Source organism: Dendrobates tinctorius, unplaced genomic scaffold (genome assembly GCF_039654945.1).
Source record: "Dendrobates tinctorius isolate UK_male_01 unplaced genomic scaffold, ASM3965494v1 ptg000145l, whole genome shotgun sequence".
Classification (NCBI taxonomy): domain Eukaryota; kingdom Metazoa; phylum Chordata; class Amphibia; order Anura; family Dendrobatidae; genus Dendrobates; species Dendrobates tinctorius.
This window is the reverse complement of record NW_027361812.1, coordinates 2,530,932-2,603,020: the sequence shown is the minus strand read 5'-3', so window position 1 is coordinate 2,603,020 and position 72,089 is coordinate 2,530,932. Positions and strand designations below refer to the sequence as shown.

Below are 72,089 nucleotides of genomic sequence, written 5' to 3'. Positions count from 1 at the left end.
GCACGGGTAGGGTGATGGTCATTTATATATCTATCCATCTCTAAGTATGGGATTGACAAGGTTACGGTTAGGTGGATTCATAACTGACTCAGTGATCGTACTCAGAATGGTAATAAATGGTTGCACATCCAATTGGAAGAGTGTTTCAAGTGGGGTACCACAAGGCTCTGTCCTGGCCCCAGTGTTGGTCAACATTTTTATGAATGATCTAGATAAGGAAACTGAAGGTAAACTGATCAAATTTGCAAAGCTAGGAGGGATAGCTAACACTAGAGAAGCCAGAGAAACGATCCACAAGGATGTAGGTAAGCTTGAACAATGGGCAGTAGCTAACATAATGGTATTTAACAGAGAGAAATGCGAGATTCAAAATCTGGGCACGAAAAACGAGAATTACATCAGCAGAATGGGAAGAATAGAACTAAGCAACAGCACGTGTGAAAAAGACGGGTATATTAATAGATCACAGACTGCACATGAGTCCACAGTGTGATGCAGCAGCAAAAAAGGCAAACAGTTCCAGGATATATTAAAAGAATCATACAGTCTAGATAACGTGAAGAAATTATCCCCCTCTACTCCTTCTTGGTCAGGCTGCATCTGGAATACTGTGTGCAGTTCTGGAAACCACATTTTAAAAATACATTGAAAAACTGGAGAAAATTCAGAGACGAGCTACCAGATGTAGAGTGGACTGCAAACTAGAGTTGAAACCAGAAGTTTACATATACTATATAAAAAGACACATGTGCATGTTTTTCTCAATATCTGACATGAAATCAGAATAAAGGTCAATGCGGGACGAGTTGTAATTTTGAAAGACACCTTTGGTTTTACCATGTCATGTAATAGAAAACGGGAAAAAAATTCCAAGTGCCGTGAAATTGCAAAAAAGTGCAATCCCAGAGTTGTTTTTTCAGGTTTTTTTCACCATGCTCACTAAATGCTAAAACTAACTTGACATTATGATTTTCCAGGTCATAACGAGTTCATATGTGTATGTTTGATTTTTTTATTGTTTTATTTTGAATGAGGGTGAAAGGAGGGTAATTTGAACTTTTATATTTTTACATTTTTTTTAATTTTTTTTTTTTACTTTTTGCGTGTTTCATTCAATAGTCTCCACGGGAGACTAGAAACTGTACTTGTCTGATCGGCTCTGCTACATACAGGCGGTGCTCGTAGCAATCCAGCATTGACAACCATAGAAGACTGCAGGTGACCTCTGGTTGTCATGCCAACCCATCGGTTATCCACGATCACGTGACGGGGGTCACCGATGGGCGGATTTCTGGTGCGATTGCTGGAAGTGCATGTTAAATGCCGCTGTCAATTTGACAGAGGCATTTAACGGGTTAATAGCCTGGCCCCTTTCTGGGGTACTGTGTTCCATCCTGGCCCCTTTCTAATATAATCGAGTATTGGGGGATGACCAAGCTCCATGCTCGAGTTCCCGCCGCTCATGTTTTGCGCCTGTTAGCCAATAAACATGTGGGGATTGCCTGACATACACATAAATGCTGTAACCATGTTGGCAAATCACATTACTGTGATTGGCTGGTCGCATTGCACCATCGGGCCTTATATAAGACCTGGTGGCGTGATGCTCGGCACACTGTCCTCAGGAAGCAGTTCAGGGTTGTTATAGGAGGGAGAGCTTATTTTAGAGCAGGTAGATAGGCAGTGTTTAATATTGCTATTGCAGTACTTGTATACTGCTGCTGAACCATTAAAAGTCCTTGTCAAGGCTTCATATTTTAATTGTCCTCATTAATACCAGAAAGTTTGCAGGCAGCTGGGCCTGGCATGGTGCCACTTCGGTATGGGACAAATTGGGACTTGGGGGCAGGTGAGCTTAGATGGGTCTGGTTCTGGGTCTTGGTGGGTCAGCAGCTGGTGGCTCATCACCGAACCCCCATCAACAAGCCTGTAATGGGCAGGGGGACATGGTTGCCTTCAACCCATCTTGGATATCAGTTTTCCCCACCCAAGCCTCTCAAATCACCACTCTCTCCTCACGGGCCTCCCAGGTCTCCAGTCTTCCCTCTTGAGCCTCTCTAGTCTTTGGTCATGGGTCACCTACCGACTCACCACAGCACAGTTCAGCCACCTTCTCCACCTCCATCCAAGTCTTTTCCGGCCCACTCCAGTCACCCCAGCAGTAGATGCCTTACTCACTGACTGAGTACCCGCCCACATGCTCTCTCCGTGGCCTTAAGGGCCCGTCACAGTAAGCGATATCGCTAGCAATATCGCTATAACGTCACTGTTTTTGTGATGCAGCAGCGATATCGCCATGTATGATACTTACCTCCGACCAGCTCCCCCCCTGGTTATCGCTGATCGCGCGAGAACGGCCCGGGCCATTTCTCGTCATCAGCTTCCTGCTGTGGTGACGAGCGATGCATGGACGCGGGCGGGAGGACATCTTCATCGCCTCGTCTGACAGGTAAGTAGCGACCCCCGACCCCTGCTATGTCGCTGGTGAGATCTGCCTGTTTGGCAGCTCACTAGCTTCCACTTAGCGATGCACCAGCGATCCTGACCGGGTCACATCATTGTCGGGATCGCTGGTGGATCACTAAGTGTGACAGTACCATAATCCTACTGCCTTCTGAGCTTTTGTCACCACCGCAACACCAGGGGTCCTACAGCTCCAGTACAGCGCTGGATAGCACTCGCTCACCAGTCTTGCCATGACAACGCCAGCTCTCTCACTCTCGTGCTCACGCTGATGTTGCTGCTCATTGCTCTTCTCCTCACAGCAGAATGGCAGCTGCTTCTGAGCGGTCTTTTTCCATTCGCCACGCCCTTCCAGGGCCATACTTCTGACGCCACTCGTCAGGCAGACGCGTCACTTGTTACTCCTGTCGACTTTGCCTTTGGACATCTTCCACCCAATGGGATGCCCCTCACAATGCACCTCACACTCAAAGCCAGATCCTGGCTGCAGGGTCTATTCTCTTACGGGCCGACACCCCTGTGGGTGCTCCCTCGTGATTCACCAGAGCGGCTGCCATCTTAGAATCCATATTCCTGGCCGTCATCTGGGGCCTCATGAATAAATAAAAAAAAATAATGGAAGGGAAAAATAGGAAAACCTAACGTTTTCTGTGACAGATATTGGCACCCTTTACATTAACTTAGTATGGAAACACATTTTGACTCACCTTTGGTAAATCACAAATGAGATCACCTGTGATTGGCCAATTCATATCACATGGGCACTGACAATGAATGATGACTTCAGTGTTTTAAAAAGCCACATGGTAGGCCCTGTTCCTTTGTGACAATGGTGAAGACAAAGGAGCTATTTGAGGACATTAGAACCGCTATTATTAGCAAATAAAAGACTTCCAAAGGGTATAAGGCAATGTCCAAAGACCTTGCTACCTCAGTTACAACGTGCACAATGTTATTAACAAAAGAAGTTTGCCTATCATGGAATAGTCAAGAACCTCCCTGGACGAGGGAAAGAGAGAAAGAGTGACGAGATGTCTTCGCAAGTTGGTGCAAACGGTGGGAAAAAAAAAAAAACAAACACGTCAAACATCTAAAGACCTGAAGGCCAACCTGGAACAGTCTGGGTTCATGATTTCAACAAGTACCATACACCGCACATTAAACCAAGCAGAGCTTTTATGGGCAAAGGCCAAGGAAGAAACCATTAGTGAAGAAAAGATGTAAAAAGGAATAACTGACCTATGCCAAAGTGTACCTTGACACACCACAACCCTTCTGGGAAAATATTCTGTGGACAGATGAAACAAAAATAGAGCTTTTAGGCAATGCAAAGCAAAAGTTTGTTTAAAGACCGCTATAAAGCTTAAGTTAAAGAACACCCTACCAACAGTTAAGCATAGTGGAGGATCCATAATGCGGTGGGGTTGCTTTGCTGCACTTGGTACTGGAGGCCTTAACCGTATCACAGGAATCATGAACTCAATGAATTATCAAGAGATTCTAGAGTGAAAATGTCATACCCAGTGCCAGAAAACTTGGTTTGAGTTGAAGATCATGGGTCTTCCAACAAGACAAGGACCCAAAGCACACATCCAAAAGCACACAGGAATGTTTGAAAAAGAAAAAATGAACTATTTTAAAATGGCCAGCAATGAGTCCGGACCTCAATCCCATTGAAAATGTTTGGGGTGAGCTGAAACCTGCCACTGGGAAAAAGAACCCTGTAAACATTCAAGAGCTTGAACAAACAGCAAAGGAAGAGTGGGAGAAAATACGAGCTGAGAAGCGCAAGAAGTTTGTAGATGGCTACAAGAAACGTTTGGAGGCCATCATCAATGCCAAAGGGTGTGCAACCAAGTATTAATTAGGTGTCTTTACCGCTTCACATGCTGTTTATTGTCTTTGTTTTTTTAAATTGCAACATGTAAGTGGAAAAACAATGTTTTATTATTGTATTACTTTGGACCACTAATTAAAAAAAACAAAAAACACTGATTATATAACTTTGTACATCTTAATAAATAAGTGTAAATGTACCAGTATATGAACAAAATGAAGGGGTGCCAATAATGGTGACCTCGTCTGTATGTATATGTGAATATATATATATATATACACACATACATACACACACACACACACACACACACACACACACACACACACACTGAAAAAAGGGGAGTGGAGTGCACCTGCAAAAATCATACAATGATCTAATGCCGCTAGGCAAAAATATACAGTATATAACTGAACATGGTTTTTTTTTTTAACATTCTGATCAGACTGTATGAAGCCCACAGCCACAACACGGAAAAATGTATTATTTTGGAGGTGCGGTTCATGGTCTTTTTTTTGGTTATATCACACAAGAATGACAAGTGAAAAAAAAAACAAAAAAAACAAAAACAAACAGTCCCACTTTTCTGGATGAAACGCTTCCATTTTTTATATGTTCATGTGAACCTAACATTAACAAGTATCCAGCTTGTTGAAGTTCCCCATGCTCAACTCTTTCTTCCTCAGACCTTTGCAGTCAGGGGGAAGAGAGTCAGTACTGTACCATAAACTGATGAAAATTCATCTGCCAATTATCTGTACATGGCCGCCTTTACCCTGATACACCTCTGCTGTCTTGTTCATCACGGACACATACGGGAATTGATTGGATTGTGGTGTAGAGATCGGGAATCAAGCACACGGGATCAGGTCTACATTGTGCCCTGGAATCTTTTCTATCCGTGTGTTGCGCCCTCAAGCTATTGTTCCAAACCCCATTGTTTCCTGCCCGTGAGAAGTAATCATTACCTGGAGATGACTCAGCCTTAATGGAGCCAAACATTGGGTAATAAATTATTCAGGCAGGGAAGACAAAGAACAAAACACAATTGTTATGCTATATTAAACCCTTTCTTCTCTCCATCAGGTTTGGTCTTTATTAAATACCTCTTTTCACAACTTTACTTTTCTCTATAAAAAAGTCTTCAAACCTGTTCTGGTTTATTTCATTATAATGGGCACAGATTGTTGACCATTTTGTCCAGAAGGGGGCAGTATTGCATTGAAAATACAAATGTCTATTACTCCAGAATACAAATCTGCAATTTACACTTCAGCCTGCTTTCTACAACTTCTAAATATTATATAAACAATCTACATATACAAAGCCTGCCGCCTACCTCTCTCCCGGATGACCTGGGATAAGCAGCTTATGGCTTGTCACACCACAGCAGTGTATTTGGCAGAGGGCCACATTCACTTTACTCAAGTGTTTCATCACTGACCAAGCAGCAATACTGGTAATGCCAAACCTTGCTACACTGTCATCTTAAACGTGTTCACCTTTTTGAGGCATCAGGCCTAGGTTAAAAACACTGAATCTGATCAGGGTATTAACAGGGCTCAGACCCTGGACTATACAGTATGTAAAAGGGGAAGACAAGTTCAGACAAACAGAGTAAAGTCACCCTTCTTCCACCAGATCCAATAAATAAATCTTTATTTTTATATAGCGCTAACATATTCCGCAGCGCTTTACAGTTTGCACACATTTTCATCACTGTCCCGGGTGGGGCTCACAATCTATATTCCCTATCAGTATGTCTTTGGAGTGTGGGAGGAAACCGGAGTGCCCGGAGGAAACCCACGCAAACACGGGGAGAACATACAAACTCCTTGCAGATGTTGTCCTTGGTGGGATTCGAACCCAGGACTCCAGATAGCACTCCTACTTAGGACAGTCTATGGTGCTGTTCACATGTCTGATGTTTTCATGGACCTAGTGGTCTGTGCAAAATCAGACACATGTTTGATCCAACAATCAGATTAAAATCAAAGTCTATGGGTTCATAAAAGAAAAAAAAAAAAAAAAAAAAAAAAAAAAAAAAGACAGATGCCATACAAAACTGATGAACCGCTAACCAAACTCTGTTGGTAAAAACAGACACGAATACAAGAAAAAAAAATCACTGATGTGTGGAGAGCCCTTATTAGGACCCTGGAGCCTAAGGGGGACTGAAAGGTTCCTTTGGCCCATAAGAAGAATCCAATACTATTAAAACCGTCTGAGATTTTGGGGTCTTGTTAAAACTCACGAGCCTCAAAACAAAAACTCCAAAATACCCCACTGATTACAAAAATGAAAAATTGAGGCAATGGCTAGTTTAATCGCTCACAGACACATTTTAGCCTTCTGGACCCAGTAACATTCAGACCATAATTTTATTTCAGTGGTGATGTCAGATGAGGTTTTGTTATGGTGAGATCAAAACTCAGCACTTCAATGTACTAGCCATTGATTTCCCTGGATTCTGTGTAATGCTTATGGCATATTAACCCTGTGGGACAATCATGGAATACTTTCTGCTGCAGAAGCACCTCCTGCCTGCTGGGGGCAGCATTCTCCAGCACTGCCTCACCAATGGCCCAAACTGCGCACGGTCCTATGCCGCAAGCTTAGTCAACTCTGCCTTTACAGCATCGGAGAAGCACAGCGACGCCAAAGATGGCCGGGATCAGAAGCCATCTCCAGCCTAACTTCAGAGCAGCACCTACAAGCTCCATTGGAGACTGCTTGTAAGTGCTGCACATTTGGTCACTCCTGTTAGTTTTCAGTAGTGGTCAATACCCTCGACAGCCAGAAAACAAAAAATCCTTCCATTCTCGACAACGTAAAAGGATTTTTAATAAAAGATTTTTGGAAGCATTTTGTAATTTTTACATATTAAAGAACATGAGACGGCTCCTTTAAATGCTTAATCTAGATTTCAGATGATTGGTAGACTCTCAATCCGCTGCCAGAGACCCCTCAAAACAAAATAGCAGTGCAGGGTGCACAACCCCTTTAATTCTTAATATGTAGCCCTTCGGCTTGCCTAGAGTTCTGCTCTGCCAGTCGCACCTGTCAAGTATTGCTCAGCGCCCTCAAGACATCAGTCTGGGCACAATGCGCACAGGTCTTTGAGCGGTAAAGTGTGCAGTTATGTCATTGGGTAGTCAGAGGCCAAGAACATTTGCCAGGGGCACCATTTTGTTTTCCATTTAGTTCCCTCCAACAGTAACCGCATGGCCATCTTCTGAAATTCCCCACTATGATCAAAGTGTGCCACCATAACAAGAAACTTTGGGTGTTTTGCTACCCCCAAAGTATAACAGCGTGTAGAATTGTATGAAACATGGGTGACCTCTGTAAGGACTTGGACACAAGTGGTGGTCACCCTGACCTACAATTAGACGCAACGCAGCATGGAGGGACGGGGGTCTCCAACGCAGAAATTATTATTCGGCTGAATAAGGGAGTAAAGAGTTACAACAATATCAAACTGCAATAAAATAAGTAAACGGGACAAGATATCCTCTAGTAAGACAATGAGGCAAAAATTACCAAACATCGACTCCTCTGTTCCAAGGCAAAAACAAACATATCAGCTGCTTATGTGGATCTGACTAACGAAGGCAGAGCAATTACCCTGCAATGAAAGGAAGCGAGGCCCTTGTCCTCGGGAACAAGGCCAGCACTTGTCCACTTACAAGAAATGCTTCTTTTTAGTTTCCCTTTGATGCAGCCCCCCCTCAAAAAAACATGTGATGATCATGAATGGACTAATAGCACTGGAGGCTCCGATTCCCCAACTCATTCTAGATCTACCCTTCCTGTTCATTGTGAAGGGGCCACAGATGCCCCCCAAACATAAGTCCTTGTCTAATAACCATGTGGGGAAGGGGACCCCTGAAATTAAATTCAGGTACTACAGATTTCTAGATATGCCCGATATACAGGTGCAAAAGATTTATTAGCTGCGTTCACACCTGGCAGGTTTAAAAAAAAAAAAAAAAAAAAAAAAAAAAAAAAAAAAAAAAAAAAAAAAATCGGCAACTTTGAGGAGATATAGAAGAAAAAAAAAACCCCACAGTAAGGCCTCCTTCACATGTCCTGGTGATTCCTGGACAGGAAAAAAAAAAAAAAAAAAGAAAACACAGTACTGGTGAGATCCATAATGCATGCAAGTGACATCCATGTCCAGTCTGTGTGACCACAAGTACCAGCGCCTGGGGACAGCTGTACAGTTCGTGCTGTTCCCAGGCGCTGAAGGCAGCTCTCATCATAGTCTCCTGCTCGTCCTGAGATCAGAGCAAGCAGGAGACATTGATGGGAGTTGTATTCAGCAGCTACCGTGTAAAATAAATAACAGCACAGGCTTCAGCACAATTTTCATAATTAGCAACGGGAAAGCCCATGGTTGGAGGCTGATGTTAATCTGGGACAAGAGACCATACCCCATAAGGTTCCCAGGCAATTAACTGCCCACAGTTATATGCTAAGCCTTATCTGGTGAATTTACAGAAAGAAGAAGAAGAAAAAAAAAAAAAAAAAAAAAAAAAAAAAACACAACAACACATTGGGTCCAAATAAAATTCAAACCAGCAAAATCTGAACAGACAGCTGTGGGTTGATATTTATAGGCTGGGAAGGGGCCAGAGATATTGCCCCCTCCCCCCCAGGGTACCAACATCATCCCTCAGTCACCCCAAGTCTGTCACTTGGCATCACTCTTACCTCTTGCCCTGTGGTGGCAGCGAGCGGGGTAATAGGCTTGAGGTCACCTTTTGTATTGTCAGGTGACATCAAGCCTAGGGGGGTCTGTAATGGAGACATAAGCCACCCCCCCTGCTAACCCCACAGTAGGCTTGCAAATAAACGCTTCTCTTGTGGAATTTAGGGATAATGTAATGTCCGTATTTGTGGTCCTCAAAAAACGACCTGCATAGGTCGTTTAGAAGTCAGTGCATTTCTTGCAGTTACAAGAGGGAAAACAAAAACCATGACATCAATATTTTACATTACATGAACTGGTGTTTGGTGAGACTACTGCACCAAGGCCCATGGACTTCATGTTATATGCCTGTGGCCCACTTATCTTAATATACTTGGCACCAAAAGATGTGGATAGAGACCTACTGAAATCTTCGTCGCTCAGGAGCCCCAAGTAGGATCTTAACTTCATTTCCCACATCTTCAGAAAATTCTCGAACTGATAACTCACGTGGCCCAAACCTTATAACACTACACATTCCTTTTTATGGAGCACCCTGTCCTACAGTTGGCTTTTCTTAGACCAGATAAACCATCTTGTTGAAGGGCATCTGTCAGTAGGATCAATCCTCTTTAGTGGTGTACATGGGCATGCAGGTCAGAGCAAGTTGAATATGATACTTAGAAATCCGCGATTTTATTTATTCCACAGAAAAATGTTTTCCCTCATTTTTTTAAGCAAGCTGTTGAGCTCTATGGGCAGGATATAGATCCCAGAGAATCTGCCTCCAGAGCTTACTTTACATGGAAGTAGGAAGAGTTACCAGTGTGAGACATGTAATGACTGACTGTAATTATACTCAGCAGAACTGATCTTTGTATCTTGGTCTCATTACAAACACACTTATAGCTTCAGTTGCACTTGGTGCTGACAGCTTTGCAGTGCCAAGTTAAGCTCCAAGGCAACCAGTGTGGGGGGGGCAGTATAGCAGAACTGTCATTACAAACACATCAGCAGTTGCAGTTCTCATCTCAGTGCTGCTAGCTTTGCAGTTATATCTCTCGCCAACACTAGCTGCGTGAGCCGATAACTCAAGTAGTGTTGGTTGCAGCCAGGCACAGCTCTGCAGCTGAGCTGACCGTAGCAGAGCAGTAGATGTATTTATCTTTACAAAGTTCTGCTGTACTCTTATCACACAGATATCAGTAGGGAGACCCTTTTTTACTGCAGATAATACCCCCTTATTTAAAATAAGCTCTGGAGGCAGATTCTTGGGGAGATGTGTGTCCGGCCCATAGCACTTACCCACATTTTCTTAATATGTGAATGAGCCGTTTTATCTGGAAACAAGAAATGAATGCAGATATCAAGGTATCAGTTTATTCAGCTTTCCATGACCTGCATGTCCATATAGATGGTTTTTAAAGGGAGTATCAGTAGGATCCACCCTACTAAGCCACGTCAAAGGAGTACAACATAAATAACTTGAAATAGGAAATGGGTAGGTACCAACATACAATTGACCCCTATAAGCAGCTTACTCATCTCCTTTCCAAATCACACCTCACCACCTGTGCACTTGACCCCATCCCTTCACACCTGCTCCCCAACCTCACTAACATTATCATTCCAGCCCTAACCCATCTCTTCAACCTATCCCCAACTTCTGGTACCTTCCCCTCTGCCTTCAAACATGCCACCATAACACCCATCCTAAAAAAAAAAAAAAAAAAAAAAAAAAAACACAAACCTTGACCAAGCTGCTATGCCCAGCTATCGCCCCATATCACTGCTCCCGTATGCTTCCAAACTCCTTGAACAGCATGTCCATGCTCAACTTTCCTTCCACCTCTCATCTGACTCCCTCCTTGACATCCTGCAATCTGGCTTCAGCCCCCACCACTCCACTGAAACTGCCCTGACCAAAATTACTAATGACTTACTCACAGCCAAAGCTAACAGACAGTTCTCCATCCTTCTTGACCTGTCCTCTGCCTTTGACACAGTTGACCACTGCTACAGATTCTTTCTTCCCTTGGCATCAAAGACCTTGTCCTGTATTTCCTCATACCTTTCTGACCGCACATTCAGCGTTTCCCACTCCCACACTACCTCCTCATGCCGCCCCCTCTGTTGGAGTCCCCCCCAAGACTCTGTCCTGGGACCCCTACTTTTTTCCCCCATCTATACTCTTGGCCTAGGACAACTCAAAGTCCCATGGCTTCCAGTACCACCTGTATGCAGATGACACTCAGATCTACCTCTCTGGCCCAGATGTCACCTCTCTGCTGTCCAGAATCCCGGAGCGTCTATCAGCCATATCCTCCTTTTTCACCTCTTGCTTCCTAAAACTCAACATAGACAAAACTGAACTCATTATCTTTCCTACCCAATCTATTATGGTAAACGGCATCACGCTCTCTCCCGCACCTGAAATCCACTGCCTTGGAGTAACTCTCGACTCTGCCCTGTCCTTCAAGCCACACATCCAATCTCTTGCCACCTCCTGTCGCCTCCCACTCAAAAATATTTCCAGAATCTGTCCCTTCCTCAGTCCTCAATCTACTAAACCTCTTGTACATGCCATCATCTCCAGTCTTGACTACTGCAACACTCTGTGGCCTCCCTGCTAACTCTTGCACCACTCCAGTCAGTCCTCAATTCTGCTGCCTGACTAATCCACCTCTCTCCTCGCTACTCCCCTGTCTCCCCCCTCTGCAAATCCCTCCATTGGCTCCCAATTCCCCAACGAATCCAATTCAAACTACTAACACTGACCTACAAAGCCATCCACAACCTACCCCTCCCTATATCTTGGAATTAATCTCCCAATATCTTCCCTCATGTAATCTTCGATCCTCCCAAGACCTCCTACTTTCCTCCACACTTATTTGTTCCTAACACAACTGCCTCCAAGATTTCTCCCGAATATCCCCTATCCTCTGGAATGCCATGCCTCAACACGTCCGATTATCCACCACCCTTGGATCCTACAAATGGAACCTGAAAACTCCCCTCTTCAGGAAAGCTTACAGCCTGCAATGACCATGCTGCCACCTCATCACCACCAGAGAGCTGCACTCCTGACCTTCTGTCTCTTCCCCGCTATCCCGTAGAATGTAAGTCTGCAAGGACAGGGTCCCCTCCCCTCGGTACCAGTCTGTCATTGTAAATTTGTTTACTGTTAACGATATCTATAACCCCCCTTCTCATGTACAGCACCATGGAATTAATGGTGCTACATAAATAAACTAGCCGTTTCCAGCCAGCTAACTCGGCACGCTCATTGCTATCTAATTAACGCTGCTGGTGATTAAACTAAAGTAAATAATGACAACATTCAATAGCGCTTACGCAGGTGGTAAATTAAATTAAAAAGAAGTTAATAATCATTAAAAATCTGAATACTAATGATACATTTTATTCACAGTGAAAAATCAAAAACAAACTGGATTCAGTAAGATGTGCGTTTTTATTCAATCCAGCATCTAAACAAATTTCATAACGAAACATAAATTAAGTTAAAATTTCTCTAAACACAATTAAATGTATAGTCATTTTCAAAGATCTTTCCTTGACTTCTACCAGGTACAGTTTGAACTGAAAGACCTTTACAACTTGCTACTCTAGAGAATGCAGTGTATAATTGACCATGTGAGAATACAGGATCAGGTAGGAGAACGCCAATCTTACGTGGTGGGGGCGGCGGGATTATGTGTGGTGACGTGGTGGGGGCGGCAGGATTATGTGTGGTGACGTGGTGGGGCGGCAGGATTATGTGTGGTGACGTGGTGGGGGCGGCAGGATTATGTGTGGTGACGTGGTGGGGGCGGCAGGATTATGTGTGGTGACGTGGTGGGGGCGGCAGGATTATGTGTGGTGACGTGGTGGGGGCGGCAGGATTATGTGTGGTGACGTGGTGGGGGCAGCAGGATTATGTGTGGTAATGTGGTGGGGGGCAGGGCTACTGTGCAGGGGGCGGGATTAGCAAGTAATCATCATCATGATATTATATATATATTTATTTAGCAATTCCTGGTTAATAGACTATGCAAATTTAGGTCATGCCTTAAGGCATTATCCAGGATTTTTTTTTAACAACTTGCCTGTTCTGCCCTGCATTTGATCTTTTCCGGCTCAGACGTCACGGACTGCTCCTGTGGCCTCGGTGACCTTATCAACAGAGCAGATTCTTTCGCTCTGTTAACATTGTCAGTGACGTCTCGTCATGCTGATTGACAGCCAACTCCACGCTGCTTGACTGTGGGAAGATGGTCGCCAATCACTATTATACCAGCAGAAGAGGAAGAGCTGCTCTGTGGACATGAGGTCAAATGAAGCAGCAGAATCGCTAGCAGAGATGGAAACTACCTGCCTGTAAGTTCTTAGCCTCAGAAGAATATATATAAAGAAAAAAAAAAAAAAAAAAAAAAAAAAAAAAAAAAAACACACCTTGAAAATCCCGGATAACCCCTTTAATCTTAACATAGCATGACAAGTTGACCGAAAATGAATAAAAAAAAAAAAAAACAAAAAAAAAAAACACCACATGATCAACAAGCTTGAATAAAAATCTCTTTATTGTCAGATTGGTTGGGAAGCAAATATATTACAACTTTTTAAAAAATAAAAAGTACCAACTTATCAACACATTCATAAAATCTGAGAAAGCCGCACCTTGTATTAGAAAAGAAAAAAAAAAAAAAAAAAAAACTCATTTTATTTTTAGGAAAAGTGTAAAAATCAGCCACAAAGAAATCCACATAAACCTCCATCTAAAACCAAATCTCATCCACACTGAACCCTACTATGCTGTAGTGTTTATGAACAGGAGATCATGCCACATCCTCCAATTACACCTTCTAGTGCTTGTGAAAAATATATAGAAATTAACAGATGGATTTTACACTTGTGCTGCTAAAGCCACAAAACGACAAATAAAAATGCTAAAATGTTCTTGTTCAGGTCTGAAGCGATCCTGATACATTCATTAGCAGCAGACCTGGAATGTACAAGTATTACATATATTGCATAGTTTGGATATCTGCTTCCTGTGCAAAATGCAATACAAAACGTGGTCCCATCGGAAAGTGCCCTGGTCGATGGACAACGAAGGCCGCATTCTTGTGCAGTGAAACAGCACTAAGGAATCTGGCCATAAAAACCAGCAAAGGTGCCCTTCCCATATGAATGAGCAGGTGGCATCCTTACAATTACCGTTCCAGCCCAAGACCTACTGTGCAAGATTTAAGCAGATTAACCTTGTTGCCATTTCTTTATAGGAGCAGCACATTGCACTTCTGACCCAGAGGGGGCTGACGGTCGGACATACCCAACCATAACTGGAGGCTCTACATGCATTATGACTTTGGTCAATTTCTTCCAGTTCACTACCCGATTTCAAAAAAAAATAAATAAATAAAAAAAAATGCACACCTACAACTGAGAGGCAGGTGACTACGAAGGAGGTTGCCTTTATAAAAGCATATATATTGCAGAACTCTCTGTAAAAAATTTCCTGGACTTGAAAGTTCCCGACACATAAAAATATATCACCGTTAACGCAGTTCCAGCTGTGCAAAACAAAAGTGGGTTTTCCTTAGGATGCAACCTCACCCCCACATAGGCTTCCACCTGCTGTGCTAGATAGCACCAAGCTAATGTAAAATGCTACAGTACAACAGCGCACACAGATGGCCTGTACTACCATAGTACTGACTTGGCCACCGTCTGACTTTTTTTTGCAAACGTCATGCTGATGGCTACACATTTGGGAACCATCATGATTACACAGTATAAGTAAATACTTATAGTCCCATTAAACAAGTCTGAACGGCTCTTATAAATGTTGTGCTGTTTGCTTGTCCTACTAGAAATGTAGGACTAAATTGACATTTGGGGGTTACTATTCTCCCATTGAAGACTCGCCCCCGCAGAGCGACACGATCAGCACTCATTGGAGGGTGTTACACTGTAGCGACACACCCCTTTGACCAGGAGAGAAGTAACACCCACTTATCAATTTCTTCATACTTTTTTTTTTGAGGAATGACAGCAGAACAGCAAAATTTTTTCAGAACAGAATCAATGGAAAATACAAATATTTGCTAATAGAACCAAGACAAACTTGTTTGCTTTTCTTTTGCCAATAGCAAAAAACAGAAAAGTGAGACTTTACATTAGCTAGTATCCCTCAAATTGCAGCAGGATGTTCTACCACCAGGAGCCCGGGGTGCCCATGGAAAAATTGGTAACAGCGGTCATTCAGCAATCAGGGATTTGCCATTGGCAGCATGAAGGCAGATTTCTTGATCGGGATAATTAACTGTACGACAAAGTGCTATACATCCCTAGGTCATGTTGATCTTCTAAGAATAAGACATTGATTTCCATGAGAAAACTGGACATAGTGACCTAAAGCAATCACAGCATCTTATACATTTTAGCTATCAAAAAAAAAAAAAAAACATTAAATATTGCTGCCTTAAACATGAAGGTGGAGGAGCAACAGTTAAAATGGGACTTTACACTAGATACAACATGAAATCAGTTTAACTAGAGAATTAAGGCTGAGCCATGTACAGCAAAAAGCTTTCCCCAAGATGAGCGATTAATAGTCGTCGTCATCGTCGTCATAATAACGATTTCTCTTGATCTGCTCTTCTACGCTCAGTTCTTCCACATCTTCTCCCTCAAAGTAACCATTGTCTTGAGATCGTCGATTCAGAGCTGAAGAAGGCTCCTTGGGCATTACTAGATCTTCCGTGCTAGAATGTGCAGAATGAGTAGATTCCTCAGGGGAGAGTTGCTGTTTGGAAACCTCCATTTCAGAATGGTCCCCATTTTTAAAGAAGCCCTGGTCTTGAGTTTTTGAAGGGGATTCCTCCTTGACTTTAGTGGTTACGGGCAATGTGTCATCATGGTCAGGTTTGGCCTTTTCATACTCTGGTTTCTTATCGTGTACTCCTTCCGTATCATCCCAAAGTTTTAGGAAATCTTGCTTTCGTAATACTGGTGACAACGCAGATGAATTTCCTGGTTCTTTCTGGCTTGTGGAGACTACTGGTTTTGCTACAGTGAGCATGAATGGACGGCTGCGCTCTCTAAGTGATGAACTTCTCCTTAGCTTCTTAAGGTCAGAATCTTCCTCATTTTCAGTTTTTATTAGCTCTTCACTTGGTGGCCATTTTGGCTTGAACACTTTAATGTTCTCCTCCAAAGAATTACCAGAGTTTAGCAATCCCATTGGTGGTGGCCAAGCAATTTTCAGCTTCTTGGTTTCTACTTGTTTTTCTCGCTGATGTGCATTACTAGCAGATATAGCCTCCATAGAAGCAGCCAAGACACCAACTTTGGCGATTGGTGCCTCTTCTACAACAGGGCTGCCAGGGTCTTCAGTGGTGTTACTCTGCTGGACAAGATTCTCGTTTTCAGCGTCATCTTTCTTAGTTTCCCACAGTTCTTTATGTGGTTTGTGCCCGAAACCCTCGTCGTAGTTCCCTTTGGATTTAAAGAGTTGGTTGAAGTGTGGCTTGCAATAAGCATTTCCATGCAATGAGGCGTAGTTTCCAAGACTGATGGATAAAAAAAATAAATAAATAAATAAAAATAAAGAAACAAATACTTTCCTGCATCAAAACATGCAAGTGCTCCACTCAAGCAACTGGTCATGCCAAATGGTTAAGTTTGACTTCCCATTAATAGGATCATAAAGTTACAATCTAAAACAAGAACAGGAATTAATTCATACGTGGAATATTTTGTGACAATCAGGAAAAAGGATATGGTAACTGAACTGTAGACCTGCAGTAGGCACAAAGCATACGCTAAGGAGTTTATTAGATAATTTGTACTGGCCCCATATTACCAACCATTGTATTATAGCACAAGGGTATGACAACGAGAGGGGTAAGGTTTTGAGAAAAAAAAAAAAAAAAAAAACCACCACACACACACCTTTATATACAAGTACCGAAGATGGACACTGATGGGTTCATATTAAAGTTGGACTCTAGTGCCGATGAAGCCACTGAACGTAATGTCCGAACCCCGGCTTAACGGTATTCAGTTGTATGCGCTGACAATGTCCATCGACTAGGATGAAGACAGCCATAGTGCGCCATTTTGTGCACCATTATTACCCGTGTGATGTATAACACACCGACTTCGCCTGCATCAGAATAGTAAGTGACCTCATCATATGCCTGAACGCTGTTTTTTCGGGGGTTTGGACTTAAACCCTGATGGAGCCATGGATTGTAGGGTCAAATGCTATGTGTACATTGCCCAACAAGTATTTGCAAAAGTTCTGCTTTTATCTTAAATAATTGCCTTTTAAAACCTTTTACAGAGTGACCATTTAAAAAAAAAAAAAAAAAGTGATGTCGTCAAAACCATAAATTGGTTTGCTGCCAAAGCAGATTAATTCAGTGCAATTTTTAAAGTGAAAGACATGCAATGCTTCGTCACGTGATGTTTTTCTTTTACCAGCTTTCTTTTGACCAATGCCCAAGTTATGGAGCTAGTCTCGACGTTTGCAATGAAGGAAGAAACCACTCCATTACAGATTAGGTAAACCACTGCAAAGGAGAAAGTCAGGGTAAAGCCAGAAAAAATAAAAAAAAAGTTATATACACAAATGAGACAAAAATAAATCTCGCACACCCTTAACATTTATTTTTCCATTATGGAATGACTATACTAATCTGAACATGTCAGACAGATAAATAAAGAAACATTTGTGCTGCCGTTACATGCAAGATGCATTCATGTTCAGTCATCTCAGGAGCCGAATGTTCGGCCTGCTGGGTTCACACAAGGACAAAACTTGTATCGTGTATAGAGTAACCTAAAACCAGTCCCAATAGCCTGCCCTGGAAGAGTCATACCTGAGCTTTGTAGAGCAGTAGTGACAGCGGAAGCAGCTGTTGTGATAGACTTGCTGGTTGGCAAAGAGACGTTCCATAGGGTAAACCGTCTTCTGACACCCAAAACAGATATCTCTTGGAGGCGGCTGAAACTTCTGTTCAAAGTACAAAAAAAAAAAAAAGCAAACTATTAAGTAAATAGACTGTAAATACACAAACCTCTAGATTTTTGCCACTCACTACTGCAAAGAGATGGGAAAATACAAGAAGCAGCATGAAAAAAAAAAAAAAACAAGTAGCAGGAGTGGGACACATGACAAATGAGCAAAACTGTGCAGATACATGCCAAACGGAAACCCCTTTATAATGAATCCAGGGTAGAACTGCACACTGATCTCAGAGCCCCCCCCCTCTATAGCCTTCTATGCTTTGCCAGCAGCATGCAGTGAACAAAGCATGCTCATGTGACTCCTGAATTAATTATGACCCAGGCCTCACAGAACCCTATGGGGGAGAATACAAGAACACAGCATGTAAAAGTCACGTACAGAGAAGGGTGTACGCGCTGCCTATGCCACGGCAGCTTGGAAGAAGACAAGGCCTAAAAAAGGTGGAGGCTGCAGAGGTCAGACTACAAGGGAAGAGGAGGACAGAAGCGATAGGAGTCAGGAGAGAGAAGCTGGAAGACAGAAATAAGAACAGTCAAATAGTTTCTGGTTTACAGAAAGCAAACGCTGATCAGCAACCATCAGAACCGAGAATAATGTAGCCACAGCATTTATTTCTTGTCCATTCTGCAACAAGTTACATATTTCCCAATATCTGATCCCGATAATGACTGCTGCTCAATGGCTTACCATTTGTAGCCCTCAGTCTGGATCGCTGCCAGCTTAAAAAACGCTGTTTCACAGATTTAGCAAAATAGCATAAAGTCAAATTCAGGAGAATCTGCAGAAAACCCCCCGAGTAACAAAACTGGCGTTCCCCATCGTAATAATTTACTAAGGTCATTCAGACTCCATAATGAATAATTCAGTGAGCATCAGATTTCTCAGAGCCCAAATGATCTGGGATGGCTGACTACCAACAGATAGCAATGTCGGGTGACATCGCTACACTCTTATGTGCAAGAAAAGCCGAGTCCCTTCAGTGTTGCAGAAGTTCTGCTAATGCAGATGACTGACAGCCCAGTACAGCACTTACCACTGGTGGCGCAGCAAGACAACTGGAAAGTGAGCAAAAACTACTTGACGGTGTTGTTCAGTGAAAAGTCATCATCTATCTGCAGTCAGCGGTTTGTCCCACCGCCACCAATCAGCGGTATCCAGTTAAAAAATGGAGCGGCAGGTTGGGCACGCAATCACTGCATTCATTCTTTATGAAACAGAGCATAGCGCTCAACAGCTCCATAAGGAATGAACAGAGGGCTGGTCCAACACGTGCACTGCAGCTCTGTACCAAGGCTGGGTTCACACAAGTTTAGGCCAAATCGTCCATCATATATACACACACACACTAACCAATTTGCATGCAGACCACTGTCCGTGTGCAAAACATTTATGTGAATCATAAAACTGACTTGCATGGTCAGTGTGCTGTCCATATGCTATCAGTTTTGCATACAGACGTTTAATACATTTGTCTGAATGAGCCCCGTGATCTATGCCGGTTGCAGCAATTGGACCAGCACCCATTGACAAGTCTCACTATACCCAGTGGATAGGCGAGGCGTTGTATTCACAGGACAAGCCCTTTAATGTATGCAGTAGCATACAGTACAGGATGTCTGCTTTTCTTATCTACACAATATTGATTAAATATTACATACATCCTGAAAGACTGGCCACCTATCCATTCACACGTCATATCTGGCACTCAAGATTGCTGAAGAAACTTCACCGAAAACCCAGCAATTCTTCAACTTACATTTTTAACACTGCAGGTGGATATTAGAAATAATGTGATAGTGGGAGTGTGCCCCAGTCACCCGCATTACAGCTCGCCATTTACCTTGGTAACTTTGGGTGGAGTGGTCTCCAGCTGGTTCAACGCTCTTGTTTGTGGGCTATACCCAGGAGAACTGCTTGGCCTCTGGAGCTCTTCCTCGGGTTTTCCTGAAACTTCCAACATTCACTTTACCAAATGCATCGTGCCATCCAAATAACAGATTCCAGTTGTAGAGAAACTCCAGCAGCCATTGTTATTGGGCCAAATAGGCTTCGGGCGATTAAGTGTTTCAATAATGCTGCAGCGCCGCAGACCATGCAAATCACCCTAATGACTTTCGTTAAAGGTGTTGGTACAAACAGGCTGCTAAAAAGGGAGCAGCGCCAAAACTGCATGAGACCTGTCCGTATGGTTAGCATGTCTCATAGGGTCTGAGTAGTACATTTAGCCAAAAATCTGATTTTCAATTTTGCACATTTTTGCTTAGCAGCATTAGAACAATATAAGTTCAGTATTTGAGCCCCATTTCTTTACAGTTATGTAGAAAATAAAAAAAAAAAAATTTAGATTATATATATATATATATATATATATATATATATATATATATATATATATATATATATATATATATATATATATATATATCTCTATAATATAGTCAAGCCCTTTTATTTATTTTAATAAAATCTGTAGAAAGTCTTAATATGGCTGCTCTGGGAAATCTTGGCTCTAGAGAGTCATCGCCTATGAATACAGCTACGACATAGATTCAAGCTTTTTCTGTTATAGGCCAGACAGTAGGATTTGTCCTAAGGGCTTATTCACAAGTCAGTGTTTCAATGTCCAAACCACTTTGAGAAAGCCTATGCTTGAAAGTCTGACACCTGTTTTTGTTTAGGAGGCACTGGATTGGGTATAGAAATACCGTTTACCAGCCCAAAAAAACCCATGTGCTTTCTCCACAACTTACCATTGCTGTCTGGCAGACTCTGGGGCGTAGAAGGACTGCTCTCACTTACTGATCTCTACAAGTAATCAAAACACAATGCATTAAGTACGTACACAAAATAATAGCCGCTGCCAAGACGAACACCAACATGCGAGCGCTTCCTCCTTACTTTGTCACTTTCCGCAGAGGAGCTGGAGCGTGCTGCTGGACTGGGAGGGACATTTTCCTTTTGCTCTGACTTGATGTCATTCCAAATTGCTTTCGCATCATTCTGCAGAAATAGAGAATTAACCTTTTTAAAACACAAAAGCAACCAGGAAAATTAAAATTGTCGTTAACCAATATGCTTAAGATAATGCAGAAGCGGAGGGTTCACTCCTTGGAATGTCTGTAGACACGCTCCTATATCCAGAACTGTCTCGTGCAACATGAAAGAAAAACACACATCAATATGTGATAACTAATTGACATCCCCCAATTTTATCCTCAGGGGAGCAGACAAGACACCTTACTGCCCAACCTTCATTAAAATAAAAAATCCAAGTTCTGCCAATTCAAGCATGTACCTAGGGGGCAGGAGAGAAGGGCAATTCGGAAGATGACCAACATGTGGAAAGTGGACACCTAACTTTCAAATATTTAGCAATTTTTGACATTTTGCCTAAAATTTACAGCGATTGGAGCTTTAACCTCTTACTGCCAACTGATGGAATAGTACATCAGCTGGCAGTATACCCCGCTTTGATGAGGGCTCCGGTAGTGAGCCCACAAAGCTGGGACATGTCAGCTGTTTTGAACAGCTGACATGTGCCCACAATAGGCACGAGTGGAATCGTGATCCATTCGTGCCTATTACCTAGTTAAATGCCGCTGTAAAGCAGACAGCGGCATTTAGACGGCGCTTCCGGCCACCGGGCCAGAAGTACACGCACGACTGACTCCCGTCACGCAATCGGGGGTCATCGGTCAATATAACAACCAGAGGTCTCCTTGAGACCTCTATGGTTGTTGATGCTGGATTGCTGTGAGCGCCACCCTGTGGTTGGCGCTCATAGCAATGCTGTCATTCTGCTACATAGAGGCGATCTGATCATTGCCTCTATGTAGCAGAGCCGATAAAGCTAATCGCAGCTTCTAGCCTACCATGGAGGCTATTAAAGGGGAGAAAAAAAAAAAAAAAAAAAAATCATGAAACTTTTTTTGGGTCGCTGCAACATTGCATTAAAATGCAACAGGCAATCAAAAGATAGTATCTGCACAAAAATGTTATTAAAAACGTCAGCTCAGCGCCCAAAATAAAAATAAGCCCTCACCCATCCCGAGATCATGAAAAATGGCAGCTCAGTTTTAGCATTTAGTGAAACTATCAAAAAAGCAAAAGTGTGGGATTGCACTTTTTTTTTGCAATTTCACCACACTTGGGGGAGGTTTTTTCCCTGTTTTCTGTTACATGACATGCTAAAACCAATGGTGTCGTTCAAAAGTACAACTCGTCCCGCAAAAAATAAGCCCTCACATGGCTATATTGATGGAAAAAAGGTTGGCTCTGGAAAGGGGAGAGAGATGAAAAACGCTCCGGTCATTAAGGGGTTAAATATTCCCCCTCCTTGAGCTGGACCAGTGCACGTCCCTTATGTCAGAAATAAAGCTACAAAACCTGAAACCAGCGCAATATATTGATGGTTGGGCCTACTTCTAGTCTATATGATTCCAGCATCACTGCAGATATAGGCCAGCCAACTAATATGTATGGAGGCCTCCCCGACATGGGCGGGGGAATCCTTCAGGCTGTTGTAATTTAACGTCTGATGCGTCTGTTTCTGTGGTATTCAACTCACCCCATGAGGCGATTAAAGGGGGTGGAGGGGAGGAAAGAGAAAGCCACCACAAAAGAAAAAAAGTCCATGACTGAGTGAAGGAGAGCTGGATAGCTGTGGGCTGAACAAGCATTCAACTGACAGCCAACCCTACACGAAAATCAGGCTTGACTTCACATTATCCGTTGTATGAATCCATATCTGCACCCCAATACACTGTCAGAACTTTATAGTGAACCAGGTCCTCTACCTGTTCACTACAGGAGGAGGCAGATCACTCAATAAAGGAGGAGTGTCCCATCATGGAAGGACCAGAAGCAGGCGAAGACCCAGTGACAGCCCAGCCCGTGCATCAAAATCCAATTAGTAGAAAACTTTGAGTGGTAATTAAGAGGGGAGAAAAAAAAAAAAAAAAAAAAAAAAAAAAAACACACCACAACAGATTTCTAGTTAATCTGTCAGACAATGCTGTAATATCCATGTCTGGTCTTCCCAAAGTCATGCGGATCTCTAAGATCCAAAAAGAACGCCCATTACCACATTCCCAATAAGCAGTAATGTGAGGTAGAGCCGTGTGATACAGGGCAACGCAGACACGGAGTTTGGCATATCAAAGTCAGAACAATGTGTGGAATATAGGAAGGAACACAATCGATCTATTGAACTTGAAGCAGCGTCTAGATATGGCTGAAGAGGAGATGGCAGAGTCACTCCAGCAGAAGTGGTCAGACCGGTTTCTCTGCGCAACAAGTCCTTAGGAGCAGCACAATAGTGAGATCCGGAGGGTAAAGAACACAGAGGAAATTGCTGGGCTCCAGGTCCTGGTGAGTCACTCATTAGTGCTCAGATGAGGCCTATACCCAGCCCTGCACTGGGAATGACAGAACACATGCCCCCATTATGGCAATTTCCTGTGTAAGAAGCAAATGCAGCAGAGGCTGCACCATATATACATTCAGCTACGTAATAAAGTAGTGACTGAGTTTAGATAGATCCGCAGATGGCCAGGAGTACAGGATGAGCGGCCGCCTGCCGTGAGCAGTTTACCGGAGGAATTTCCCCTTATGCATTTGGCAATGTATAGATCAGAAGGAGATTTATTGGCAGAGTCTCAGAGCTGAATCGCACTGTGGAGGAACTACAAGTCACAGAATGCAAAAAGCAAAAAACACAAATAAAAAGTAAAAAAACAGCAAATCATGCATAAAGGTAATAAGGGTATTTAGTAAACATAATTTTGATCAAAACAATGTACAAGCCATCCCGCCACATCACGGCAACCCTTGTGGGACAGTCCTACTCTAGTATTTAAAGTCACAGAATGCAATAACTGCATTTAGCAGGACATGCTGCGAGTTAAGTTTATATTTACTGTTTTGAGAAAGCAATGATGTGCAAAATATAAAAAGCTCTGCACATGCTCCACCTTTGATAAGGTATCTAACATATCATCCGGGGTAATCTGCTGATCAAAGCAGCAGCCTTGCATTTCCCTGTAGCAGCCACTGCAAGAAAACTTCAGCTTCATTAGAGAGGTCCGCTTGGAGTGAGCAACATGCACCTTCAAAAGCAGATGTTAAAAATTAAAAAAAAAAAAAAAAAATCCTGCTTAGGTACACACAAGGTACCCATGCCCCCCAGAGACCCCACTGTCTGTGGGAAATCTAGACACAGATTCTTTAACCAAATTGGAATTGCAGGAAACTATGCATGCACAAGTCCAAGGTCATTTGATATCTCGCCTGACATTCTCAAAAGGGGGGAGAAAAAAAAAAAAAAAAAAAAAAAAAAAAAAAAAACACCCTTGTACTTCTCAGTTTGAATAAGAAATAGTCTAAAGCCTCTCAAACAATAGTACACTTTACTATGGATATCAGGAATTCCAGCGTTAAAGGCTGCGAGCACCTTTCCAGATATACGGCTTTTTAAATGCAAAGCTAAACAGGGAAGCCATCACTTTACTATAGTTTCATGCCATCCAAACAGTACAGTATGGATCAGCCTGGCTGTATGATTGCAGCCACATAGGATTCTCTCTGAAACCCTCGTTAACAAAAGTTTAAGGCGGTTCCTCCTACAATGCTGATTGATGGGAGAGACCTGTCAATCACCGGGAGAAGCCAGTACTGGAGCACTCTCCCTATGGTTCCCAGTTGGCTCTTCAAACTACAGTACTGGTAAAAACTTTGGATATTTTTTAATGCAATGGTTTTCCTTGTCCTTTTTTGAATGTGCACATCCTGGTTTTGAGCCCTTCAGACTGAAATCTACAAAAAAAGTCAAACAAGCAGAGAGAAAAAAAAAAACAAAAAAACAGAAAGACAGCTTCACATTTGCTATAACACTTACTCTGATGACAGCTTTACATACCCCATTGCAGCTTCATCAGGTCAACACCTTGAATGGCTTCCAACAGCCTTGAAGGAGCCATTAGAGGTCCTGAGCACTTGCTCAATGCTTTGCCGTCACACTGCGTTCCAGCTCATCCCACACCATCTAATGGGTGACTGAAGGCCATGTCACCTGGCGCAGCACTCCATCTCACTCCTTTGTCACATAGCCCTTCCCCAGCCAGAAGAGGTGTTCAGTGTCATTGTACATTGCAACACAAATGATGGTCCCACTAAAGGCAAACCAGTTTGGATGGCATTGCTGAATGCTATGGCAGCCATGCTAATTCAAGGCACAAAGTGTCATTAGCAAAGTACCCCCCATCACACTACCTCCTGCTCCATGGTGGGCACCACACATACCATCTGCTCACCTTTTTATGTCTCACAGACAAGAGACAAGACTATAAAGTTTATAGTACAGATTTCCACTCCATGCCAGGGGGTTGCTTGGCTCAAATATGGCCTTGTTTGAGGTCCTCAGTAGAGGCCAGCATCTCAGTGGTCTCTGGGCATCTGATGTCGAGATGTGCCTAACTTGACGCCTGTGCATCATTTATAAGGACTATTTAGTTTTAGAGCACCATTGATTCCATGGTGCTGTACATGAGAAGGGGTTACATACAATGCACAAGTAGAAATTACAATGAACAAACTAATAGTGACAGACGGGTACAGAGGGCTTTGCGGGCTTACATATATGAGGTGCTGTCAACTTGCTGTTTCCAAGATGGTAGTTGATGAACTTCTCATGACAGGGGAGTTTCATCTTAGCAATTGCTAAAACTTTGCAGGTATTCTTAAATAGGATAATGAAAACCACCCACTTTCCAGCTTGACTGCTCTTGATGTCTTAAAAGTAAAAATGGCCTGTTCCTCTATTTCACAGAGTCCTTCTTGCCATATCTGACTGAGCATATGTGGACTAAGGCTCAGCACTGTATGGACCAGTGAACCAACACTGACTCTGCAAGGCACACCTGATAGTTGCAAAACTTTCTGAAGGCCCGAAATAAAAAATAAATAAAGTGCAAGACAATCGTTTCTATTGCAATCTTATTAAAAACAGCAGTCCTCAGATAAAGAGCCTACATCCAGCCTGTATTACTGGAACAGAAAAATCTTAAGATGAGGCCTCGATGCAAACAGCTTTTCAGAACAAATTTTGCAGACTAAAAAGCAGAGCTCATGTAGACGGGCCAATAATTAGCAAGGAGCTTACTTACGCCGGAGAGAAACAAGCTGTTCCTAGCTAAACATGCCAGGGATCAGAATGAACAATAACGACCAAAATGGTTTATTCGAAGAGCAAGGAGATTTTTAAGCTTGTTTCGAAATAAAGGGCATTTCCCATGAACAGAGGAGATTTAGATAAATCACTAGATATTAGAATAAAAATTTTAAAAAAATGTCCAGAATAGGAAAAAAAAAAAAAAAAAAAAAAAAAAAAAAAAAAAAGTAAAAGTGTTCCTGCGCTGAGATAATCTTCTTAAACGTGCCCCTGCGGTGTACTGTATAATGGCTACACGTAGGCACATGGTCTGCACATAGCTCATGGGCAGGGAGAAGGGAAGGAAAGTAAAAAGACAGTACGCAGCATCTGCAATCCCATGCTGTCCTATCTGTATCCTCTTTTGCTTCCTCCCCTGCCCAGGAGCTGTGGTATGATCAGACCATGTTCCTGCACGGTCAGACACAGCCATTACATAGTACACAGCAGGGGCAATTTTTTTTATTTTAAATAAACTTGCAATTTTGGAAATGTTTTTAATTCCAAAGATCTATTAATTTAAAAAATAAAATAAAAAAAATAGTACATTGCTGAACAAGTGATTTTGCCCATTTCTGATTGTCCAGTGTAAACAGCAGAGGTGGTTCTGAAAACACGCTCTGTACACTCACTGATCGCACTGCACGCAGTAGAATCGTTGAAGTGTGGGCAGCACTAAAAATATGTACAAATAATTCATGTCCATAGCCTTTAAGTCACCTAGAAATATAAAGCATAAAACGTCCAGCCAGATACTATGAGCGCGAACGGCTTCTCATTCCACAAATAGTTTTGGCTTGATTTCCCATTATCAGGCCGTCTTAGGTTTCTGCCAGTAACAGAACGTGCAGTTTTCCAGTAGGACGACACCACAAAGTCTCTTTATAAAAAGTGAAATGCCACAAGATAGACGAGAGGGTATACAGATAGCATCTACAGTTACTCCAACTGACCACATACCCACTTCTGGACTAACACTTAGAAGTCAAGTGTACTGGAGCGATAGAAAGATGCCACTCATCAGCTGACTGAGAATGTCCTGGCGGTGACATATTAGACTCATGATGTCCTGTGTAGTCTTTCAGACACTTCTTAGGCATCTTTCACACTTCCGTTTTTTTCTTGTCAGTTAAAATCCGCCAAAGTGGCGGAAAGCGGATATATACTGTATATTCAAAAAAAAAAAAAAAAGAAAGAGACGGATCCGTCAGTAATGCAACTCAATCGGGGAAAAAAACGGATCCGCCAAAAAAAAAATGGCGGATCTGGTTTTTTCAAAAACTGCCAGATTTTGACTGAAGGTCAAAAACGGAAGTGTAAAAGAGGACGTAGGAGGATGCTATCATGTTATAAGGAAACGCTATTAACATGCAGATATGGGGTCAATCTTCAGGATTAATAGCGTTTAACACGAGAGGATCCGTTTACATGGTATACCCCAGGTTTGCAAACTTACAGTCAATTCAAGGTCTCCAATAGAGAAGTGCGAGTGGCATCACTGGTCAGCGCTAGTCATTCTGAGTCAACCATTTCTCAAGTTGGAAGTAAGAAGGGCACTTTACTCGTGCCAAGAAAGGTTTCATTGCTACAAGTCATATTTTAGAAATCAAAAGGGAAGGCATATGAAGATTTACCGTAGGAGAGGCGGGCTTGGCCTGTTTGCTCAGGGCAGCTTGGTATTTCGCCATTCTGTCCTTAAGAGAGGTGGTTTCCAAGACATGAGAGATTTCCTGACTTTTTTGAGAGACAAGCTTACTGGGACTGCTGTCAGGAGAACTGATGGATGAAAGACCTGTACATCAAGGCAATAAACAAAGTTATAACCTGAACTAATGGCTACAATGAAGAGATATGACAGATACAAGCATGTTCAAAATAGGCTACCTAGACATTATACAGTGGCGGGTATGTGAACGCAACAGAACACAGCAGGATGGGCAGACAGAAGCATGGCATCAGTGTGAGGAACATCCATTATGATACAAAGTAAAAAAAAAAAAAAACAAAGCAACTTAATTGTTTTTCAAAGTGTTGTCTTATGCAAACAACTCATGCACCTATTTAACCAACAGGGAGAGGAAAAATTCACAAAAAAAACCCCACCACATTGGAAGAGGGGGGGGCGCATTCCCCCATATTTGAAACTTTTTTTAATATAAAAAGTGAATTTTTTTTTTTTTTTTTTTTTTTTTAAAGGCAGCTGTAAATACGAACCATACTGCCCAAGTCCTATACTATTAAAGGGAACCAGTCAGCAGTCCTCCTGCTGTGACATACAGGTCAGAGGGCACGATGACGTAGTCAGTGCGCACCCTCTGCTGAATGTCACTGCAGAGACGCGGGAGACAGCGGTGGACGGTGATGAACAGGGACCGGTAAATATCGCTGGTGCAGGGGGCTCAGGGCACCGGTACCTGGCCCCCAGCGACGGAGAGGCGAGTAGGTCTTTTTTATTGCAGCAGCAGCAGCATGTGGGGGGTATTTATAGAACATCTTATGGAACTCCATTAACCCTTGTGCAGCAGCATATGGGGGGGCCATTTATGAAGCATCTTCTTGGGCCAGCATTAACCCTTGTGCAGCAGCATAGTTTTATCTATGCAGCATCTTCTTGGACCACCAGTAGCCCTAGGGTTATACGCAAGTCAATAAGTTTTCCCAGTTTTTTGTGGCAAAATTGGGGGGGGGGGGGTCGGGTTATACACATTTACGGTAGTCTAACTTTCCTTATAGCGGTGCTTCCAGGGACACATATTTAAGAGGCTATTTGCCTGCAAATTACATTCAGATCATTTTTTTCTCCCTTTGTCTAGAGGCCTAGTTCCCCTTCATTATAGGAGCTTACCAAACTGCACATGACTAAGGGAGGCACTGCCACCCATATGGATAGGTCCAAGAGGTCAGTGCCACCAATGAAATTAATAATTAGTGGGGAGGGGGGAGAAAAAAGAAAAAAAAAACCCCAACACACGCTGAGCAATTTATCTCACACTGACAATATACAAAAAATACAAGCGAGGGCCTGCATACCTCAAGGCCATGATTACAAGAGAAACAGGATCTGAATTTGCATATAAAAAAAAAAAAAAAAAAAAGCTAAAAAGATTCTTTATTAGTACTACGATGCATGCACATACCAAACAGCTAAAATTAAGAAAATACTTGAAAATTTACTTTTCTCAGAGAGGCAGGAGTCTGCATCTTCATTTGTGATGTTTTCAGCATTCAACCTCCCAACATTTATCTTCCCTGGTTCACGTTGCGGATGCTTTAATCAATGAAAGGGGAAAAAGAAAAATACAAAATCAGACATTAAGACAAAACACCAGATAAAATCCAAATAAACTTTGTTAAAAACAGTAATCCCATTGCAAAAAGCATGTCCCTGATCATACTGTAGTATAAATCACACAACAATCACCAAGTTTAACCTCAGAGTCGGCGATTTGCAGCATGAATGGTCTATACCTACACCCGGGTGCCCGTCAATACTTTCCCCATTACAGTTCTGTTAAGGTCTAGGCAATTTATTGTAACCTGTGTTTTAAGAGCAATAGATTTGGTGAAGGAGTGTCAGCATCTCTGGGCAGGAAAACAGCCACGACATAGTGGTCTTATATTGTTGGAAGATGAGGAACTCTGCCATGATGGCAGATTTGGACAGATCATTTATTGTATCAGTATGATGCTTATGTGCAGCGTACGACTACTCCAAAATCTAGGGCCCAAAAACCACACAATTAGCAGAATTGTAGTCTGTGGCTACATGACGGAGAAGGATCTATATTCGGGTCCTCACAGACCTAAAACGTTTTTCCCCAAGAACAGAGTTAATTTTTATAAACATTTTAATTAATAGATCTTTGAAATAATAAGTGTCACTATTGATTGTGTTTAAATGTTCCTGTGTGGAGAATTTTATAACTGCACCCCTGCTGTGTACTGGAAAGTTAGGCCAAAAGAGGATGGCGAAATTACAGCTTAATCTTTGAGGTACAACTGACTAAAACAGGCAGAAAAAGGTTTTGCCTTACAAAAAGAATATGCCCTCCCATGCTGTTCTGTCTGCATCCTCTTTTGCTTCCTCCCCTGCCCAGGAGCTGTGGTATGATCACACCATGCTCCTGTACGGTCAGACACGGCCATTACACAGTACACAGCAGGGGCCCATGTATAATATTCTCTCAGCACAGGAACATAAAAAAAAAAAAATAATAATAATAATAATGAATAAATAATTAAACACATCCAAATGTGTAAGAGATGTATGAATGTTAAAAAAAAAGTTTCAAAATATGTTTTTAATTATAAGCATTTGCAATCTAACGTTCCAATTACAGAACTATGTAAAGCTATTGTTTCTCTTCTTTCCCCACATCTTATGTTATGGCGCAGATCTGCACAGTCAATTCTGCAGCCTACAGCGTGAAAGTCTCATAACATACACCATCCGACATAGAAAAGCCAACTCCCACTGCGTCACAGCTAGGGGTCTGTATGATGGAGAGACTGAAACACAGAGCACAGAATGACAAATGTGCACAAATACCTTGCAGTAAAACATATGACAGTCAGCAAGTGCTGATAAAAGGCAATAACAAATACAGGGTATTTAGTCGATACATTTGTTTTTGCAATAAAAGTATACCAAGTTGCTCCACCTTGTCAAGGTAACCCGTATTGAAGTGCCTGTCTTAATCCTGCTCATTTAGACACTATTCATATGTTCAGATTTTAAATACATTAGATAGGGACTGCTTCAATACAGGTTACCTTGACGAGGTGGAGCAGCTTGGCATACTTTTTTTGCAAAAAAATGTATCGACTAAATACCCCGTATTTGTTATTACCTTTTATCAGCACTTGCTGACTGTCATATGTCTTACTGCAAGGTATTTTTGCACATTTGTCATTCTGTGCTCTGTTTGTGTTTCAGTCAGGGTGGTGTGAACATTGTCCAACAGACTAGTTCACATTTGTGCATGTCACACGCGTGTTTTTAATGATGGAGAGACTGTCAAGCCAGTCTCCTCTAACAAGCAGAATTGTGAACGCAGCTCTGGGCTAGAACGCCGGCTTGTAACTCGGGATCAGTGCACGTTCAGTAGTGTGGAGGATTCCTTCATTCCACATAACACAAGCACACTCCAGCAACAACTTGTATCTAGTATGTATGCTTGCAAGGTATATTGAATAGTGAGAATATCATGACAGGCGTGTCGCTGCAAAACCTAAAGAGGAAAATAAAAAAGTAGTCTGGAAGGCTAAATGTGCAAAGACGACATTTCAAATAAGGGAGATAAAAGGAGACTCAGCCATTTAATAAAGCATTAGTAATGCCGGCAGACGGTGAAATGCAGATGTCAGCAGGATACTGAGGATGACTTTATGCCAAAATTATATAAATGGGAGGGGGAGGCGTTAGATCTGGACTACATGGCTTTTCAGAGTTTCCAGTCCTGGAAACCACATATCCCACAACACTGCTGTACAATCAGACCCGAAGTATAGGAAGCAGGCAAGAAGATTACTCCACATCCAAATCTATGGTACTTACAGCATTTGTCACCTTTTTATCCCCATGAATGGAATAGGTGGCAGCTTAATATCAGAAGTTCAAGATTTATTATAAAAAAAAAAAAAAAAAAAAAAAAAAAAAAAAAACACACACCCCTCTAACCCAAAAATAAGTCACCAATATTAATCTGTAGGGGGTCTGACTTCTGAAGGTACAGAAACAGAGGTACAGATTGAAGGTACCGAAACACTGGCATTGGAAATAGCACTGAACCAGTGTGGCTCCCTAGATTGGGTGGAGGCCGTAAATGGCACTGCAAATCCCTCCCATGACCTGTAGGATATCAGTACTTAAGTCCAATAAAACCTCTTTAAAGGGAATATGTAGAAGAGAAAAAAAAAAAAAAAATAATAATTATACAAAAAGACTTCTCCACAGAGGGGACACATCGCCTTCACTTTGAATGTATGGCATTATTTAACACTTGGGAAGGGGCAGTGATGAGAGCAGACACTAACCTCCATTGAAGTAGAACCTACTGCAGTGACCAAGTAACAGGAAATCTGCTCTGAGACCCAGACACAAAGGCAGGATTTGTATATTCAAAGACTGAGAAGTCCACTTTTAAGGAAAGCTTCCTCTGTTCCATGCACTGGCCTCAGAATTCCTGGAGCCAGTAGTCCTTTATGGAAATTGTGGTTTGCACCGATCAGATTTGTAATAATATATTTTCAGCATCATAGTAAAGGGACGAACAATGCATTGACTCACATCAACATAAGGCCACTCTAACCCTTCCGACTTAAAATCAGCCGGATGGATGATACAATCCATTTTTCATCTCTATAGAAAGGTAAAAAATAGTCAATCGAAAACACGACAACACCATCTACCGCCGGGGGGGGGGGAAGAAAAAAAAAAAAAAAAATCGGGGATCCTAGACTTCTAACAGACCTAGCACATCCTACAACCAGCTCCCAATGAGCTCACCAAGGGGGAGGTATGTGGGCATATCCTTGATCTAACAAAAATCAAGTTGGGTTTCTATCATTGTTCATTTTCTGGAACACAAAGCTCGCTGTGAGTGTTACATTTTCGTAATCAAAGTGCTTCCCTCCATAAAGAGAAAGGCTATTCCTGAAACATCGGGTTTAGTACTTTCCTTTTGTTATCCTTATTTATGTAGTTGTATATACCATATTGTTTTGTAACACACACTATAACACATACACACACACACACACACACACACACACACACACACACACACACACACACACACACACACACACACACACACACACACACACACACACACACATACACACACACACACACACACACATACACACACACACATACACACACACACACATACACACATACACACATACACACATACACACATACACACATACACACATACACACATACACACATACACACATACACACATACACACATACACACATACACACATACACACATACACACATACACACATACACACATACACACATACACACATACACACATACACACATACACACATACACACATACACACATACACACATACACACATACACACATACACACATACACACATACACACATACACACATACACACATACACACATACACACATACACACATACACACATACACACATACACACATACACACATACACACATACACACATACACACATACACACATACACACATACACACATACACACATACACACATACACACATACACACATACACACATACACACATACACACATACACACATACACACATACACACATACACACATACACACATACACACATACACACATACACACATACACACATACACACATACACACATACACACATACACACATACACACATACACACATACACACATACACACATACACACATACACACATACACACATACACACATACACACATACACACATACACACATACACACATACACACATACACACATACACACATACACACATACACACATACACACATACACACATACACACATACACACATACACACATACACACATACACACATACACACATACACACATACACACATACACACATACACACTGCCTACCATTCTAGATAAAATACATAAAATTTGATAGCTCTTTAAACTGCACCCCTCAAGCAATGCACAGCCGGTGATGGGTGTTCAGCCTGTATAAACAATTGGTGGTGGCAGCTAGTATGCTAGTTTCTTTTGTTGAGTTGGCAGTGATCATATTGGGAGCTCTAGATACAGTTGTGCTCAAAAGTTTACATACCCCGGCACAATTTTTGCTTTCTTGCAGTTTTTTTTTTTTTCTTCCAGAGAATATTAATGAGGACACCCAAACTTTCTCCATTCATGGTTAGTGGTTGGGTGAAGCCACTTATTGTCAAACTACTGTGTTTTCTCTTTTTAAATCATAATGACAACCCAAAATATCCAAATGATCCTGATCAAAAGTTTACATACCCTGGTGATTTTGGCATAACACGCACAGAAGTTGACACAAAAGGGTTTGGTGGCTACTAAAGGTAACATCTGATCTGTGACAAATGCCAGGAAAATTTTGGGATGGAAAGAAAAATTCAAACATCAGCTGAAATACTGGACTCTCTGAAAACTAGTGGTGTGGCCGTTTCAAGATGCACAATAAAGGAGGCATGGTCGAGTTACCAGAAGAAAGCCAAATGACCCTGATCAAAAGTTCACATCCTATTTCTTGCCCCCTCTATCAATGACAGCTTGAAGTCTTTTGTGGTAGTTGTGGATGAGGTCCTTTATTTTCTCAGATGGTAAAGCTGCCCACTCTTAGCAAAAAGTCTACAGTTCCTGTAAATTCCTGGGCTGTCTGGCATGAACTACACACCCAAGATCTCTCCAGAGTGGCTCAATGATATTGAGGTCAGGAGAACGAGATGGCCACTCTAGAACCTTCACTTTGATCTGCTGTAGCCAATGACAGGTAGACTTGGCCTTGTGCTTTGGATCGCTGTCATGTTGGAACGTCCATGTACGCCCCATGCACAGCTTCCGGGCTTATGATTGCAAATTTGCCGCCAGTATTTGCAGATATGTGCTGCATTCATCTTTCCTTCAACTTTGACCAAGTTTCCTATACCTTGGCAGCTCACACATCCCAAAACATCAGCGATCCACCTCCGTGCTTTACAGCAGGAATGGTGTTCCTTTCATCACAGGCCTTGTTGCCCTCTCTCCAAATGTAACGTTTATGGTTGTGGCCAAAGAGTTAATTTTGGTCTCATCACTCCAAATTACCTTGTTACAGAAGTTTTGAGGCTTGTCACTGCAGTTTTGCGTATTGTAGGCAAGATACTTTGGGCATTTGTGCACTAATGGTTTTCTTCTGCCAACTCGACCATGTAGCCCATCTTTCTTAAAGTGCCTTCTTATTGTGCATCTTGATACAGCCACAATGCTAGTTTTCAGAGTCCAGTATTTCAGCTGATGTCATTTGTGGGTTTTTCTTTGCAACCCGAACAATTTTCCTGGCATTTGTCACAGGTGAGGGTGTTACCTTTAGCAGCCATTCAAACCCATTTGTGTAAACTTCTGAGCATGTTAGCAGGCCAAAATCACCAGGGTATGTGAGCTTTTTATCAGGGTCATTTGGATGTTTCGGGTTGTCATTATGATTTAAAAAAAAAAAAAAGACACTGTAGTTTGACAATAAATGGCTTCACCCAACCACTAACCATGAGTGGAGAAAAAGTTTTGGTATTATTCATATTCTCTGAAAAAAGGCCAAGAAAGCAAAAGTTCTGCCCGAGGTATGTAAACTTTTAAGCCCAACTGTGCATATCCCCCATGTGCAGGAATTGGAGTATATACACCATTTGCTAACTCAGCATTCCTCCCCCCCCCCCCCCCATAGCCGGCCTAGACCATCAGTGAATTGCGTAATTGCCTTGACGATTGGGTACACTATGCATAGGCAGAAAGCTTTCATTAAGTGGTGTGGGTGGGGTTATGCAGAGCTCATGAATATGGAGAACTACATGGCAGAAAGTTTACTAGTCCTCTAATGATAAATTTGCTGTTTTATCAACAGGAGATTATCAAAATTCCAGCAAGCAGCCCAGTAAGTGACATCACTGGAATCAGGATTCCAGCCTCTATGTTGCTCTCAGAGTACAAGACAAAATCCTCACATCAGATACCCTTTAAAGTCATACACAACAAAAATTAGCCACTGGCACACATCTGTGGTATAAAAGCCCATGTAGACAGGCACCTGCATCTTCAAATGAGGTGTGAACTTGGCCTAAGTGGTGACTTCTCACTCAAGACTAGTGACACCCAAACTGCTGGTAGCCAGGTATAGAGGGCCATTCACGGTAAACCGAGGAAATGCATAACTGCTCCAGTTATTGTTTATACCTTCATCTCAAAAATCTCATAATTGCTCCTTGTCATGTAAAAACCAAGGCAGGATGGACATGTATGACACATTATTACACTGCTCTAGTCACACTTATGAAGAAACAATGAACCAGTGTTGCAGAACACAAAGTGTTAAGCATGTCCAGGGCTGCTCAGATGCCTGCTGTTAAACCAAGGGTGGGGGATTTACAGTCCATGACCTCATATATAGCAGCTCTAGGCACTGTAACCAGAGACAGGGGATAGGAAGAGAAGGCCACAAGGAGGGCGCAGACCGCTGCTGGACAAAGGCCTGCACATAACTAGTCAATGGGTTACATTTCCTGCCAGGCAGAGGCCGCCACACCCAGGAGTGATCATTATTCTGCAAGGAATCTCTTATCACAAGGCAGGCATGCTGGCACTGGGCTAGGCCTGGTTACCCTATGACCGCTCCACATCTGCTTTATCACTAAACTCCTGCAGGATTTAAAGGAGAAAAAGACCAAAGTTTCATTTTCAGTTTAACATAAAAGGAGAAATACCCAAGGGAAGATTTACGGGTTTACTTAGCATGGTCCATTTTACAGCAGAGACCCAGACAGATCTTGTCTGTGGCTTATTGCACTAATTTGTGTGTATGGGGGGGGGGGGGGGGGGGTTAGAAAAAAAAAAAAAGCAATCAGGACAGACAGGCCTTAACATTATTTTGATCCAAAAAGTGTAAAGTACACATACCATTATTTACTTACTACAGAGCATATGAGCATGTTTTTTCCTTGTATTTGGTCTCAACATTGCAGCCAGCTTTTTCTGGAAAAGGATTCATTTCAAGGGAACAAAATTATCCAATTTTAATGTCCTTTATTAAATGCTGAACAAAGGACTGAAGGATCCCACCAAAAGAATAAAAGTTTATGGGGGCTGTAGGACTTGAGTTGCTCTATTCAAACTAGACACCTCAGTGACAAGTCCTGTAAGGCCAGGTGCCCACAATCCAAACCTAGCAGCACTTTGGATGCCTCGCATGTTCGCCGTGTCCAGTGGACGCTGGTGAATCTGAGTGTGTTCACTGAACCGTGCAGATTTACATACATTCTATTCATGGAGTTTCTCTTGCAGAGAATAGTCTCCGCAAGAGAAGTTGACATGCTGCGGTCTTGATAGACACGCTGCATGTCTGCGTCCGCAGGTGATCCACAGGTTGCTATGCACGCATAGCGGACATGCCATTTCTAGAAATCCCATCCACTATGCTGCAACATCTGGACACTGCGGGTTTGACGCTGTATACATAGGCATCAAACCCGCAGTAGTTCCTGATCGTGGGCACATACTCTAAGTAAAGCATACATTACAAGAATCAACGACTCTGCAATCTGCGAAAGCTGGATGACAACTCCCAAGATCTACACTGTAGTCTGACTTCATCCCAATTTTCCCCTGAAACAGTTACCTAGATTTGCTAGCCACATGACAAAAGACTTTAGGGTTGATATAGCAAATTAAAGAGCGATGTATAGCACAATATATTTAAATGCTTTTCCAGCTAAAGTGCTTTAAAGACACAGGAAAAGAACAGCAAGCTCACACACTGGCTGTTTCCTGGTCACAGGCGGCTCATGGACGCTGACATGTCCGTATTCCCATCAGGTGGAAGTTTACCGCAGACATGGATGTCTTACAGCAAGCGTAATCTCCTTGGAGCAGCTACAGAAAGCACAAGAGACGAGGTGGGGGGAGGCTGGGGATTCATAACCAGCAGTCACTTCTGCTCTAAGTCAATAGCGACAATGCAGGAATTACACTGGGGGTTGTAGTTCAACAGAAAGTGGCTTTCAGCAGAAGACGCCGCCAGGAAGACGATTTAGTAGAAAAACTTGTGTTCCTTCGGACAGCTGTAAAAGCTCACAGAAAAGTTTGGCAAGTACAGACAAGCATTGACTGATCAGATGGCCAGTACACAGAATGGAGGGACCTAAAGCCCAGCTGTCACAAAGGCAACTGCAAAGCAATAGTTCAGATGAGGGAAAACGCATTAAATGCCCTAGAGGCATCTATTACAATCTACTCCCATCTTACCTTATGGTTGGCAGCGTCGCCCTTCTCAAACATCAACTTCAGGCTGTTTAAAGGGACATTAAACTTCTCAATCTTAGGAGAAGGCTCAGGAGTGTCCAGCTTAGCAGTCTCCAAGTCTTGTTCCATGCTTACAGCCTCAGTGGAGGAAGAATGAAGCTCTGAGGCACTGGGATAGCGGAAGCGGCTTTGTTCCTTCACCGGAGAGCGGATCTTGGTAGTAGAGACCTCAGAGTGGTCAGCGGGGACCGTTTCAGTCCTAGGACTGCTGACTCTTTGCCTTATGGCAAAACTGCTACTGTGCTTAATTTCTGTCCGAGCAATAGGACCAGGGATCTCCCACTTCTTCCTTAATACGCTCAGGGACCCTCGATTAAAAGAGGACGGAAGAGTTTCGGTGTTCTAGAGAGGACATAAAGTGGGTGAGTAAGGAAGTGGCTGTCTAAGTCAGGAAAAAAAAAAAAAAAAAAAACCTCTGTAACAAACAGCAGATCCACATCCAAACAGCTGCTCAGAAAATTTTGGTCTATGCCACATGTAGAGGAAAAAAAAAAAAAAGAAAAAGAAAAAGCATTTAAGCCCAGGGGGAATAAGAGGCGGAGGGAAGATTGGGCAGGAAGTTTAAGGGAAAAAAAAAAAAAAAAGGAGGATATCCTTATATGGGCAAACAGAAGAGAAGAACAAGGCAAAAGAAAAAAAAAAAAAAAAAAAAAAAAAAAAAAATGATGAGAAAGTGACTCATGTAACAAGGAAGAAGCCATGAGATGGAATGGGAAAGAAAACAGTCAATGAAGTTACTTTTTGTTCTCTTTTGCAGCTTTGTTTATGCTGACAACAGAAACATTTACTATTGAAACACAAAAATACTTCTAACAATTCTGTATCAAAGGTAAATCAAGAAAAGATTAAGATTCTGTGGCAGGAAAGGACAGCTTTAATTTACACATGCATATGATAAGCATAAGGGGGCAATTAAGGCACTGATCAAAGCAGAATTTCAAAGGAGATATTAAGTATGGCAAATAGCTGCCATGATGTAGACAAGAGATTACGGCCTAGGCTACAACACTAGAAACCAATGGGCACTGAACATAAGTGAGAAGATTGGGGTGTGTTAGAGCATGCCCCCCAAAGTTCCAACAGGAGACTGTATACCTGCTTTCGCTGCATGACTGCGGCCTCTGCCCGGAGGAGCGTCCAAGAGTGTGGCTGCAGAGACAGCCTGCCAGGCTTTATAGACTTAGAGGTGATTAGCAGCTATATCTGGATTGTAACCCTAAGTCCCTCGCCTTATTACACAGCAAAGAGGCAGCACCATGCTTCTGTAAAAGACAAATGGCAACACCACCAAAAAGGAGATTCAACCGGACCACAACCACTGAAAGCAAAGCTTAGCAGCAGAATTGGAAGACTCCGGCTACACCTCTACCCAGTGTAGATACACCGGCGATAAATTGGTAAAATCCTTTCAGGGGGTTGGGGAGAAAGGGTCCCAAAAGAAACTTATTGATGCCTATGTAAAACTGCATCAACAGCAGCCCCAGAAATGGTCATGGGGAACGCAGACACTGACCGGCCCGTTATATGTAATTTATGATGCAACACCTAGAAAATTCCTATAAGTATCAGAAAGCATTGGTATAAAAACTTTGACGAGGGCAGATTTGAGCTCTCGGCCCCATTTTATTTGCTTTTTTTTTTTACTAGTGTATAATTGCCATAGCCGGCAGCCTGTTAGGATGTTGCATTACACGCACTAGGGCCCCGCTGATCCTGGCAGCCGCTATAGGCATCTATACTTACAGCACATGATCTGGCTCAAGATTTGATTCTTGGCATTCTGATTTGCGCGTTCTCTCCCCCCCCCCCCTTCTTTAAACATTGATTAAATCAACGATCCCAGACTTAAAAAGGTCAGCATTCCTAGAAGAGGAAAATCTTATTCACCCAAGTAGTTATCAGAGAACAGAGAGAAAAGAAAAAAAAAAAAAAAAACGCCACTTCTAAAGCAATCTCTCTGCAGGATTACAGCTGACTGTCCTCTTACTCGCACTCCGCTGTCCACCCTTGGTATGTCGGTCACCTCTCCTCACCAGACGGCCCAAGTGATAATGTCATGTGATTAGTCAGTGACCAGACGTACCGTACAATGGCCTCCTCTAGCTTTCAGCAGCTCTCGGGGTAACGCTGACTTGCTGATGAAAGGTCCATTTCTCAGAAGAGATAAGACATCAGGCTCCCGACCTGCATCATGCAGGGGCTTTCCACAGTCTACATTAGATGTCAGAATGGGAAACTACCAGGAATCCAAAGCTTATATTCCCAGCTGGCACCCATTGTAATAGTACAACAGTTGGTGCATTTTTTGGGCACTAGCCAGAAAATACATGCAGGACACGCCATAAGGGGAATTTTATATTACATGCTTGTTTTACTAAGGCCTCATAATGGAGGATGTACAACCCACCACATCTTATGGTGGGCTCTCGTAGTCTCAGCCATGGCTGACCCATCATCTCTTCCATTCATAGTCTATTACCCAACAAGAGGGTATATGAGTGTTAAGGCCACTGATCAGCTAGTTGATGTCCATAAGCTGTTGTAACCATACCACCAATTACCCAACTGAATAATTATACACACACTAAGGAAAAACGGATTGATCTACCCACATATGGTGTGAACAGGCCTTTAGTGGACCTGTCACTTGTCATAAGATGACATTTGGTATAAGTGCAGCCGTTTTTAAAATCGTGTTGTGTATTTGTGTCCCTGACTTCTCAATATGGCCCAACTGTTCTGATATAAATAATCTTTATAGCCAGCTGGGTGTGGTCATCAAGACTACTCCTATAGGAAAGAATGGAGGACCACACCCACTTGGATAAAGAGACTAGATATCTATGCAGGGAAGGGGAACGTGCACAATCTCTCTAAAATGCAGAAGAGAAGGACCAGAAACACCACCAGGTTCATGAGGAGAGGCATGTACAGCAGAGGGAGTGGAGGAAAAAGAAAAAACCATTCACAATAAAGCCTTTTTAAATGCGTGTTGGTCCACTATTCCATCGTTCCTCAATGTTCATTATAGGAAGAAATTGGCCCTCGTAAATTCACCATTATTTTGCCGTGGCCCTTGTCTGGATGGCCCAAAAGGCTGCCCATGCAGTGCCATCACATATGATAGAATTGCTGACCGAGCCACCAAATGAGAGCTTATGTCTCTGGTAAGTAATGATACTGAACAGAGTCGCAGAGTCTCACTCCATATCACTGCAGAGTTTTGGGTGCGACCCACATGTGCAGCTGACTGCAACAGGGCAAGCTGAGAATTAGGCTTTTATAGGTGCCACCACTGGAGATGAGCAGATACATTCGTGCGACTCCGGCATAGCATTTATTTAGCCGGGCATGACAACCTCTATGCATCACCGATGACATGGCTCCCACCAAGGAGTTTGTATGGGTTTCTTCTCACACTCCAAAAGACATACTGACAGGGAATGTGACTGAGCCCCAATGGGGACAGAGACAAGGTCTGTACAGCACTGTGGATTTAATGGCGCCATACAAGCAAAAAAAAGGCGTCATGCCAGGCATGTCAGAAGGTAAAGATTCAAGGGCTTCCGGTCTAGCTGCCAGGTACCACTGATCCATCCACTCATCTCTACCCCCACCCTTACCATACCAGACTTCACTGCTGCGGGCCAGGCCTGAAACCCCATGTACAGTTTACAAAAATTAAGCAACTTTGCCCCTTTTTGTCTTCCCAAATAGTAGCTCCAGGTTGTTACATCAGCTGTATTAAAAATTCAGCAGGTTATTGGGAACTATCAGCAATTAGTTGACAAACCCACCCATAATCGCTTGACTGAGGCCCTATTAAGCAGTGCTGTGGTATCCAGTATATGGATCCAGTCACATTAGAGCACGCACTTCTCAGACAGTACACCAAGGATACACACAAAAGCAGGTCCGTCAGACTCCCCAATACCAAGACATACACTGCCAAGCACATCGTGGTCCTGATTAGCACTTTGATTATGGGGCCACTCGGACATGGATTTTAAGAGTTTCTGCACCAAATATGAAAATTTGATTTCCATCTAACTGAATCCTGCAAATACCTGCAAGACAGGCAACTATAATTAACAAAAATAGATCTTGGACCTGATGAACTGGTGCTCTCATAACGTACATTAACCCCTTAGTAATCACCAACACTGACCTGAGATGTGAGTGAATAGCATGCCCCCCCCCCACTGAGGGGTGAAAATGCAGCAGATCTACACTATAGCAGACACCCTGCTGCACCAGTCACGATCAGTGTTGGCACAGATCATGGCAGTTTAACCCCTTAGATGCTGCTGTCGAGTGACAACAGCATTGAGATAGTTAAGAAAAAAAGTGTGCAGGTTCCTTCTTTAAACCCATTGGTACCCCGAGATCATGATTGTGTGGTCATGATGGTTGCCATAGAAAATCACTGCCAAATAATGACTTTAGGGTCTGCTGGCTATAGTGACCTGTTGAGAAGTCAGCAATATTTAGATGGTGAAAACATTTTTCTTTCTTGTCAATGTCACTTTGCGTTTATTCCTGAAAAGCATCTGAAGGGTTAAATTATCTGACAGCAGTCATGAATAGGTGGAACGGTGCTGTTTTTTTAAATACCACTTTTTTTAATGCTTAATTGTGTTAAACAAGTTTAGTAAATTTCCTTGAGAAAAAAAAAAAAAAAAAAAAAACACTCGCTCATCTAAAAAAAACAAAACAGCATTTTAGTGATGGTGCTGATGTAAAGCAGATGTGATGGAAATATTAGCCATTGTGCCATTAGCCCTGTACCAGTTATGACTTGTATTGTTTAAGATTATTGTACTTGTTTTTATGTATACCCCCCTCACATGTAAAGCGCCATGGAATAAATGGCGCTATAACAATAAATAATAATAATAATTGTGTGTGGTATGACCATATGGAGTAATATACAGTATCTATATATGGCAGTATTCATATAGGCCATTTTTTTTTTTTTTTTTTTTTTTTAAACAAGAGACTGTCAGGAAATGCATATATCTAATGAGTGTGTGAAAAGATAGTGAGGGAAGTAGGTTAGACTGTAATATCGCCCATTGTGAATGGTGGTTCTGGCGTTATCACAGGCAGCATTACGACACGTTACACCTCTATACTCAGCTGACCACCAGTCACAATAGGTGATAGTCACAGGTCCCCCCTGCTCCCCCTCCCTTCAGCACACACTCATTAGGTGCTAGTAGTGATTAGCAAACACACTCAGATAAGGTGTTAACTGAGCATGCTCAGGTGCCAACCAAGTGTCTTTGGAGTGCTCGAAAAATATGTCCCTGCTGTTACATGTCTCCTGGACGTTAAGACACCCGCAACACATGCAGAGATTGCCTAACAGCAGCGAGACATGCAGAAAAAAAAAAAAAAAAAAAAAAAACACGACCACTTTTCAAGCACGTCAAAGGCACTTACCACACAAACACATTCGCTCATCACTAGATGCTAAAAAGAACTAGGTTTGGACTCTTAATTGCAGTCCATATACTTCCTTGGCAGGTCGTCAGTCATCTATATAAAAAAAAAAAAAACAAAAACGTGTGATGGTTGGGGGGGAAGGAAAGTGAAAATATGGTTACAAAGCTGATAGAAAAGAATAATGCGAGTCATCAAACCATGAAGATAATCAGAAGAACATTAGGTTAAAGTACAGAACATCTGCCAAGAATGAATGGGGGATTATACTTGCAATAGAAGAAGAAAAAAAAAAAAAAAGATTAGATCTACATTATTAAACAAATTGAATATTAAAAAAGATTACAAGATACATTTTGTACCATTTGATTCACATTGCCAAAGGCTTCCAAAAGTCAAGGGAGCCAAGTTAGACATATAAAGGAACAAAGTCAGCCGACCTTGCAGATTTCAGTGCGATCAGTCAACCATCAAAAGCTGGCTTCACATAGCAGTCATCCATGGTACAAGTGCAGACAGTGATGTGCAAGAGGCATCTGTAAGCACAGAATGATTGTCCAAACCAAGAACAGACGCCATGAGCACCCTTGGTGTGGCCAAAGATTTAAGTGACCTTCCCATCTGCTTGCTTTCCATTTATGGAGGGGGAGGGGGGAAATGGAGCCTGGAGATAGGTGGGCAGTGTACCTAGCACCTGTCCAGATGGCCTCAGATATATACTAGAGTGTCAAGTTTGTTCAGATCGGAGAAAGAGAAAAAAAGAGAAAGAGAAAAAAAGAGAAAGAGAAAAAAAGAGAAAGAGAAAAAAAGAGAAAGAGAAAAAAAGAGAAAGAGAAAAAAAGAGAAAGAGAAAAAAAGAGAAAGAGAAAAAAAGAGAAAGAGAAAAAAAGAGAAAGAGAAAAAAAGAGAAAGAGAAAAAAAGAGAAAGAGAAAAAAAGAGAAAGAGAAAAAAAGAGAAAGAGAAAAAAAGAGAAAGAGAAAAAAAGAGAAAGAGAAAAAAAGAGAAAGAGAAAAAAAGAGAAAGAGAAAAAAAGAGAAAGAGAAAAAAAGAGAAAGAGAAAAAAAGAGAAAGAGAAAAAAAGAGAAAGAGAAAAAAAGAGAAAGAGAAAAAAAGAGAAAGAGAAAAAAAGAGAAAGAGAAAAAAAGAGAAAGAGAAAAAAAGAGAAAGAGAAAAAAAGAGAAAGAGAAAAAAAGAGAAAAAGAGAAAAAAAGAGAAAGAGAAAAAAAAAGAAAAAAAAAGAGAAAAAAAGAGAAAAAAAAGAGAAAAAAAGAAAAAGAAAAAAAAAAGGAATTTGTTTTGTCAGGCACCCAGAAAGAATTTCGCCAGAGAAAAAAAACGTTACAAGGTCCGTTTTGAAATCTTTGAGGATGGTGATGGACAGCAACTTTTGGCAGATCCAAAAAAAAATTGGAGGATCCGTTTTTTTCAAAACCTGGCGGATTGTGACTGATTGTAAAAAACGGAAGTGTGAAAGAGGCCTAACACATGCACAAGCTCAGGGTGCTGGAACATGGCACTGCTGTTGAGTATAGGCACCTTTACTTATCCTGTGTTGACACAAGGTTTATAGCTGCCATGTGATATATTAAATGAAAGTCTCTAGCGGATACTTGTGTACTTAATGAAAATATATACAAGGGCCAACTGTTAAGATCTACCAATAGTCTGATTAGTGCTATATAAAATGGTTTTGTCCACTACGTTCTTTCATATCAACATATACCTGCACACAGGGCTAATGCAGCCTATGCACATGGATCAGTGGGCAAGTTTTTGGCTTTTCCACTGAACCATTTCAGTCTTAATCCCTGACAATTTCTTGGTGTAACCCCTGACAGTAGTAGGACAAAAGGGACCATAAACTTATAAACACCTTGAGCTTGGTATACACCCAACCATGGGCTGCGTTTGGAATTGCAGGCCAGCTCCATAAAGTGAATGTAGATCTGCAACACCACAAAACTGTGGGCCAGTGTGAGACTTTATAGAAAGGATGGCAGCGACACTTTTTTTTTTCCTCTCTCCTTTGAAACACTGATGTTTCAGAGAATATATGGTTAGAAGATCCAGAGCCGCTGGGGCATTTGACAAATTCTCGCCAAGACAGATCTGTCGATCACCAGCAGTGGTGCTGGGAAGAGAGACTAGCCTTTTCTCCGGATGGATATTTTAACTATCTTCTCTGAAACGCCAAAGTCTTTCAGAGAAACACATACCTGGCCGCAATGGTGCTGCCAGACCGATTCATGTTGTGCATGGTGTGGGCTTCAGGAATCAGATGACAGGTTCCCTCTAAAGGTATTAGTGATCCTTTGTGACTTCAGAATGAGTGTCTTTCCAGAAAATGCCAATTATAATTTACATGTGGATGGCTGTAAAGTTAGGGAAATTAAAGAGGGAAAAAAAAAAAAAAAAAAAAAATTTTTGTACTGGAGTTTGATTCACAAGGTGAGGACTGTGGCCTTTCCAATCTCCAGTGCAGCATTGTTTCAGTGGTAGTAATCACAAGCCATAAGAATAGATCCATGCCCTCATCACAGATCAGTGACACACACCGGCTAATGTGCACGGTCAGAAGGCTACTTACAGTTTTCTTCTTATCCTGGTTGGCTTCCTCAGCTGCTTTCTGGTATCTGCAAAAGAAGGGAAACAAGAAAATGCTCCGATTAACTAAAATATTAGATCGCAAACTTAGAAGCAGGGTCCTCGCTCCTCTTAATCAGTGTTGAATGTGTTACTTTGTAAAGTCTTATTTTGCTTGTACAAGTCCCCTCTGGAATGTAAAAAGTGTTGTGGAATACATTGGGGCTATATAAATACTATTCTAAACCTACCTGACTACTGGGGTGGGGAGAGGTGTCTGAACAAGATGTAAATTAAGTATTTTGATGCATAAATGACAAGGGAATTACCATAAGTGAAAATTACCATATATTAAATCAATGGTGCTTTAATATTTATTAAAACCCAATATACAAAAAGGATCCTGCTTGACATGTAGTGATGGCAGAGTACTTCTGATTCAGCTTCTAGTGTCAGTAAAAATCACTTCCCTTATAGGACACCACTGTGCCTGAACATAAAATGATTACCAGGCAAGTTCCTGGATTTTTGTGCATTTATTTTCCAGGTATTGTTTAAAAAGAGCACGATAAGTAGGATATTAACATCCAACCTCATTTTATTCTGATCTAGAATTACAGTATTAGAAAACAACCGGAAATTTTTGCATTAGCAACAAAGTCATAACTGACAAGCTGGTCCTCAAACGGAACAGATATTCATTACAAAAAGCTCTTGTACATACCGTAGTGTACCGCTCTGTGGTGAATTCTCATCGCACCCCAGGGAGGAATATCACTTATCTTTCCCCACACTGACCCTTCTGCCAGAAGGTGGTTACAATGTGGCTCTCTAGTAGAGTTCATCCTACTGACAGATTCCCCTAAACAGTCTATATGGGAATGTAGGTCATAGGAAGTTGACTACAATGACATCTGTGATTCAATGTCTTATTCCAGTGAATTTTTTTTTTAAAGTCCCAATAGATAAATTTAAATAGAAAAGGGAGTTACTGGCGGTATGACATAATGACAGCAGCTGTGCGATATCAGAGAAGCAGACTTTCAGCGATAACATTACAGCTGAGCTTTGTCTCCATACCAACATGTACAGCTGTAGCTCTGCTAAGGGTACGTGCACACGCTGCGGAATCCGCTGCGGATTAATCCGCACGGATTTTGCAAAAAACGCAGATAATCCGCAGGTCCAAAGACCTGCTGATTATCTGCGGTTTTGCCTGCGGTTTGGTCCTGCGGATTCACTATCTCCACAATGGTGGAGATAGGAACCCGCAGCGGTTTCCGCAGAAAGAATTGCATGTCAATTCTTTCTGCGGATTCAAAACCGCAGCAAATCCGCACGGATTTTTCCGCAGCATCGGCACAGCGGTTTTTAATTCCCATTCATTTGAATGGTACTGTACACCGCAGCTAAAACTGCTGCGGGTCCGCAGCGGCCAAAACCGCTGCGGAAACGCAGCGGAATCCGCAGTGTGTGCACGCAGCCTAATAGTGCAGGCAGATGAGTACTGCCCTCCCCAAACACTGGCTGCCTGGGAGATTGAAGTGGAAATGGTGTTAGTTGCAATAAGCACAGCTCTACAGCAGAGCTCCAGTGGTGTGTAATAAAGCTCAGCAACACTTATTGTAGTCACACACAGTTATGCAGCAAGATCATGAGAGCTGATTGTCAGTCATTACATGTCAAAAATCATAATTCCATTTACGCTCGGGAGGTAGACTCCCAGGGAGAAACATGTCCTGTCCATAGATCTTAAAGGGTTGTCCACTACCCCATGAAAAACAACACCTCCAGTGCCGGTACCAATCCAACTATGTCAGCACAGTGGCAATAAGGCTTGCGTGACATATCACTTGTGCCCCAGGACACAGTCAGCAGCTTTGTCACTCACTTGCTTTGGACAAAACAGAGATCCGGAGGAAGTGACAGCAGGAGTAACTCATTAGCTCAAACTAGAATCCGAAAGTAGAGAGTGAAGCGTCTGACTAGAACAGAGCACTAGAAAGATATGGGGGGGGGAATCTAGTGATTGAGAAGGGGTTGTCTGAGTAGTAAACAACCCCTTTAACATTAACATCCATGTTTTATTTTACACGCAAAATGCATAGAGCTGGGCGAACCTGAACAGTAAAGTTCAGAATTCGTACCGAACTATTGTTCAGGGCACGGACACTGAACACAGACTTCACCAGGAAGTCCGTGTTACTGTTCGGGTTTGGCCCCCCACACCGGGTGTTTGTCGCACTGCGTTTGTGAAATGCATGACAGTGAGACAAACGCCACTTTTGATCGGCAGTAAAATCATTACCACTGGTCAGACAGTCGCAGCTCCCACACTGTCAAATGGCAGCGCGCGTCCGCAGCTGTGATTGGAGGTAGAAAGCTTACCTCTAGCCACTGGCACAGGCTAATGGGACTAGTACTTCCCTCAGCGTACACCTGCTACTGCCAACAATGAGAGCCGGTAGCTTTATGATCCGGCGCTATAACTAAAAATGACTTCTAAGAAAGGGAGAAGAGAAACACACACACACACACACACACACACACACACACACACTGGATTCTCCTGTATTTTTGATAACCAGCCAGGCAAGACTGACAGCTGGGGGCTGCAACCCTCAGCTGTCAACATTAGCAATGCTGGTCCTCGAGAATAGAGGGATCCACATGCCAAATTTTTTTTTTTTTTTTTTTTAAATTTAAAAAGATGTGGCCCCCTTCCTCCCCATGTTTTGACAACCAACCTTGCTAAAGCAGACAGCGGGGGGCTGGTATTCTCAGGATGGTAAGGGACCACAGACATTGATATTGACTAGCGATAATGGAATAGCGCTGGATACGAGGTTATCCGAAAAGGTATCGTGCTTACTGAATAGCTGCAATTGGTAACCCAGATACCTGGAGAGCTTCCGATAGTTCAGCACCACAGCTGCATGTGATCATGTGCTTCGGCTGTTTCACTGTCAACACACGTATGGAGAGCCCATTTGTTTTCACTGTCAGACAGCCACGACACATGCAGCAGCGACACCGATCTGATTATCGGGAGCACTCCTGGTATCTGCGGTCCCGATGCAGTTATTCTGTAAGTGCTATACCCATTCGGATAACTTTAGGCAAGAGCTTATCCGATCATCCCCAATATTGACCTCCCCCCAGCCTAAAAATAGCAGGCCTCAGCTGCCCAGAAAAGGCACATCTATCAGATGCTCCAATTCTAGAGCTTTGTCCAGCTCTTACCACTTTCCCTGCAGTTGTGACAAGTGGGGATGATGTCATCTTTGTGTTGTCTGGTGACATGAAGCCCACGGATTAGTAATGGAGAGGCATCTATAAGACAACCAACTATTACCAATCCTATAGTTGTATTGTTAAAAAAAAAAACCAAAAAAAAAAAAAAAAAAAAAAAAAAAAAAAAAAACACCACCACCACACAACCCCATAGCAACAATAAAGTCTCACTTGAAATAAAGACACTTTTTTTGAAATGCTGTGAACTCACCCCTCACCAGAGGGGGGGGGGGGGGGGGGGGGGGGGGGTGTCACCGCAGTTCAGCCCAACTGGGAACGCAGTCTCAGTGACCGGAGGTGACCTCAATGAGCTTGCCCCTGCTCACTCATTCATCTGTGGTTCTCACCCTAGATGGTTGCATTTTGGCACCGTCCAGGTTGAAAACCATTAATCCCCAGACATGGATTACAGCGTGGGACTTTTTTTTAAATAAAAACTAAACAAAACTTTATTCTGGCTGTGTCTCTATTTACACTACAACTATAGGATTGCAAAGTATAGGAGAAGCTTTTAATTTTGCCAAACCAGAAAAAAAAAAAAAAAAAAAAAAAAAAAAAAAAAAAACACACACTCATTACACATGTACTATTTCTTTTTGGCCAACTTTTTTTTATGGCTTTGTGAAGGGGCCTAAAGGGTTTGTCTTAAGACTACTCCTTTCAAAATGCCACCCACAGGTGAGAACAGGATTTCCTCAAGGCCTGTGCGCAAAATGCTTTCCCTAAGGAAGTCAGGCAGTTGCATGGGAAACATAGTATTACATGTGTTCCAGTCACATGTAATACAAGAACATCTCAGAGTGCCTAGTATGAAGACTGCCCTTACAGAGCAGCGATCAGTTCTGGCTCATAGAGGAGCAGCAAACTGGCATTTCAAGTATGGTCTTCATGATAGGGTATATAAGGAAGTTAAACACCAGGAGCACCAAGTCACCAGATTAAGGTCTACCCTAAATTGCATCTTTGCCTGTCAGCAGCACCGTGCAATATAGTCTTGGCAATGGACCCTATAAATTAAGAAACCAAGTCTGAGTGTAAATGATATACTGTAAATCGGCTCAGTTTGGTGGATTATTGGCAGTACATCTCCTGATTATATGGGCCTATGTTCCTCTGACGATTTGTGTCACCCTAATAATCACACCCAAAGAATGAACATTTCTGGTAATAACCGGCCTATTTAGAGGGGCTGATGGCTTAGTGTTTACCGATTACTGGCTAGTCTAAATGGGACATTACTGAAACTTAATGTCCTATTACAATGCTCCATGAAAGTTTGTCTTTACCTCCCTTAAAGATATTTTGCACATTATAGAGTTCGCAATAAGTAACCATAGTGAGAAAATCAGAGAATAATTAACTTCTGTAATGTTAGGTTATAACCAGTATTAGCTAGACAAGTAAAACAGTAGTAGGGGTAGAATAAATATGCAGTGGGCAAGCAGCCACATAAACCATGGACACCTTACATGTGGCCAACACTGGAATGTCAAAGGTGATCATTTTACAGTGAGTGTTAAACACTTGGGTGACGGGTCAATGTGGAATCTCCTGTGTACTCGGAAACAGCGCCACATTTAGAAGTACTAATATGTTCCCTAGATGGCTACCACAGAATGGCAGACAAGGCTCACTAAAGCTTTACATTATCTGGTTCCTAAACCAATTCCTTTACCCTCCGGTAACATAACAAGTATCTGGCAATAGAAATAGGTGCAGCTTCCTACATACCGGGGAAGGGATCGTTGATTTCTCAAGAGGAACCTAATTTTCCCAAGGGTGTTTAAGGCAAGATACTACCTGCTTGTGCTAGAATAGGAGGACAAACTTTCCTTATCGGTAACAGAATCGCACATGCTATAAGCAGCACCTGTGCACAGATGTACTTCACGGTGCTGATATAGCGAATATTCTCCTGTGCGCAGACTGTAGCCTCTCACATAGGTCACAGGCCAAGCAGTGTATCACATCTCGTCGCTGCCGAGCAAGAAAGCCTCCCCTTCCCAAAGGAGTAAAGACTTTACTTACGACTGGAGCAAACGCCTTTGTTGGCACTAAATATGCGGCTTCCGCTACAGTGGCTTTCTGATTGCAGAAATTACACAGCCCAGGCGCCAACATTATTGGATAATCCACATCCTCACATGCAAACTAAAAGTCATGGAGCAATGGGACAAAACGTATTGTCTATTCAGATGCTGCGGTCAAATGCTCATGAAAGGGCAACTATCATTTCTAAAGATTTGTTGTGCCGTATTGTGCAGAACTTTAGGGTATGTGCACACGTTCAGGAATTGGTAGTGCTTTGGACTCAGCACATGTCTGCTGCATCCAGAGTGCTGCCGCCTATAGAACGTAGGTGATTCCGCATGTGTTTGTTGAACCGTGACGATTCACCGCGTCCAACACATTGTATGGGTGAAACCTATCTTGTGGAGGCTCGCATCTCCGCAAGATAAATAGACATGCTGTGATCTGAAAAGACACCGCATGTGCCGTCTCCACAGGTGTGCCGCAGGCGACTGTGCACGCATAGTGGACATGGGATTTCTTGAAATCCCATCCACTATGCTGTAACATTTGGAGGCACCGCAAGTACGCAGCGTCCAATCCGCAGCGTTTACTATCGTGTGCACCTACCCTAAAAGGCAGGTGTGTAAAATACTGCAAGGTAAGAATGTTTATTAAATAGAAGTGTTCGTTTATTTTTATCAATTAAAAACACTAAGTGAATGAATCCGAGAAATCCATATTTGTTGTGACTGCCCATTATGTTCCAAAGCAACATCAAGTCTTCCAAGCAGTTTTTAAAGGAAAACAGCCAGGACGTCGCTCCAAATATCTTGGGAGAAAAGAGCACAAATCTTCTGTGAAGTTAGACTTGTGCAAATCCTTCTATAAACTTAATGTAATCCAAGATAGACTTGGTTTAGAGATCAGGACTCTGTAGGGGCCATATCACCACACCCTGAACACCTAGTTCTTTACACTGAAGGTAGTTCTTACATCGAATGCATGTTTGGGGTCGTTGTCCTGTTGCACAATTAATTTGGAGCCAGACTTCTCCCTGAAGGTAATGTATAATGGACAAGTATCTGCCTGTATTTTCCAGCACTGAAGATATCAAGAAATGGGCAACATTGAGGACTGTCGACATCGGCTGGTCAAAAAAGTTTAGTGCACAAGATGAAAGACATCATCCCTACATCTTCTCAAATATATGAAGTAATGCAAAGTGCGACATTCCACATCTTGTCTTCAGGTTTTCAATAAAATGGCATAGCCAGCACATGTGCAGTTAGAGCTCGGAGGAGAGATCTTGCGCATGCGCAGACTCCGGTTACATTTTATTGAAAAACCGAAACCAGATGTGGAAACTCACTGCGCATGTACCACCTACCCAATTATGGCGGTGGTAAAAATTTTGAAAACTGAGGCAGGTCACTGAATAAACAGTAACTTGTAGAAAGAAACACAGAAGGCAGGTGGAGGGGCCAGAGAAGACAACGCTCCCAGGCCCACCCCGATTCACAGATTATGTCATCAGAAAAACAAAACATTAAAAAACGAGCCACTGACCAGATTACTGCAAATGGTATTAATCAGTGTAGTGGGGCCATTATGGCCATACCTTTATAGTGATAAATCCTGCTGACAGGTTCACTTTAAGAACTATATTTAGCATAAAGGAGAACATGGGCAGCATAAAGGAGAACATGGGCAGCATGGTGGCTCAGTGGTTAGCAATATAGCCTTGCAGCGCTGTACTGGGTTCAAATCCAACCAAGGTGTTTGTGTGTTATCCCAGTGTTTGTGTGGGTTTCCTCCGACACTCTAAAGACATACTGATAGGGAATGTAGATTGTGATCCCCATTGGGCACAGTGACGATATCTGTAAAGTGCTGCGGAATATGATAACACTATACAAGCAAAGCATATTAAATAAGCTCAAGAAGGAGTTCTGATCTCATTATAGTCTGTGTGGAGTTAAATGCAGAAAATGATTTGCACAAACATTAATAGATCTGTGGTTAGTTCTCCAAGATGTTTGAAACCTCTCTGCAGAATTCCTTCAAAAAACTGTGTGCAAGTGTACCTGGAAGTATTGATGCAGTTTTGAAGGCAAATTGGTGGTCACACCAAACAAATATCGATTTGACTCAGATTTCTCTGTAGTTCACTTTATTTTTAACAATTAGCCAAATACAAACCATTAAGATCAAGTATTCTTACCACACATGGTTAAAACTTCCACAGTGAAGCATGTTATAGTCTACAAAATGCTGCTGGTTGGGGTGGGGATAAGTCAAAACCCACCACCCATTGCCCAAAATTCCACTGACGTAGACAGCTTCTGAATGAATGGTGTATGGACTCAATATTGTTAGCCCTTTTAGATCCAGGCCATTAAACAACGACAAACAGCTACTTGCAAGCAGATCTGCACTGGATTTTACAGTCCCATAATGTTTTATGTGCACAGAACAATTGATAAAGTTTCTGGGCTTAGAACAAATGTACCAGTGGGTGCACCAAATGTACCAATGGGTGCACATCTCATTTACACAGGGGGTACGGACGAAAAAAGGGAAATATTGCTAGACAAATTCGGACGCTCGGTGACTGCTCTCCACCGCTACAGAGACACAGTGCGCCAGGTAGCATAGGTCTACACTGCACAGATGATACACAAGCGTCATATGTAAAAAGGATGACGTGGCATTCAGGTTTTAAAAATAAAAGCTGTACGAGGGAAGAGGATCGGGGCTCCAAATCACGACAAAAGTGGAGAAATAACAGCAAGCCCTGTAGATTTCCCTAGGCTGTACATAACAGAAGCAGCCATTTAATTAACTTTATTATTATTCATGAGGATTCAGCCTTTCCATTCAATGTGAACAAGCAGAAAGTGTTTGACAGTTCAGAAAGGTCAGTGGTTCACAATAAATCAAATAAAGGGAACATTGGCGATTCCATAGAAAGCTCCCCTCTGTAGCTTCAGTACGTGCAGCACAGTAGCTGAAAACGTGAACTTCCTTCACTAAGCTGCTCATATAAAATTCTACAAACTGGAAAAAAAAAAAAAAAAGATGTAGATCAAGTAGTAAAACTTACTTTGAGAAGCGCTCCATTATAGCAGCATTCTTCGGCTTGACAAGAGACAGCTCTCTCGCTGTGACTCGGAGGGACTGGGAGGCCCACTGACCCCTTTTAAACCCAGAAGTGTCCATGTTAAGAAACCTAGGGTCAAATAAAGATTATTATTAATCTTGCAGAACAAGTCAAAGTAACACAGCAGAAATTAGTGCTGACTGCGATTTCTGCAAGTTATTTATTTATAGATGATGCGAGGCACCTGGAACAGTCTTGCACAATGGGCCGGCAGCCCTGGCGGGTGAGGACACAGACGCTCGCAAACTCATTTCTAGCAGAAAATTAACATACCAGGTTTACATATCAAAAGCCTATAGGCACAGCCTTTACAAGGTCCTTGTTTAAACCATACTTCAACTGGATCAGTAAACAAGTTTAGGTCACAAGAGTACCCCCCCATCCCAAAACAAAAACAGCCCAAACTTCTGCCATCCATTACAATGTTAAGCATGGACTCAGAAATGTCTACACGATTCGATGAAAATCAGACATGAGACCAGCTCCATAGACTTTAATGGGTATGCTTTCAGTGAGAAAGATGGGATAGGGCAAGAACGCGATTCACGGACATCTCAGCGAGGCCTTACTGTGCAAACTGGAGCCTCAGCGCCTACAGCCACCAAAAATCACATTGCAGGTCTTATGCGGTCAGTTGAGGGGTGCTGACCTGCTGCCAGCCGGTGACAGCTCCTTCTGACTGCCACATCCGGAAAGTGCAGCCAGTGGTCCTTAAATTTAAGGGTATGTGCACCTGATCAGTAAACGCTGCGGGTTTGGCGCCATGTACTTGTGCAGCTTCCAGATGTTACAGCATAGTGGATGGGATTCACCTGTCAAAACAGGTATAATGCTGCAGCTTGTCTAAATAATGATTAGCTGTGTCATCACTTATGCCAGAAGTCTTCCTCCAGTTAGCGACTGGATTAAGATTTCTGCATGGTGCAGGGGAAGGGGAGGCATACGACACTCGCCAAATGCTCCTGACTCACTAAGAAGCTATTTATGAATCAGGAGCATGTGACTGACACCACCTCAAAACTAGTGAGAAAAATCACCAGTCTTGATGAATTAGGGTCAGCAAATTTACTCAATTTCTCTACGCTTTTCCCTTTTGTGCAAGGGAAAAGTGATCCATATCTTACATGCACAAAAACCCAAGCCGTCCAGAAAGTGACGCATTCTCTCACGCTCACCTCTTAATTACTTGTATAAAGGTTATCAGGAGAAATCACAAGTAAATGGTGGCTCCTTTGGGAGATTATCGATATGGATAAAAGATCCTGAGACTGCAGCAGTTAGTAAAAGGGGCATTGTGTGTTTAATTTGGAGAAGACACTAGTTATATTTAAAAAAAAAAAAAAAAAGCCAATTTTTTGTTCTCATACGATACAGGCCGCTATAAATTTTACGTCAAGGGCACCACACTGACATAAGAAAACTCAAATACCTTTCAAATTGGGGGGGGGGGGGGGGGGCGGACAAAAAACCCCACAGTCATCAAGAATACACACCATTTTCATATGCTATTTGGCCTTGTTGCCACCGACAGATGCCCGGAGACTGACGTGCACCGTGTCCTTCAAGACCGTGTCTGTGCAAGAGAAGTTTCACCAACAGAATGTAATGGGCACGGTTCAGTGAACAGATAAACACAGGTAATTCTAACAGCCGGCAGCGCTTCCCATGCAACCAACATGTGCCGAGTCCAAAGCGCTGCTACTTCCAGATCGTGGGCACCAGGCCTTATGGTTCTCTCCAGTGTAAGTGACCAGCAATGGTCGGTCTGATGCCCTTAACAGTACCAAAAGTCTCAATGAATTTCTGAAGTCACCATGGATCAGTAATAAAGACACATGATGAAAGCATCATAAAAACATATGCAGAGATTTGGAAAAGGACACTAAGATTTACAGGAGGCAGCACTTTAGCAGTGTTTGGACAGATGTATTGGAAAACGGGTCCGTAACCTCTGAATAATGTGGCTATGTCTGGATGCAGGACGTATCTTTATATTGCATGCAATATTTTGGTTAGAAAAGAGGGGGGGGGGAAAAAAAAAAAAAAAAAAAAAAAAAAAGCCAACAAGTCTGAAACGTGCACAAGTCCAAATAGCGCTCCCCCCCCCAAAAAAAAAAAAAAAAAAAAAAGAAAGCGAAGCATCAGTCCATGAGGAAAATTGGCCATGTGGAGCTACCATGGTGCATATGGTCAGATTGGGCTTGTATGAACCGGCCTAACTTTACAGAGCACAATTTTCCCTGAAGGATGTTATGTGATGTTATGTGCAATGGAGGGGCTGGGGTTACCAGAGTTTTCAACGAGGATGTTGGGAATTTAAGGACTGAAATGTTAAATGACAAGATGCCCAATTCTCCATTTTATTTATTAGCCATAGATCAGATACCCGACGTCCAGCTTCACAGGCATCACCACAGACCTGTCCACCCACTACATACAGGCACACATTATCCAGATATCACTCATAATAAGACCTCATTTTTCCTCTAATCAATCCCAAGCCTCAGACACACCCTCAACTCCCATAAAACAAACTTGCTCTAGAAAACGTATGATTAGCCATGAGTAATACAAGTATCACTTTCTGTAGCAGACGTCGGGACAGGAGACAGATGCCCCGGTCACAAGTACAAACGACCCAAATACATGAAGAAGCCATTACCGGAGCGGGTGAAATATAACCTGCAGTGTTAAAAACCAGACAAACGTGTCACCGCCCGGTGACCACAATGAGCATTATGTGGGATCGCTGCCCTCATTCCTGCACGATTTGTCATCAGTGTACCAGCATGCCGTTCACTCCATCGTGTAGAGCTGCACAGACTAGGAAGGTTTCCTCCTATAGCAGGAAAGGCCACCAGAAATAAAATCAGATAAATGGCCTTAACCTCTCAAGAAAGCAACCTGAATAAACTAACATTTTCCATGTTAGGGATCCTGAGAAGACACAGGATCCAGTAGGCGGGGGAGCACAGAGGAACGCTGCATTAGAAAGGAGCTTCTTTATATACAAAATAAAAAAGGAACTAAAAATGGAAGAGGGATATAGGAGATCACCATATAACGTCTGATCCAGCTGCATCAATACGAATAAAAAGGAGCAGCACAAACAAAAAGGACAATTCATAAAAGGATTGGGAAATTCCCAACGTATCACAAATTAGTCATTATTTCGAGTGATAAGCCGTAAGTGACGCTGTAGGCAGAGCTGACGTGATAGTTGCCAGGAGCAGCCTTATGCCTCACTCAGGACGGCCATTTTTTTTTTTTTTTCACAGATTTGAATATAATATATGTCTATGGGACTATTCACATGTCCCAGTCACTTTTTTTTATGGACATATCAGCTTTTAAGACAAGTCACGGATCAAAATCAGCCACACAAGTGTAGAGTCAGTGCAAGTGACGGACAGCACACGGAGGGCATCAGTGTACAGTCCATAGAAAAGTCACTAGTGAAAGCCTGATGCAAAATATCAGTGACCGGTCTGTGGTTTTAACATGAGAAAAATCAGACATCTGAATGAGGCCCTTCGCTTTGTCGGCACCATTATAGTCTATGGCCCTGTCGGCATACATGTCCAATTAAACGGAGGAGGTTGGATGTATGCCCCAACGGCACCATTATAGTCTATGGCCCTGTCAGTGCATGCATCCAAATCCCATTATGCGGGGGAGGTTCAGATGCAAGCCCCGATGGGACCCCCCAAACGTGAAGATAAGCGGGATGTGAAAGCACCCCAAGCCAGACCAACTTTCACTCTGAGACATCGTATAGAGCCGGATACACATTGCGGTAAACAGATCTGTACAAGCTCCAATTCGTTATAATATGGTGGTGACCACTGAGGCCTATAGGACCATACCACTTCCAGTAGCAATGTATAGCTATAATTTCATAATGAGGCATGTTTCAAATTAGTAAGGCTGTCAATTATAAAAAATAAATACATAGGATGTGTTATGGAATTACGGAGGTGGTGGATACCTCCAATCCAGTGCTGACACAAGGCGGCGTTTCCTGTGTGGGCACATCAGGGCTGTGTGTGCGGAGCGCCGGCTGACTGCCACATTTCATCAGATTGCTCAACACCCTTCCGTCACAGCTGATGGATAGACAAACAAGAGGGCTGGCTCAGCTATGGAGGGAGCCCCCTTCACTCATGAATCTGGTCACGTCTGCACAGGATAAGCTGTCCGGAGCCAAGGATACGACCAAAAGAGGAGTTGTTGCGAGTCAGTGGTATCAGTCTCTAGAGAAGGGGTGCACAACCTGCACCCCAGGGGCCACGTGACCATCAACGCCTTTCTGTGAGGCCCTCAACTAGCTGGTTGCAGACATGCCGATATTGTCGGTGGCCGCTCATATACATTTTCCACGTTGAGGAGTAGGAGTGTCAGGTAGCACCGTAGGAATGGGAAGCGTTAATGGAGCACTGTGTGGCCATGCCATCATCTAGGTAAGGAGCAGAGGAAGTAACGAAGCGGCCGGGCAAGAGAGCAGCCATAATCATTGTAGATCATGGGAGAAGGGAAGTACTCAACTGATTTGGGTCACAAACTGCAAAGACAAAAGGCTAATCTGTGGTCAGTTCCTTTTTTTGTGATAGAAGAGGAGCTCTATCCTCCTGATCGATGCGATTCCTGAAATTGCAATCAGCACCCATTAGAAATCTACATTGTGATGTTTCATTGTGGCCCATGAGGTTGGTTCAACCTGACCTGGTCCATAATAGGTTGTACAACCCCACTTTATAGGAGTTACTACAGTTACCAACATAAGGGCTCATGGAGACCACAAGACACGGACTGGCAGTGGGAGTCCCGACCAGAGTGTGACAGCATCGTAGAAATATATGAAGCTGGATCAGGGGGGGGGGGGCCCCCCCCCATGAGGAGCAGTGAAACAAGTATTGAGAAATTCTGAGATGTTCGTTGCCAAAAGCAGAATAACCCTATCCAGGGGGTTAGTGTAAATGGAAGATCTCGGTGGGAATAAGCTTTTAGGGTTCTCCCACTTATGATTAGAACAGGTTGAAGAATAGCTTGTACCGTTGTATCACACAAGTGAAGGGTCAGTCAAGGAAACGCCCAGGGCACGTGCACACAGAGGTTTTTGAAGCATTCAAAAAAAAAAAAAAAAAAAAAGTTTTTCTTCTGTCAAGGAGTAACCACTCTGGGAAGCGATTTTTTGTTTTTAAAGTGGGGAACGGAAGGTAGTATTTTTAAGAAGTTTCTCTTCCCCTGAAATGGTCTTCAAGGGGGAACAAAAAAATAAATAAAAATCTCCTTGTGTGAACAGCAAAATAGATGATTCACGTAAATAGGAAGAGGTTTTCAGGAAGATTTTGAGAAGGATCCATGGCAAAGGGTAAAATAAAAGAAAAACCTGTGCGCAGACAAAAAAAAACAAGAAAAAAAAAAAGTAAATTGTAATTTATGGAAATACAAAGAATACAAGTGCCTGGCTCAGACCTGTGATGTTACAGCCATTATCAGAAGACTCCTGGAGACAGCAGATCCTGGTGATCGGGAGACAGGTGCGGCAGGACAGCGGCTCTCAGGTTACCGCCATCCCACCTGCTAGGATTACGCGGTACGCCGCAGGTCACACCGTGCACTGATCGGCCCTCCTGTCCAAGGCAACGTAAGCCATTAGGGAATGGTGCATTTTCACCCGGTGATCCACAAGTGGATGTTGGGGGGGGGGGGATTAGTACCCCCAGACATCAGTCTATGTGAACAGCTGCACACCTAGGGGTAAACCGCACACCATGGCGGCCATTTATAGACTTACAGTAATGAGAAGCACCATCAGGATGGACTATGTCACCCACATGAGGCCGATGGATGTGAGAGGTGCCAGGAGCCGCCATCACACCTCCCGAGCCCGCTCACCTGGGGACAGGTACAGAAACTGTCCTCTAGTCCCAGAAAGTCAGCTTATGAGGGTCCAGGAAGAAAGTCCCCCCCATCCAAAAAGAGATTACACCATACCGCACACCTGGACTAGAAAAAGGGAGAGCGAGTGCAGATGTCGGCCATTGTCCAGGCGCTTACAGACAGATAAGGCTCAGGTCACATGCAGCGGTTATTCCACACGTACTTGTGCAATAAAAAGGTACAGACTGAGGACTGGCCACTGGCAGGACTACAAGTCCCACAACTCCCAGTCAGGAAAGGGGACGGAAAATAGGTGGAAAGTTACCAGGCAGCCACCTTTCCCCGGTAACACCAGCTCCTATGTGCGGAATGACAGTATGAGGCAGCCACTCACCTCACACAGCCCGGCTCCCAGCACTCTTCCTCTGCCCCGTAGATGTGTAGTCCACGTACAGGCTGTGAGCTCTTGCACCGAGATCCCCCGCACCTGCTCCGGCCCCGCACAACTCAGCACCTGCACCGGCCGCCTACACTGCGACGTCACCGGCGCCAGCGCCTCATATACGGCCGGAGAGACACAGCGCCGCCTACAGGAGATCAGCGGGACTGTAGAGGATTCGGCGGGCAAGGCAGGAGCAGGGAGCGTCCCATAGTGACACCGCGCCAAAGGGATCCCCGGTATGGAAGTTACGACCGTTCCACTCAGCTCGGTGGTTCTGACCCCAGGGTCTCTTAAAGAGATCATTGGTATAGAATTTAGGGCAAGGCCGGGGTCACACTGGCGAGGAATACGGCCGAGTGAGAGGCGCTAAAAGCACGCATGAGACACGGACCAATGATTCTCTATGGGGTCCCTCGCACCAGCCGTATATTTCTCATCCGTATTCTGCGGTCCGTGCCGATCGCAGCATGCTGCCGTAGTACGCCAATGCAAGTCTATGGGTGCGCAAAAAATACGGATTACACACGGACCACACATGTGACTTGCGAGAAATACGCACCCGGTGTCTTTTAGAAAATCCGGCAAATCAGTGCACTATACAGTAATCTCACACTGACAGGTTTAATAAAGAAAGAATAGATATATACACATAGAATACATATATATATATGCATTCTATGTGTCTATATCTACCGTGTTTCCCCGAATATAAGACAGTGTCTTACATTCTTTTGACCCCCAAAAGTCCCACTATGTCTTACTTTCGGGGTATGTCTTATATTAGAAAAAAAAAAATGACGATTTTTGTTTTAACCAAAAAATAACATTTATTAACAAGCTGAACAGTGTGGTGTTCACCACAAAACAGTTTTATTAAACCAAGTGCCCAAGAAATTGCCAAGAATGTCTTGTTACAACCGTATCATGACGGTATTTCCATGTATAACATGTAAAACATTTAAAACAATGAAAAACGGTAACAATGAACAGTCTGAATAAGTTATACTGGAAGATAAAACAAGATTTATTCGATGACAACCATGTCATCATCTTCAGGAACATCATCGTAAACACAGCCTGCCGTTGTACAGTATCCCACAGCCTGCCATTGTACAGTATCCCACAGCCTGCCATTGTACAGTATCCCACAGCCTGCCATTACGGTATGGTACAGTATCCCACAGCCATTGCTTACTGGATGGCGATTCCTCTGTGGTGCGGGACAGGGCAGGACAGGCTTCTTCTTCCTCGTGCAGGGGGACACTGGCCAATGAGCGGTGACGTCAGGGCGGCGGCCGGCGGGCGGGCTCACAGAAGCCGCTGGGCCAATCAGAGAGGCCCTGACTTCTGCCCGGGGGACACAGGGGACACAGGCACCGGTACCGGTATGTTAAACCTAATGCATTATACCGGTACCGCACAACGTCTTACTTTCGGGGCACCGCTGATCCGCTATGTCTTATAAACGGGGGATGTCTTACATTAGGCATCCCCCATTATTCCCCTAGTACGTCTTACATTCGGGGGTGTCTTATATTCGGGGAAAGACGGTATTCTTTGCTTTCTGTTAGAAACCCTGTCATAGGGCTCCATTATCTGTCCATTTTGCACGCCTGCGAGAAAATCTCGCCATACGGATTACATACGGATTCTTAAATGCGCAAAATACGCGACCACACCTTGCTTACGGATGACATACGGAGCACTACTTAGGGGCCATTCATCCGTATTACGCATGTAAAATACTGACCGTATTTTGCGTCGGTTATCATAGAATCATAGAATCGTAGAGTTGGAAGGGACCTCCTGGGTCATCTGGTCCAACCCCCTGCTCAAAGCAGGATTCGCTAAATCATCCCAGTCAGATGTCTGTCCAGCCTCTGTTTGAAGACTTCCATTGAAGGAGAACTCACCACTTCTCGTGGCAGCCTGTTCCACTCATTGATCACTCTAACTGTCAAAAAGTTTTTTCTAATATCTAATCTGTGTCTCCTCCCATTCAGTTTCATCCCATTGCTTCTAGTCTTTCCTTGTGCAAATGAGAATAAAGTTGATCCTTCTACAATGTGACAACCCTTTAGATATTTGTAGACAGCTATTAAGTCTCCTCTCAGTCTTCTCTTTTGCAAACTAAACATTCCCAAATCCTGCAACCTTTCCTCATAAGACAGGGTTTGCAGACCGGTCACCATTCTGGTCGCTCTTTTCTGAACTTGCTCCAGTTTGTTGATGTCTTTTTTAAAATGTGGTGCCCAAAACTGGACACAATATTCCAGATGAGGTCTGACCAAAGAGGAGTAGAGGGAAATAATGACTTCACGTGATCTAGACTGTATGCTTCTGTTAATACATCCTAGAATTGCATTTGCCTTTTTTGCTGCTGCATCACACTGTTGACTCATATTCAGTCTGTGATCTATTAGTATACCCAAGTCTTTTTCACATGTGCTGTTGCTTAGGCCTATTCCTCCCATTCTATATATGCTTTTTTCATTTTTATTGCCCAGATGTAGTACTTTGCATTTCTCCCTGTTAAAAACCATTCTGTTAGTTGCTGCCCACTTCTCCAGTTTATTTAAATCTTTTTGAATCCTCTCTCTCTCTTCTCTAGTATTAGCTATCCCACCTAGCTTTGTGTCATCAGCAAATTTAATCAGTTTACCCTCAATTCCTTCATCTAATTCGTTGATAAAGATGTTGAACAATACAGGGCCCAGGACAGAGCCCTGTGGTACCCCACTTGAGACATTCTTCCAACTGGATGTGCAGCCATTTACGACCACTCTTTGGGTCCGATCACTAAGCCAGTTTTGAATCCACCTAACAGTTGCCTTGTCCATTCCATACTTAGTCATTTTTTCAATAAGGATTGTATGAGAGACTTTGTCAAATGCTTTGCTGAAGTCAAGATATACTATATCTACAGCATTTCCTTGATCCACCCAATCAGTGATACCGTCATAGAAGGAAATTAAGTTAGTCTGACATGACTTATTAGTTACAAACCCATGCTGACTCTGTTTGATCACTTCATTCTTATCCAGGTATTGACATACATGTTGTTTAATAATTTGTTCAAAGATCTTTCCTGGTATAGAAGTCAGACTCACCGGCCTATAGTTGCCTGGGTCCACCTTCTTCCCCTTTTTGAAGATAGGAACAACATTTGCTCTTCTCCAGTCTTCTGGCACTTCTCCCGTTCTCCAAGAATTTTCAAAGATTATGGAGAGGGGTTCAAAAATTTCTTCTGCTATCTCCTTCAGTACTCTGGGGTGTAATTCATCTGGACCTGGAGACTTGAATTCATTTAGGTTAGCTAAGTGTTTCCTCACTATCTTTCTGTTTATAGATATCCTGGATTCTTCTATTCCCTTAATAGGACAGTGAATAACAGTTGGTGTTACATTTCCTTTCTGAGAGAAAACAGATGCAAAATAGGAATTTAAAAGTTCAGCCTTCTCAACATCCTGTCTTACCATGTCATCATTTTCATCCTGTAAAAATCCTATAGCATCTTTGACTTTTCTTTTACTTTTGACATATCCCCAAAATCCTTTATTATTGCTTTTGACATCTCTTGCAAGCCTCAATTCATTTTCAGCTTTAATAATCTGATTTGTGCCCTGCAGGTTCTGCAGACAGCATTATATTCTTCTTTAGATATGCCTCCCTCTTTCCATTTTATAAACATTTCTTTCTTCCTTTTTAGCATGTGCTTAAGTTCTGTGTTCACCCATCCTGGTTTCCTTAAATGCTTCCTATTCTTCCCTCTTTTCGGAATTGTTAACAACTGTGCTTTGAGAATTTCATTTTTCAAGATTTCCCATCCTTCCTGGACATTTTTGTCTTTAAGGATATCCAGCCATTGGATCCCTCCAATTATCTTTCTGAATCCCTTAAAATCTGCCTTTCTGAAATCTAACCTTGACGTCTGAGTCTTCACAGGTCTTCTGCCTCTAGTTATCCAAAATTCTAAAATAGCATGGTCGCTACCTCCTAGGGTTCCAGCCACTTTTACCTCCTCAACCATTTCCTCCCTGTTTATAAGGATTAGATCCAAGGTAGCAGTTCCCCTTGTTTTCTCCCCTACCTTTTGGAAGATAAAGTTGTCAGCAAGAGAGGATAAGAATTTCCTTGACCTGTTAGTTTTGCCTGAGAGCGATTCCCAATGAATGTCTGGATAGTTGAAATCTCCCATGACAACTATGTCATATTTTTTGGAGAACTTGGCCATTTGATGCATAAAGAGTTCATCCATATCTTCAGCTTGCACAGGTGGCCTGTAGTAAATGCCTACAATGGTGTCCTTTCCATTGTTCTGTCCTTGTATTCTTACCCAAACAGTTTCCACAGAACTCCCAGTCTCTGAAGCTTCAATCTCTGTGCAGATATACGCGTTTCTAACATACAATGCGACACCCCCTCCTCGTTTATCAAGTCTGTTTCTTGCAAATAAGTTGTATCCTTCTAGTCTTGTATTCCAATCATGTGCATTGTCCCACCAAGTTTCAGTGATTCCAATGACATCATATTTCTTTTCCTGTTAGTAGTTCCAATTCTCCTTGTTTGTTGCCCATGCTTTGTGCATTAGTGTAGAAACATTTTAGTTTGTGATTGGTTTCTCTTTCTCCAATATTTTTATTAATTAGATTCTTTCGTCTTTGTTCTTCCTTTCCACTTCTAATAGCAGAGTTCTCAATAGCATTTGTCAGGTGTATGGCTTTTTCTGGTCTTTTGCTTCCCTTCCCATGTTGTTCTAGTTTAAAGCTCTCCTTACAAGTGTAGCAAGGCGACTTCCAAATACATGCTTTCCAGTCTTCGTAAGGTGCACCCCATCTCTAGCAAGTAGTCCATCGTATAAGTAGTTCACTCCGTGATCCAGAAATCCAAATCGTTGCTGACGGCACCATCGACGTAGCCAGTTGTTCACCTGCAGAATCTTATTCCACCTCCTTGTTCCATGGCCATCCACTGGGAGGATGGAAGAGAAGACCACCTGCGCTCCCAGTTCTTTCACTTTCTTGCCTAAGTCTTCAAAGTCTCTGCAGATGGTTTCCAGGTCGTTTCTTGCGGTGTTAGTGTGACCCCGGCCCAAATCCACTCTGCGCTTTGATACTGACCCCAGGCTCTCTTAAAGGGATTATTGGTATGGAAGTCAGGGAAAATCCCTCAGCGCTCTGGTTCTGACGCTAGACCTCTCTTAAAGGGATCCCGATATGGAAGTTAGGACCGTTCCACTAAGTGCTCTGGTTTTTGTGCGGTACAAAATATGCAGCATGTCACTTCTTTTGTGCAGTTTTCCACCTGCTCCATTCTCCAAATCCGCAGGGGGGAAAACCGCACAAAAACAGGAAGAAATCCGCAGGAAAAATGCAGGTCATTTGACCTGCGGATTTCTTCAAATCTGCGTGGAAAAATCCGCAGGAGGAAAATCCACGTGTGCACTTAGCCTTAAAGGGATCTCCGGTATGGAAGTCAGGGCAAATCCACTCAGCGCTCTGGTTCTGACCCAAGGCCCCTCTTAAAGGGATCCCCGGTATGGAAGTCAGGGCAAATCCCTCAGCCCTCTGATTCTAAGATAATCCTTTAATGGTCCCACCATGGGGAAATTCAGAGCATTACAGCAGCAAGGCAGGAACAAGTACAGATACAGATGCATAAAGGCATTACATTGACAGTAGGTAGGTACATATACGAAAAAAAAAAGATATAACCGGACTATCACAACTTTGGATCTATCAGCTCACTGTTTGGGTCGTTCTCCGTTTTGGACAGTGCTGGTTATACAGCCTAACTGCAGCAGGAAGGAAGGACTTTCGATAGCGCTCCCTCTCACATTTAGGATGAAGTAGCCGGTCACTGACAGTACTGCACATCTTTGTCACGGTCTCATGCATGGGATGAGAATCATTCTGCACCATGTAGCTCACCTTGGTCAGTATCCTCCTGTCGCCTACTTCCTGAACTGGGTCAAGGGGGCATCCTAGGACAGAGCTGGCCCTTCTAATCAGTTTGTCCAGCCTATTCCTGTCCCTAGTTGATATGCCACTACCCCAGCACGCCACACCAAAGAAGATGACTGATGCCACAACAGAGTTGAAGAAGGATGCAAGGAGTGCCCCTCTAACTCCGAAGGCTCTCAGCCTTCTGAGCAGATAAAGCCTGCTTTGGCCCTTCCTGTACACTGCATCCAAGTGATGGGCCCAGTCAAGCTTATTATTGAGGATCACACCAAGGTACTTTTAGGTGTCGACTACCTCAATGTCATTTCCCTGAATGTTCACCACTACTGGTGGATTTTTGCCCTTGCGAAAGTCCACCACCAATTCCTTGGTCTTCCCGGAATTAATGCTAAGGTGGTTCCTCTGACACCACTCCACCACAGGCTTCTATTAAATTGATCCACGGTATGGCAGTTAGGACCGTTCCACTTAGGGTAGTTTCACATTTGCGTTTAAGGCCGCAGCGACGGCCTGCGCACGGCCACCGCTAAGCCCCACCCCCTGCCGTGCCTCCTCCGGTAGCTTCGCCTATGGGTGCATGACGCTGCATGCATCCTGTGTCCCCTATCATTAGCACTGGGGACGCAGGCCGTGCGCAGGTATGTGTTTGGCGGCGCATGCGTCCTTTTGACGCTGCGCCGACAGCACCAAATTGCAACAGGTTACGTTTGGCGCTGGTCGGCGCAGCGTCAAAAGGACACATGCGCCGCCAAACGCATACCTGCGCACTGCCTGCGTCCCCAGTGCTAAAGATAGGGGACGCATGCAGCCTCATGCGCCCGTAGGCAAAGCTACCGGAGGAGGCGCAGCAGGGGGCGGGGCTTAGCGGCGGCCGTGCGCAGGCCGTCGCTGCGGCCTTAAACGCAAATGTGAAACTACCCTTAGCGCTCTGGTTCTGACCCCGGCTGACGGGATGATGTGGGATACTATGGGCACCAGTCCGGTGGCTCTGGCTGATGGGATGATGTAGGATATTAGGAGTAGTTGTCCTGTGGCTCTGGCTGACAGAATGATCTGGGATATTAGGGCAGGGGCGTAACTAGAATTGATTGGGCCCCATAGCAAACTTTTAAACGGGGGCCCCTCAAAGACACACCCCCTCAAAGACACACCCCCTTCAAGACATTCCCAGATGTCCATGCGGCAGGCAGCTCTGCAGAGAGCTAATAGACAGCGAGGGCTCAGGGAAGTGGCGGGACTGAACTAGTCTGAAGCAATACACTCTGTGACTGGCTGCAGGCAGGGAGGCGGACCCTATATGTGCTTCGCTTCGCACAGCAGGCACAGAAATACAGCGTAGGCTGCAAAATCATAGTGTACATTTTTTTCCGCCGGGTCCCTGGATCCCCTACACTACACGCACCGGGCCGGCGGGCCCCCAAGACAGCGTTGGCCACCCACAGCACCCGCCGGAGCGCCGCAGTAATGTACTTAATTAAATTGCACTACCGGGTAGCGCAGGGACGGAAACTGACAGCTTGGGGCCCCTGTGCAAGAAATGTGTCTCGGCCCCACTCCTTTTATGGCGTCAAAGCTACATATATATATATATATATATATATATTGATATTATATAGCCACACACAAAACACATGTGTATATATATTACATGGTCTCCTTTATTATGTATATTGCTGTCCCTTACACAGTGCCCTCTCTTATGTACAGTACCGTCCCTTACATATTGAATTATATAGAGCCCTGTTTTTTATTACATACCGTCCTGTTGTTAGCTGTATAATGCAATGATGGCTGATGGAGCATGGGAAAGCTTCCTTTCTAATGGAGGAGCTGATAGACTGGTAGTTTGGTCACCGGCTGCTCCATCAGCAGTCATTTTATATCTAACAACAGAGGGGACTATGTAATAAATGAGGGCACTGTAAATAACAAAATTAACAAGAATATACTATGTAAGAGACAGCACTATACATAACAGCAGAGGAAGCTATATAATAAGGGACAGCACCATATATAACTAGAGAGGATGGTACGTAATAAGGGACGTGTTATACATAATAAAAGAGGAAACTATGTAACTAAGGGTGGTGTTATACAGAATTAGTGAGTCCACTATATACTAAGGGACTGTGTTAGACATAGTGAGTACACTATATACTAAGGGACTGTGTTAGACATAATAAGCGATAACGTCTTCCTCCAGCTCCCCCTGTTCCTAAGGCCATTATAAGTCCCCCTTCCTAACATCCCAATCCCCCACACCCCTCATTGTCCTCCTCCCCTCGCATCCCATCATTGCCCTCTTCACCACCTCCATCATTTTCTTCTCCCCCACCACTATCTTTGCTTTCTTCCCCACCACTCCCATCATTGCCCATTCCACCACCTCCATCATATCCTCCTCCTCCACCACCCCCATTATTGCCCTTTCCACCACCACCAGTGCATTTTCCCCCACCACCCCATCATTGCCCTCTCCATCACCCCCATCATTGCCTTCTCCCCTTCACTCCCATCATTGCCTTCTCCATCATCCCATCACTGCCTTCTCCCCATCACTCCCATCATTGCCTTCCCCCCACCATCCCATCATTGCCCTCTCCATCACCCCCATCATTGCCTTCTCTCCATCACCCCCATCATTGCCTTCTACCCTTCACTCCCATCATTGCCTTCTCCATCACCCCATCACTGCCTTCTCCCCATCACTCCCATCATTGCCTAATCCCATCATTGCCTGGTCCATCACCCCATCACTCCCATCATTGCCTTCTCCCCATCACTCCCTTCTCTCCATCACTCCCATCATTGCCTTCTCCCCATCACTCCCTTCTCTCCATCACTCCCATCATTGCCTTCTCCCCATCAATGCCTTTTTTCCATCACCCCCCATGGCCTTCTCCCATTACCCCTCATGGCCTTCGCCCATCACCCCGGGCATCATGGCCTTCTCTCCTCATCACAGTCTTCTCATGTCCGCATCTCCTCCAGGGCCAGGCTAACCTACACACAGACACACACACAGACATACATACGTACACACACACACAGTAGGTCCGCCCCTGGGGTAGCGCCGATCGGAGCCAGTGCCCCGGGCCCCTATATGGGTCAGGCCCCAAAGCAACCGCTTTGGCTGCTACCCCGGTAGTTACGCCAGTGTATTAGGGGTAGTAGTCCGGTGGCTCTGGCTGACAGGATGATGTGGGATATTAGGGGCAGTAGTCCAGTGGCTCTGGCTGACAGGAGGATGTGGGATATTAGGGGCAGTGGTCCGGTGGCTCTGGCTGATGGGACGATGTGGGATATTACAGATAGTAGTCCGGTGGCTCTGGCTGAAGGGATGATGTGGGATATTAGGGGCAGTAGTCCGGTGGCTCTGGCTGAAGGGATGATGTGGGATATTAGGGGTAGTAGTCCGGTGACTCTGGCTGACGGGATGATGTGGGATAATAGGGGTAGTGTTACATCACCCGCTACCACGCTCCTCGCTGCTCCCGCTGTGCCGCTCGCGGCCGCGTCCTCTGCCCCGCCTCCCGAGCGCCGGCTCGCTCGCCTCTCCCGGCGCGCCCCCGGAAGGCGCACGCATCATCCTGCGTCCTCTCCTCCGCCGCCGCTGCCGGCCTTCCGTGCCCGTCGGGTGCGCCTGCGCACCAGTAATTCTGTTTCCACTGCTCCACCTCCTGGCCCCTCCTGACCCGGAAGCGCTGCCTGCAGCCCTATATCTGGCAGTCTCGCCTCCTGTCCGGTGCCTGACTATCCATTGTGCCTAGCTCTGCTTATTCAGGTCCACTCTGCTCTGCACTTCTCCAGCCTAGCGCTCTGTCCTGCTTTCTCTGGGGTCCCAGTGTCCTCTTGTGATTGCTCCCTCTGTTTTTTCCCTAGTGTCTGCTTCGTCTCCGGTCTCCAGCCTGCCGCCGCAGGGCCTACCTCTGTCTACCTGGATCCGTACCTGCCTAGCGTAACCCTTGTGGCTATCCCTGGTCTCTCCCTACTGTGTCCCCGGGTATCAGCTTCCGCGGCGATAGTCTCTCTGAGGCTTGCCCCAGACGCTCCCTGTATAGGGGGTGGTCCACTTGGCCAGCTCGCCTCGAGGAGGTTCGTCGTCGCGGTCCTGCGGGTTCACTTCCGGTTCCCCTCAGTCCTACAGCATAACAGTATAGTCAGGCCATGGACCCCGCTGGTGCCCCGACCCTAACCCAAAAAGAGCTCCTATTCCTAAGGGAGAATCAGGCTAGGATAATGTCTTTTCTTAAGTCCATGGAGTCCCGCTTGTCATCTCTACAGGCCTCTGATCCTGGGACCGCCTCCCAGCTGGGCAGTCTCCAACAGGAGCTGGCTCAGCAGCGAGATACCCAGTCCCATATATTGAATTATATGGCTTCCATAGATAATCGTCTCCTTGCCCTGCAATCTGTGGCCTCGACCCCGGCCCAGGCGGCGGTATCCCATCCGCCGCCCCGTTTGGCAAAACCCCCGCGTTATAGTGGCGATTCTAAGTCGTGCAGGGTTTTTTTAAATCAGAGTCAGCTCCATTTCGAGCTATTGCCTCAACAGTACCCCACCGACAGAGCCAAGGTGGCCTTTGTCGTGTCCCATTTGGAGGGAGAGGCTTTAGCCTGGGTAAACCCCCTTTGGGAGCGTGATGACCCCTTGGTCTCCCAACTCTCCACCTTCCTCGACTCTTTTCGCAAGGTGTTCGACGAGCCGGGTCGCGTAGCCTCTGCTACCGAGTCACTTTTTAACCTGCAACAGGGCACGCTCTCCGTGGGCCAATACGCCATTCGCTTCCGTACCCTGGCCTCCGAGGTTGGATGGAACAATGAGGCCTTGGTAGGAGCTTTTTGGCGGGGCCTCTCAGGTCGAATTAAAGACGAATTAGCTGGACGGGACACTCCAACCTCGTTGGAGGATCTCATTTCCCTGGCTATCCGCATCGACTTGCGCTTCCAGGAGCGTTCTCGAGAGGCCGCCAGGGATAGGAGGT

At 43.6% G+C, this 72,089-nt stretch overlaps 1 protein-coding gene across 3 annotated transcripts; it reads right to left on the bottom strand.

Annotated features, from left to right (window-relative positions):
- Positions 1-13,555: 13,555 nt before the first annotated feature.
- LIMA1 (LIM domain and actin binding 1) lies at positions 13,556-61,247 on the bottom strand. Of its 3 annotated transcripts, none has more exons than XM_073546117.1 (11): positions 61,095-61,247; positions 54,761-54,886; positions 46,355-46,400; positions 38,265-38,663; positions 29,411-29,504; positions 27,871-28,028; positions 20,929-21,030; positions 20,781-20,835; positions 19,871-19,980; positions 17,882-18,015; positions 13,556-16,567 (listed from the first exon to the last, which is right to left on the bottom strand). In XM_073546117.1, the coding sequence occupies exons 2-11, from the start codon at positions 54,874-54,876 to the stop codon at positions 15,604-15,606; spliced, it is 2,178 nt and encodes a 725-aa protein (XP_073402218.1). In that variant the 5' UTR covers positions 54,877-54,886; positions 61,095-61,247; the 3' UTR covers positions 13,556-15,603. The 3 variants fall into 3 exon arrangements, with proteins under 3 accessions (XP_073402218.1, XP_073402219.1, XP_073402220.1); XM_073546118.1 differs by having other exon boundaries at positions 19,871-19,974; XM_073546119.1 differs by lacking the exon at positions 38,265-38,663.
- Between the last annotated feature and the right edge of the window lie 10,842 nt (positions 61,248-72,089).

What these genes read in the sequence shown, in the direction of transcription:
- LIMA1 (XM_073546117.1), bottom strand. Translation starts at nt 54,876, where the DNA reads ATGGACACTTCTGGGTTTAAAAGGGGTCAGTGGGCCTCCCAGTCCCTC. An exon ending in CTCCACCCAAAGTTACCAAG is followed by an intron (nt 18,016 to 19,870) that starts GTAAATGGCGAG and finishes TACTTTGAACAG; the next exon opens with AAGTTTCAGCCGCCTCCAAG. An exon ending in TACTGCTCTACAAAGCTCAG is followed by an intron (nt 16,568 to 17,881) that starts GTATGACTCTTC and finishes TTTATCCATCAG; the next exon opens with TCTTGGAAACTACGCCTCAT.